This window comes from Procambarus clarkii, chromosome 42 (assembly GCF_040958095.1).
Source record: "Procambarus clarkii isolate CNS0578487 chromosome 42, FALCON_Pclarkii_2.0, whole genome shotgun sequence".
NCBI lineage: Eukaryota > Metazoa > Arthropoda > Malacostraca > Decapoda > Cambaridae > Procambarus > Procambarus clarkii.
The window spans coordinates 14,475,104-14,547,192 of NC_091191.1; the positions used below are offsets into that span (position 1 = coordinate 14,475,104).

Consider the following 72,089-nt stretch of genomic DNA (forward strand, 5'->3'; position numbering starts at 1 on the left):
AGTTCACAAATACACAACTGAATAGAACTTACTCATCTCCGATTTTATATCTACATTTGAGTGAGGTGGAAGGGGTGATGTGGCATTAACACAAGACAGAACAAGATGTGGCAATAATAGGGTATTAATTTCATCAACACAAGACAGAACAAGAAGTGGTATTAATAGGGTATTAATTTCATCAACACAAGACAGAACACGAAACAATGGATATTGAATAGAAGTGTTTGTAGAAAGCCTATTGGTCCATATTCCTTGATGCTTCTATATTGGAGCGGAGTCTTGAGGTGGGTAGAATATAGTTGTGCAATAATTGGCTGTTGATTGCTGGTGTTGACTTCTTGATGTGTAGTGCCTCGCACGTCAAGCCGCCTGCTATCGCTGTATCTATCGATGATTTCTGTGTTGTTTACTAGGATTTCTCTGGCGATGGTTTGGTTGTGGGAAGAGATTATATGTTCCTTAATGGAGCCCTGTTGCTTATGCATCGTTAAACGCCTAGAAAGAGATGTTGTTGTCTTGCCTATATACTGGTTTTTTTGGAGCTTACAGTCCCCAAGAGGGCATTTGAAGGCATAGACGACGTTAGTCTCTTTTAAAGCGTTCTGTTTTGTGTCTGGAGAGTTTCTCATGAGTAGGCTGGCCGTTTTTCTGGTTTTATAGTAAATCGTCAGTTGTATCCTCTGATTTTTGTCTGTAGGGATAACGTTTCTATTAACAATATCTTTCAGGACCCTTTCCTCCGTTTTATGAGCTGTGGAAAAGAAGTTCCTGTAAAATAGTCTAATAGGGGGTATAGGTGTTGTGTTAGTTGTCTCTTCAGAGGACAACTTCTCCTCTGAAGAGACAACTAACACAACACCTTTACCCCCTATTAGACTATTTTACAGGAACTTCTTTTCCACAGCTCATAAAACGGAGGAAAGGGTCCTGAAAGATATTGTTAATAGAAACGTTATCCCTACAGACAAAAATCAGAGGATACAACTGACGATTTACTATAAAACCAGAAAAACGGCCAGCCTACTCATGAGAAACTCTCCAGACACAAAACAGAACGCTTTAAAAGAGACTAACGTCGTCTATGCCTTCAAATGCCCTCTTGGGGACTGTAAGCTCCAAAAAACCCAGTATATAGGCAAGACAACAACATCTCTTTCTAGGCGTTTAACGATGCATAAGCAACAGGGCTCCATTAAGGAACATATAATCTCTTCCCACAACCAAACCATCGCCAGAGAAATCCTAGTAAACAACACAGAAATCATCGATAGATATAGCGATAGCAGGCGGCTTGACGTTTGCGAGGCACTACACATCAAGAAGTCAACACCAGCAATCAACAGCCAATTATTTCACAACTATATTCTACCCACCTCAAGACTCCGCTCCAATATAGAAGCATCAAGAAATATGGACCAATAGGCTTTCTACAAACACTTCTATTCAATATCCATTGTTTCGTGTTCTGTCTTGTGTTGATGAAATTAATACCCTATTAATACCACTTCTTGTTCTGTCTTGTGTTGATGAAATTAATACCCTATTAATGCCACATCTTGTTCTGTCTTGTGTTAATGCCACATCACCCCTTCCACCTCACTCAAATGTAGATATAAAATCGGAGATGCGTAAGTTCTATTCAGTTGTGTATTTGTGAACTAAAGTCTTTAAAAATGTAATAAGTTTTACGAAACGCGCTCGTGTCGCGTCAGACTAGAAATAAAAATGAATTTTGGAGAATTGATTTTTGATTTACCTCCAACAGTGAAAAGAAATATACGAAAGATTGAGAAAATTCGTGTTAGAATTATTAATCTTACTTTTTCGGTCATATTTAATAATATATGTCTACAGGAAAGACTGCTACCAAAATATACTAATATATATATATATATATATATATATATATATATATATATATATATATATATATATATATATAACCGACACAGTTAGAGTGATAATGGAGCTTGAAGGAAAGTGGCAATTCATCCCAACTACCCACGTGGCCTGGAGTCAGGAGAACCTTTAAACTACACAATCTCACATTCACAAACGTACCGTAAGTTTGTGCATGTGGGATGTATTCTCTACCATACAATACAATAAATAACTGTACTTACATTCTCGAAACGTATAATTACATTCAATACTAGCTGTATTCGGCCATGCGTTACTGTATAATTACGTATAATTACATTCAATACTAGCTGTATTCGGCCATGCGTTACTGTGGCTCAGCAACGCGTGTGCGTTGCTGAGCCACAGCAACCTTTCACTGTCTTCCAGTCCTCTCCACCATTCCCCCCTTCCCTGTCCCCTCATCCGTCCAACCATTCCACACTCCACCATCTCCTCGTCTTCCCAACCATTCCTCACTCCACCATCTCCTCGTCTTCCCAACCATTCCTCACTCCACCATCTCCTCGTCCTCCCAACCATTCCTCACTCCACCATCTCCTCGTCCTCCCAACCATTCCTCACTCCACCATCTCCTCGTCCTCCCAACCATTCCTCACTTCCCCGTTCCTTTGTCCTCCTCACCACTCCTCCCCCCTCTAGGGGTCCCCTCGTCCTCCCTAGCATCTCCCACTCCACCGTCCCCTCGTCCTCCTTCCATTCCCACCTCCCCCGTCTCCTCGTTCTCCTCACCATCCCTCACTCCCCTGTGAACAGGTGAACCAGGGTGAAAGAAACGCTGCCCATTCGTTTCCGCCTCCACCGGGGATCGAACTCGGAAACTTAGGACTACGAATCCGAAGCGTTGTGCACTCAGCTGTCAGGCCCCATGTGAGAGCCACAGAAGGAACAGAGAAAGGGTAAATATAGAAACAAGAATTGTCAGAAAACATTGATGCTTCCAAGAATGAGGTTACCAGCACTAGACGAGAAATCACACTAAATCATACATCTTAAAAATCACTAAATCATACATCATAAAAATCATTATATCATACAAAAAAATCATACTAATAAGTTATAGAATCTTAACATTGAGGTATATTATGACACTTGTGAGGGATATTATCATTCTTGTATGGTATCTTATCATACTAGTGAGGCGTGATATCATATTATTGAGGCATATTATCCTACTCGTGGGATATATTTTCATATTAGTGAGAGTTTTTATCACATAAGTGAGGTATGTTATTATGATAGTATGGTATTATATCACACCTGTGAGGTATATTATTGTCATATGTGTGAGGTATACCATAATGTAAGTGAGCTGAATTTTCTTACAAGGGAAATATATTGTCAGACCAGAGAGCTGTAGTGTCACCCGTCCATAGGCTAGGCTCGTTCAAGCAGCAACCAATCTCAGAGACGCATGCGTCATTTTTTTTTTTAACTTACTGTGTATTCAAAAGTCGATATTTTGTAATATATAAATTAGCATAATATTTATTACATGTACATAGTGTCACGTGGGGGTGGGCGGTCCGGGGCTCTGCTAACACTTAACTGCTAGGGGCTCAAAAGGCCCAAATACTCAGCCCCTCCGACTCCCGGGATTCACTGGAGTCTCCTTGGTCACACAAGATAGAACCAACAATGCCCACCTCCGCAGGTCTTTGCTTCCACCACAAAAGGGGGTGCCACTGTTACGGCCCTCTCGGGACGCAACGGGGTTCTTACTCTGATGTCGTTAGAGGAAGATATATGTATCCGTTCCCAAGCCAGTAGTGGCTATCAAGGGATGAGATCCGTGACGCAAGTAACTTAAAGGGAGTATGGAAAGATAGTTAAGAACTTAATATTATAATTATTACCACCACCTATTAAATATATAAAAATCAAACGTGCACAGGGGGAGGGTATTAACACTATGCAAGGGGATTATTCACTGTAGTCTTCTGCTGGAGACTATGGATCCTCGAAGCTAGGTGCTGAGTCCGCGGTGCTTTCTTCGTGGCCTCAAGACGTGTCCTCTGAGAACGCCGAGTCTACCCTGGCCACAGGTCAGCCACAACACAGGTCCACTGGGGGCACCGTCGTGGAGGCCGTCAACCACACGTCCAGCAGGTCTGCTGGCAGGTACTGAGCCACCAAGGCTGGTACGGCCACTCCACGAACGATAACAGGGGTACGCCCTAGACAGGAGTCTCGTGTGATATCACCAATCACCCTCCTGTCCTCAATACCCCAGTGGATTATCGTCTCCAACAGTCGGTCCCGGGTAAATCCTATCACTGCCACTCCACTGGCAGGCTAACACACCACAGTGTTCTTCCGGGGGGACGACGTCACGACAGCTGCAGCAAACTTCACCGTATGGAGACTGGCTGCCTCGGGTAGACTGACTCCACCTTCAACACAGTGGTCCCAGGTTGGCTCTGTAAGCAGACACGTCATTAATAACCGGGACACTAATACACCACACTCACAGGCTCAGATACAAACGCCCGACATATCCACTCCCTAGATGGCGCTGTCGTCGGAGCACCACCTCACCAGAGGTCAGGAGCGGCGGTGTTGAGCGCTGAACCAGACCGGAAACTGGTCCTCGAGGCCAGTACACGCTGTCCTCACTAGGTGTCGTCGTTCGTTTGGCGGGGGTTTCGGGAGCTGACCCACAGATGGCGTGTTTGTCACTGCTCCAGGCTCGGACGTTGGATCCGGGTTCGTAACAGCCACTGATTCACCCTGGAAGCCCTTCAGTCAAACACGGGGAAACTGCTGTTAACAGTTCCGGCCTAGACCCGTGGGGGAGTGAAGGAAGACTCAGGCTTACCTTATAACCATAACCTCCCTGAGCCTTGCCTGCCAGACAAAAAAAAGGTTGCAGGATCTCCTTTCCCGCCTGTCTTCTCTATCTTCCTCTTAGCAAGGTCGCCAGCTGGGTTATTATATCTGCACCCCAGCAATGCAGTTCAGTGGGTGTATTATATATTGTTTGTAGCCAGAAATGTATGCTCATAGAGAAATATCATAAATGGAGGCGCACTCAAACACAGTAATAAAATGTGTGGATTTACTGATGCAAATTACATGAACACACACACACAATCACAAGTAATACACGAATATGGAATATGGATAATGAGTCTGGAGATCGTCAGCCTCTTCTTCCACGACCTCCAACACTCCTTCAACTGGGCAGGAAGACAGGAGTCTCACACTCTCACAGGAGGGCCTCTTCACCACGTCGGCGCCTCTTCTTCACTGTCCTGCCATCCATACACACTGTCCTCTCTGACAGTCCTGGACATAAGCTGCCTTGCAGCCTATTCTACTATTAAAATATTAAAGTCCTGCTGCCACATACATAAATAACTATTGTGGCCTAACTAGCCTACTCACACAAGGGGTAATGGGAGGGAAAATGATCTACCTTACATTCCTGGCTCACGACGCCTGTCCCTCGATGGTGTGAGGTTCCCACGCTTCATTGGGTCGATCCTTGACGATCCAGGACGTTCCACAGGTCCTCAGGTGTCGTGGAGCCTTCGCGTCGTCGCCGTTCCAATCCCTGAGATTCAGCTGCCCCAATCCTGGTTCATCGATGGGCGCTGAGCTAATCACTATTTTTCCCCACACTCGCCTCTCCCACAGGGCGTTGCTCCTTGTCCTAGGCACGGTGTCGTCCTTCCAAGATTCTCAGTGGATGTGACCCCAGTCACAGCTAGGCCTGCCCGCCACACCTTCCAGACCTCAACGTCCAGCCAGCGGCGCCGCCCAGCGTCGTCGCCGACTATTTTCCAAGTTTGGCAATCCTCTGCTCACTGAACTTGGTTCCTCTTTTGCTTCCCAGAAGCGCAGGGTCTCCAATAACTGTGATGGGCTGCGATGGCCAGCTCAATCCACTGAACAAGGCTTGCAGAGCCTCCAATCCTTGAGAGCAGACCGAGGCGCGTCCTGTCGCTTCCACGGTCAGAACCACTCTGACGTTGGCGCCGCCCGGGGCACTCGGTGACGTCATGGCGGGCCCTGATTGGTTGCCCGCAGTAGTAGGGTTGGCAACGCACAGACGAATTTTTTTTTTGGAGGAAATTCGTCTGTACGTTGCCAGGGTTTTCAGGTAAATTTAGAAATTCGTCTGTGCGTTGCCAGGGTTTTCAGGAGAATTTGGGCAGTCACAGATTTGGAATTAGGGAATTCTTATAATGAAAAATAATGGCATACGAGTTTGTTAAAGTTCTTATGAGAAAAATAATTTCCGAGACATAGAAGTTTGTTAAGGCCTTATGGGAGAAATTCAAATAACGTATGTAGCTCTTTAGGGCTTCCAGGAGAACTCTACGGACATGTTTTACATGTTTTCAACTTACAAAATCGTCTATGTAAGCCTTAGTTATTCATATAAATTTAGAAAATCACCTGTGTAAGTCATGGTTTTCAGGGTTTCGTACATCACACCCCCCTCCCTCCCCCCTTACCTCGCAATCTCTCGCGTCACCTTTATTTACCTTACGCCCGGCCAGCCAGACCTCTTATCTTATCTTCTCCATAATAATATCTCAACCGTCCCTCCTCTCTCTCTCTCTCTCCTTTCATTCAGTTCAGTTCAGCTATTTTCCAACATTGTATGTTTGCTCCTTTTCATTAAGCAAGTCAGTTTTACACAAATAAATCATGTTAGTAAGCATGTTCTAGCTCACGTTCCCCCACCTTAGTCCCCTGTCGTATAATGAATACTATCATTCCAATCCCTCTAAAATTTTAAATAATCATATTTCAAATGTAGTTCAATACAGTAATTTAGTTACCAAGCTCCAGCGCTTGTCCTCCGCCTTAGCTCTCTCTCGTATCTTCGTTAGTATCAGTCCAATTTCCCTGAAATTTTTACCCTCTGTATTTCGGGCACCGTAAATAAGATCAAAACAGTTACCAAGCTCCAGCGCCTATCCTCCGCCTTAGCTCTCTCTCGTATCTTCGTTAGTATCAGTCCAATTTCCCTGAAATTTCTACCCTCTATATTTCAGGCACCGTAAATAAGATCAAAACAGTTACCAAGCTCCAGCGCTTGTCCTCCGCCTTAGTTCTCTTTCGTATCTTTGTAAATAAACCAACAATTTCCCTTAAATTTTTACCCTCTGTATTTCAGACACCGTAAATAAAATCAAGTCAGTTATCGAGCTCCAGCTCTCGTCCCCGCCTTAATTCTCTTTCGTATCTTTGTAAATAACCCATCAATTTCCCTAAAATTAAAAGCAGACATACTTCAAAGTTAGTAAATAAGATCAAGTCAGTTACTGAGCTCCAGCTCTCGTCCCCCACCCTCTTCCACCCTCAAGTCTTTGTAAATAAACCATCAATTTCCCCGAAATTTTTACCCTCTGTATTTCAGACATAGTAAATATGATGAAAACAATTATAAAACTCTAGCTCTTGTCCTCTGTCCAAGTTCACTCCTGTAAATTCATTACTATCAATCCAAATCCCCCTGAGATTTAAACACCCAACTACATTTTCAGACATAGTAAATAAAAACCAGTTCAGTTATCAAGTTTCAACTCTTGTGCCCCAGCTTAGTTCATTTGTGCAAGTTCTTTATTTTCCAACTAAATCACCCTGAGATTTAAGATCACCTTATTTTCTAACATAGTAAAATTAATCTGGACATTAGCCTTAGATCATCAGACATAAATATATTCGATCAAGTCCGTCTCCAGCTTATCTCTTATCCGAGTATACACATAACCCCAACCTGTTTAATTATCTTTCACCCCCTCCCACCTTCCTCCATCTCATCCAAGTCTCATAAATTTAAATGTAGCTGTTAATTTGCGTTCTTTCCCCGTTCATAGCATATTCTCTGTAAGTTCAGATCTGTACTTAGTCTTACATATTCTCTACTTCTTTCCCATTTTATACAAGACTTAAACAACTATTACCGTCTCCTCTATCTTATTTAAACATGAGTCATATGTAAATATACCCGACTCTTTCCATCCATTACAAGTCCTAGCTTGTTCACCGCCCAACTCACTACGCTATTTCTACTCTACATGTTATAGCATGTTTTCCGCTCATCTTGGTACCAACCCTTACAATCTCTCTCTCTCATTCCTTTACATGTCTCAGCATGTTCGCCTCGCATCTTACTACGCTGTCTACTTTACATGTTGTAGCGTGTATTACTGTGTCCCATATCTTATTTAAACATGAGTCATATGTAAATATACCCGACTCCTTCCATCCATTACAAGTCCTAGCTTGTTCACCGCCCAACTCACTACACTGTCTACTTTACATGTTGTAGCATGTTTTCCGCACATCTTGATACCATCCCTTACAATCTCTCAATCCTTTACACATCCCAACTTTCAACCCTTTCTTACAATTTTCCTCCATCCCTCCGCTACATGTTCTTACCCGTTCATTACAGTCCACTACATATTCTCTAATCATCTCTGTACTAATTCTCAAAACTAGTTGTTTCTGTCATTTTAGTAAGTAAGTAAGTAGATCATCGTTACTAACAACAACAACAACAACAACAGTAACATTACTAATTCACAGTAAGTTACTACTGAGCATTTAGCAGTTATCCATTTTTTCAAATAAGGTCAATATAAATCATTCTAAGACATCTTCGTACAATTAAAGATACTTGCCTGTGCACTAAGTCATTACTTACAGTAGCATCTTAAGGCATTGTTTTCGTAACTCAGTTTTATTAAACATACACCTTCATTAGTCAAAGGAAAACTTTTCAAGTCATTGTATTCAATATTTCCGTTAAACTTACTACATCATGTCATTATTCGGTTTCATAATTAAGTACTTGTTTCAGTCCTCCAATGTAATAAGCAAATTATTCTATTAAGGATAAAGAAATCTTATTTAGAAGAGACATTAAGTTTATTACAACATTTAACGCATACAAGTGTTTTTAGTAGTTATACAGGTATTCAAGAAATCATAAGTGTTCTTAGTAGTTTTACAAGTGTTCAAGAAAATCATATACAAGTGTTCTTAGTAGTTATACAGGTATTTCAAGAAATCATAAGTGTTCAAGAAGCAATTGGATTTATTATATATAAAATATTTCCTCTACAAATTGGACAGCATTTCAGAGCTAAAAGACAACCACTGCATGTCACCATATGTTTACATGGTAGTATTACAATATTTATATTTTTATCCATACAAACTCTGCATAAAATATCTTCTTCCCAAGATTGTTCTATACAGTCCTTGTTTTCAACAGTGTTAGTACAAGTCTCCGGTAAAGTTTTCAATCCCAGATCTTCAAGCGTAACTTCTTGTTCCTTTTTATCATCAACTGCTTCATAAATTAAGTCCCGTACCCGTAAATAAATATCTGTTCCCTCTTGCATATACCTCAACACGATTTCTAGACATCTACTTTGTATAATAAAAGGCAACAAATCTCTGGATTCCTTAAGGTACTCACTTAAAGCATATCTTATACTCTCCACAGGTATTAATTTTTTATGAATCAGATGTTTGAACTTATCCATACCCTCCATTAAGATATTAATTAAATCATTGTCTATAGGTTTTATAGGTAATGGTATTGTCAATCTAGCATTCTTAACAAATTCCTTGCCCCTTGCAAGAATAATGTAAGCACATTCTGGACTACATCTCGCATGTAACGTCCAAGGATCATCTTCTGGTCTCCAATTTCGTATTCCACAGGCGCAGTGATAGCAGCAGACGTGGTCACTTATACCTGAAAACCATAAAACAATCCAGCATTATCTCGTTACTATCTTTTAACTAATATTCATTATTTCTTTACTTATAACTTTATTAAGTTTAAAATAGTTAAAACACTTCATACCACAGTAAAAAAAACCAGCTTCTGCCAGCTCATGAGAAGTTTGCTTGACGCTTCCAGGCCATGTCATATCAAATGTCTCTAGGCGAGATTTATAAGTTACCAATCCTGGATTCAGCGATTTCCTAAATTTTATCAATCCCAGATCTTCCTTAGGAGGAGCACCACCTAAAAAATATAACGTAGTTACGTAAATTATTCTTTAGAAGAATAAGAAGTATCTATTTAAGCAATCAAGTTTTGTACAGAGTATATAAGACTGGTATAAGAATACATCATAAGAATATATACTTACTACTATCACTTATTTTCTTATTTCCTAGTTCTATTTTATGGGAAACAAATTCCAGTCCATATTTGAAAGCTATCTCAGACACCTCTAAAGAAACATTGTCACTCCTCTTGCCTCTAATAAAGGCACAGTCTTGATTAATCATCTTATGACGTCTTCTGGGGGTATCACCAACAATCCATGCACCTACTATACAATAACAAAATGCACACAAACAGTAATCACTATTGCGAAGGTAATAGAACCCATCTTCAACTAAGTCAATAGGGTTTAACCACTTAATGGGCCAATTCACAAATGTTTGTAGTCTAACTCCTGCACATTTAAGGCTTTCTATACTGTAAAACTTCCTGGCACACAAAGGATCCATCGTGTGAGGGCAGCACTAACTATTAGAGTAGGATAAGCAAGTATATATATCCCTAAAATAAGTATCGTACATCGCTACATATTTAACAGTTTCCCCATTTATAATAGACAGTAATTTCCTCTAAATACTTCTCTATTAAAAAATCCTTAAAGTTTCATAATTAAATAAAGCTCTTATATAAATACTTAGTAAACTACTTTCATTATTTATTAGACTTATTAGAAAAATACATCACTTTGGCAATCTCGCTAAAAGTATACTGTTACGTCATTATTCGTAGCTGCCGTACATAATGATAGATATATATATATAATTTAGTAGTAAATTCTTATTTAATCTAATTAAAATATATGCTTAAAGCATCTATATCCTAAAATGAAATATACTATTAGTTATAATGTCATATATAATATCACTCTAAGGTAACAAAAATCCTTATTAATATATTCAAATAAGTGGTAACTTTTACATTTCCCCCAATATAAGAGCGCGGGCCTCACATTAGGGATATTATTACGACTATCTGGATCGTATCTACTACCTTACGAGGAAGAAAATTCACCATGGATACTGTTCTGACAACTTGTCAGGGTTATTTAACCGACGATTCATTTTGTAATAATGAAACCTGTATTGTGTACGGAGTGAACTGTATATCCTGTGTTCCCCGAGGAATGGCCCTAGACTTAGCCAAGAAATATTCGCATGCTGACGCTTATAATGTTCGCCGACCCTTGTACAGTCTTAAGAGATGTATCCCTGAAGATCGTCCAGTACCAGGAACAATTCATATCTCTAAAGGAGAAAATCTTCCGTATATTGTTGCTATAGCCACACAATACGGTATTGGATTACCTATAGAAAGTAATAACATTGCTCAGGGAATTATAGAAAACTCAAAAGACAGAAACATGCTCTCTGGATTAAACGAAGATACATCCATTAATCGTCTCGTCTACTTCAAGAATGGTATGAAAGATTTATTTAACTTTATCAAGGGCTCTCCTCAAATTATGAGAGTTATAATACCAACAGGAATTGGGATTACATGTGTTCGAAGAGATAAAGTTTGGGAAAATACTTATCTTCCTGTTATTGAAGATATGTATAAACAGTTAAAACCCTACGGAGTGGAAGTTAAATTACTGTTTAACGAGGAGATTATGCAGAGGAAGAGCAAGTAACACTTGGCAACCTTTTGTGTGCGCAGTGTTTCTACGCGCAGCCTAAAGATGTATATATGCTTCCCCCGGAGTGATCTCTTACGGCGTCCTCCTCTTCTTGGATGTCGGAATCTACTTCAAGCTTGGATATTCAAGGCTATGGAGATCAAGACTATTATTGGAGACTTTGCCTCCCTGCCCGTCTACAATAATCACGACTGTTTATTGTACGATCTTGATGCTACGAGTGTACAAATGTGTAAAATTGTGCAAGGATTGTGGGATCGTTACCCATATGCGAGATTACATCGTGAAAACTTTCCTTACAAAAACAGGGCTGTTGTATCTTATCGCAGTAACCCTGGTAGTATACATATTGGAGAACCACCTGAATTTAACAACAGGATGGATGAAGATCCCCATCTACCCCTTATTATTGGTTTAGTGACTCAGTTTGCTAGTAGACCTGCAACTTTACCAGCATATGAAAATCCTCCGTGTGAAGTACGAAGTTTAGATGAACATTTTTACGATGGACTTGAAAAAGATACAGAATATCAGAGATGGCGCTGGTTTGAAAATGCTCTGAAGGAAGCCCTTGTTTTCATTCTTAAAAGATGTGTTAAGAGAATTATTATTCCATATGGGTTTGGCATGTCAAGTTATTTGGACAACTGCGCAGTATGGGAAAGTAAATATTTGCCTATACTTGAGAAAATAGGACAAAAACTACGAAAACGAGGTATTGTACTCTTCATAGTACGTCCCGAAAACATCGTTCCTCCTCAGTCATCCACCCACGGCATCTTTGAAAATAAGATTCCATACATTGCTGTTCTTCAAAATGGATCCACAACTAATGCTACTGATGCTGCTAGGACACCTGAAGATGATGCTACGCCTGCTACCGCTGATGCTAGTTCACCTTCTATCAACACTAAGTTGTCTGATACAATTAATTCAACACCTGTTAATGTTACTACGTCTGTTGATACTAATGTTACAATGTGTGTTAGTAGTAGTTTTACAAATTTAGAAGAGAAGATGGATTGGGAATAATAATGTCTGTAAATAATTTATACTTTGCACATTTTTACAAATTAAATACATTGTACATTTTTACACATTAAATAACAAAATAGAAACTCGTGTGTTTATTTTCTCCCTTTTTAATGTCTAAATGTCAACTCTACTTTTCTGAGTATATAGGAAGAGGTACGAAACTTTTTCTGTCTTACTTCAAGATGGATTGTTCTATGTACATGCAAGTGAAGCTTAAGCGTTTGAATAAGTGTATTATAGATGCTGATTTTACTAGTGATGAAATTCTAAAACCTGGAGACTGTCTTGTCTACGATTCTCATAATTTATCTGGTGGATTTGCACAACTGTTATGGGAAAAATATCCTTACAGTAAAGTTTCCGAGTGTGAAGTGGTACAGAATAATATAACTCCTGGTGGTATAGTACTTGCTTTATCTCCAGAACCAGAAATAAAACCTCATATTATAGGACTTCAATACAGTAGCTCTAATGAAGATCTAGGATTACAGAAAGATATTATTAAACGTTGGAGTTTTAAATCTGCAATAAGACAAATTTGTTGTCAAGCAAGAAATAATAATTTAATCCAGCGTATAATTATTCCATATGGTATTGGGTTTAATGACGGAATAGGATGGAGTAAAGAAGAACAAGAAGAATGGGAGACACACTATTTTCCAGGACTAGCCCATTTAGCTTATGTTTTAAAGAATAATAAAAAAGAATTATTAATGGTTCGTATACCTCTTGGAGAAGATGTTACGGGGACTGGGAGAGAGAAGAAACAAGTAGAGGATGGATCTAATAAACGGAAGAGAATGTCATAGTTAAAACTAGTAGATCTAAAATAATACATATAACTAATTTGGAAACTACAGCTAAGAGAGAGGGGCGGAGCGTAACAATCTCCGATGTGATAAGCTAGGTCGGGATATATCTTGCCATAAACTCCCCATCTCGGTCCAGCAGTGACAAGACATACTCGGATCGATGGCTGCTGTATACAGTAAGTGATTATTGTATGATGTACTTACAGTACTCGTTATATTCGTTGTGATATAATTTTGCTTATTATTGAATATCTTTTAGTTTTGAAATATTATGATTATTTAATAGTCCCTGTGTTAAATATTGTATTTTTCTTTGTTTAAAGATCTACCCCATGTGATGGATGTGAAGAGTCTACCAGGGTTTGGAAGCATGCCTGATCTTGCGTCAGAAACTATATGGCAAAGTCCAGCTTCGACTGTTTTGTGGAAGAATATGCCCCTGGCGGAAAAACAGACTTATAAAGTGATGACACATACTGATAAATGTACGCATGAGAACATTGTTCCAGCTCTAGCAAAGTTTATTAGCAAAAGTGAAAATGTTTTAATGATACTGATTGGTCGTGATTTTATAAAGTTGAAAGAAGAACTTCCAATGATAAAATGTGACATAGTCTTATTTAGCTTAAAAGAGAGTGTTACAGATGTACTCAAGAAACATGAGAATTGTCAAGTGTTGTTGCTGACGAAAATTCCTAGTAAGGCTGAGATGAAGAAAATTTCTTTGTTATTTAAAGGCGATAAAATAATTTGCACTTTTAGACCTAAACCCCGTTTTAAATACATATTTCCAGAATTTGAAGAAGTGCCTATAGGATGTAACTTAAAGGATAAATTTTTTATAAGAAAATTTGTGGATGAAATTGGTTCTCCAAATGCTGCAAACTGGTTTATTAATAAGTTGAGTTCTGAAGAACGAGAAGTGTATACTATAATGAGCCAGGATGAACTGCAACAGCAGATAAATAGTAAGACTGTGAAAGAGCTTAGTATTATTCACCCTAAAACAGAAGAAGATGAACATTGGAGTTTAATTGATCATATGGAGGAGAGCTTTCCATCTTTTCCGTTAAATTTAATAAAGATGAGACCAGAAATAGGATATCATACCCCCCAAAAGATAGAAATAGAGGCAGTGATGAGATTTATAGGACAGGATCCTGTACTTGGTGTTTTCTCTGGTATGGCCTTTATTGAAAATCTTATTAGGATAAGACATACTAATGTGGTACGAGCTACAGATAATTACTCGAATATGGGTGAGAGTAAGTGGATGGAGGTTGAACAAATGGATGCTGTAGAAGCAGTTAGGACTTATTGTAATGACAGAGAAGTACTTCTAATGTCCTGGCCTGAATTGATTTGTGATGATAATGTTTATAGCGATGCTTTCTATGTTTTAAAGGAATTTAAGGGACAAAAACTAATCTATTTTGGAGAAGGGGAAGGGGGATGCTGTGCATGTGATGGATTTTTTAACTTGCTGGATAGTGAGTTTCATTGTGTGAAATCAAATACATGTTTTACTTATAATTCTTTTATAAATTCAAATGTTTATTTCTATATAAGACTATAGTGTTTATGATTTCTTGAACACTTGTATATGATTTTCTTGAACACTTGTATAACTACTAAGAACACTTGTATATAATTGCTTCTTGAACACTTATGATTTCTTGAATACCTGTATAACTACTAAAAACACTTGTATGCGTTAAATGTTGTAATAAACTTAATGTCTCTTCTAAATAAGATTTCTTTATCCTTAATAGAATAATTTGCTTATTACATTGGAGGACTGAAACAAGTACTTAATTATGAAACAGAATAATGACATGATGTAGTAAGTTTAACGGAAATATTGAATACAATGACTTGAAAAGTTTTCCTTTGACTAATGAAGGTGTATGTTTAATAAAACTGAGTTACGAAAACAATGCCTTAAGATGCTACTGTAAGTAATGACTTAGTGCACAGGCAAGTATCTTTAATTGTACGAAGATGTCTTAGAATGATTTATATTGACCTTATTTGAAAATGGATAACTACCAAATGCTCAGTAGTAACTTACTGTGAATTAGTAATGTTACTGTTGTTGTTGTTGTTGTTGTTAGTAACGATGATCTACTTACTTACTTACTAAAATGACAGAAACAACTAGTTTTGAGAATTAGTACAGAGATGATTAGAGAATATGTAGTGGACTGTAATGAACGGGTAAGAACATGTAGCGGAGGGATGGAGGAAAATTGTAAGAAAGGGTTGAAAGTTGGGATGTGTAAAGGATTGAGAGATTGTAAGGGATGGTATCAAGATGTGCGGAAAACATGCTACAACATGTAAAGTAGACAGTGTAGTGAGTTGGGCGGTGAACAAGCTAGGACTTGTAATGGATGGAAGGAGTCGGGTATATTTACATATGACTCATGTTTAAATAAGATATGGGACACAGTAATACACGCTACAACATGTAAAGTAGACAGCGTAGTAAGATGCGAGGCGAACATGCTGAGACATGTAAAGGAATGAGAGAGAGAGATTGTAAGGGTTGGTACCAAGATGAGCGGAAAACATGCTATAACATGTAGAGTAGAAATAGCGTAGTGAGTTGGGCGGTGAACAAGCTAGGACTTGTAATGGATGGAAAGAGTCGGGTATATTTACATATGACTCATGTTTAAATAAGATAGAGGAGACGGTAATAGTTGTTTAAGTCTTGTATAAAATGGGAAAGAAGTAGAGAATATGTAAGACTAAGTACAGATCTGAACTTACAGAGAATATGCTATGAACGGGGAAAGAACGCAAATTAACAGCTACATTTAAATTTATGAGACTTGGATGAGATGGAGGAAGGTGGGAGGGGGTGAAAGATAATTAAACAGGTTGGGGTTATGTGTATACTCGGATAAGAGATAAGCTGGAGACGGACTTGATCGAATATATTTATGTCTGATGATCTAAGGCTAATGTCCAGATTAATTTTACTATGTTAGAAAATAAGGTGATCTTAAATCTCAGGGTGATTTAGTTGGAAAATAAAGAACTTGCACAAATGAACTAAGCTGGGGCACAAGAGTTGAAACTTGATAACTGAACTGGTTTTTATTTACTATGTCTGAAAATGTAGTTGGGTGTTTAAATCTCAGGGGGATTTGGATTGATAGTAATGAATTTACAGGAGTGAACTTGGACAGAGGACAAGAGCTAGAGTTTTATAATTGTTTTCATCATATTTACTATGTCTGAAATACAGAGGGTAAAAATTTCGGGGAAATTGATGGTTTATTTACAAAGACTTGAGGGTGGAAGAGGGTGGGGGACGAGAGCTGGAGCTCAGTAACTGACTTGATCTTATTTACTAACTTTGAAGTATGTCTGCTTTTAATTTTAGGGAAATTGATGGGTTATTTACAAAGATACGAAAGAGAATTAAGGCGGGGACGAGAGCTGGAGCTCGATAACTGACTTGATTTTATTTACGGTGTCTGAAATACAGAGGGTAAAAATTTAAGGGAAATTGTTGGTTTATTTACAAAGATACGAAAGAGAACTAAGGCGGAGGACAAGCGCTGGAGCTTGGTAACTGTTTTGATCTTATTTACGGTGCCTGAAATATAGAGGGTAGAAATTTCAGGGAAATTGGACTGATACTAACGAAGATACGAGAGAGAGCTAAGGCGGAGGATAGGCGCTGGAGCTTGGTAACTGTTTTGATCTTATTTACGGTGCCCGAAATACAGAGGGTAAAAATTTCAGGGAAATTGGACTGATACTAACGAAGATACGAGAGAGAGCTAAGGCGGAGGACAAGCGCTGGAGCTTGGTAACTAAATTACTGTATTGAACTACATTTGAAATATGATTATTTAAAATTTTAGAGGGATTGGAATGATAGTATTCATTATACGACAGGGGACTAAGGTGGGGGAACGTGAGCTAGAACATGCTTACTAACATGATTTATTTGTGTAAAACTGACTTGCTTAATGAAAAGGAGCAAACATACGATGTTGGAAAATAGCTGAACTGAACTGAATGAAAGGAGAGAGAGAGAGAGAGGAGGGACGGTTGAGATATTATTATGGAGAAGATAAGATAAGAGGTCTGGCTGGCCGGGCGTAAGGTAAATAAAGGTGACGCGAGAGATTGCGAGGTAAGGGGGGAGGGAGGGGGGTGTGATGTACGAAACCCTGAAAACCATGACTTACACAGGTGATTTTCTAAATTTATATGAATAACTAAGGCTTACATAGACGATTTTGTAAGTTGAAAACATGTAAAACATGTCCGTAGAGTTCTCCTGGAAGCCCTAAAGAGCTACATACATTATTTGAATTTCTCCCATAAGGCCTTAACAAACTTCTATGTCTCGGAAATTATTTTTCTCATAAGAACTTTAACAAACTCGTATGCCATTATTTTTCATTATAAGAATTCCCTAATTCCAAATCTGTGACTGCCCAAATTCTCCTGAAAACCCTGGCAACGCACAGACGAATTTCTAAATTTACCTGAAAACCCTGGCAACGTACAGACGAATTTCCTCCAAAAAAAAAATTCGTCTGTGCGTTGCCAACCCTACTACTGCCCGCGACCTAAGTCGGCCAATCCGCGATCGACATAGTGTCCCTTCCAAAAGGTCATATCTGCCGTAGGGGATACTGTTTCATTTTATATCAGGGCGCCAATTTCTCCTTATTTACAACTTATAATGTAACCTCCTTCCATTAACTGGCAGCCGGTCTGGTCGCCACATATATCATTAGATTCCCTGAACCTCAGAGAATCAGTAGGTAGAGCTGATATGACTCTTTAAGCCGGCAAACGAACGAAATAGGAGAGGGCACCGTAACATACCCCTCCCCTTAAAATAAGAGTCATATCGGAAGAGCGGCACTCAAGAGGGCCACCTATACTCTTGCTCCCTCCGTTCCTGAAGTGTCACTCCTCCAGTTGGTGACGTGGCTCATACCACCTTGCCAGTCACTTGCCTCACTGTATCTCCACCTTGCATAGGAACGGGTGTGATGGGTGTTCCCTGAACACCTACAAGAAATCCTCTCTCCGTGGCTACGAGTGTACTCCCACGGCTCGTTACCACTGTACGATTCAGTGCATGCAGCCTCTCCACCGCGTCGTGCACTCCGAGATAGTCTTGCATTTCCACTGCGTCCTACAGGTACTCCATGTTTCCTCTCATGATCTCCTCTTCGCCAATCTTCTCTCTTCTCGGTTCCTCTTCTCCCATAGGTGCGTTGTCTCCTCACAGTGGCACTTGTAACCTGTACTTCATCCAGCAGCTTCCTCTCTTCCACACTAGGCTTTTGCGATGGCCCAATGCCCCTCTGGTTAGGCTGGCGCCTACCCTGGGTGTACCTATTCCCTGCTTTCTTCGTATTGCCTTTCCTATACCATTCGCTCCTTCGCTCCCGACGAACATCTTCACTCCTCCATGAGATTTTCTTACCTGCAGACGTCTTCTTCGGTTCGTGGTTGGGCTCTTCCACCTCCCTGTGGCTCACCTCACCACGGTGGTTCATCTTGCACCTCCCACTATTCATCTGGCTGGCATAGGGTGCACTGCGTCGTGGCTCCTCCACTCTGCCCCTCACTGCCGTTCGCTCATCCACTGAGCTTACTTTATTCACGTTTCTGTATGGAGGGAGTGCGGTCTGCAGCCTCTTCACCGCCCCAGGCGTTTGTACAGCTGCTCCTCGCCACTCCTCCACACGCATCATTAGGCTTAGTCGGAGGGCTTCGTCGGGGTTTTCCACTACCTCCGACGACCTCTCTGCACTCTCGCCCTCGTTGTCGTCGTCTCTGGCGACGTTTCCCCTGGCGAAGTCGACTTCCTCTCTATCATCTGGAACGACCGATACCTCACCCGGCAGGGTTGTACCGCTGCTTGCAACATAAGCACTCCTGGCCCAATCGGGTTGTATCCTACCTCCTCCGAGGTCATTACCCAGCACCATATGTACATGCTCTAGGGGTAACTTAGGGGCTACAGCTACTATAGCTTTCTCGACTCCGCAGTCGGCAATCAGCTGTACTTCGTGAAGTGGCAACCTGTATTCCTCCCCCACACTGCGTATCCTCACCACTCCCACAGGTGAATCATTAAATTCCTTGGGGAGAATACTCCTGGTCACCATACTTATGTCAGCACCCGTATCTCGAAGCACGGCAACCTCCACTGGGTCTGACTTTCCAAACTTCACGTTGGCCCCGAAAACGAAGGGATGTTCACCCAACTTCATTTCCCAACCATTCACGTTGGGTCCACTATAATATGGGGTGTGAACAAACACTCTCTCCTCTTCCAACATTAATCCTACATTCCTTTGGTGCTCCTCACACTCGCGGGCATAATGTCCTCTCACACCACAGTTGTAGCATCGGCCACCTCCCCTGGGCGGCCACTCGCTAGTCACTCTGGCGGTACCACTTGCAGACGTCCCCTGGGTCCTCCTTGGACTCCCTGTCGTCGTATCCGGGACTGCAGCACTTGCTCCCAAGTTAGGTCCACTGCTCACAGCTTGGGGCTTCCTCCTTCCTCCTTCCTTGGAGCCGGTCGGCCGAGCGGACAGCACGCTGGACTTGTGATCCTGTGGTCCCGGGGTCGATCCCGGGCGCCGGCGAGAAACAATGGGCATTGTTTCTTTCACCCTATGCCCCTGTTACCTAGCAGTAAAATAGGTACCTGGGTGTTAGTCAGCTGTCACGGGCTGCTTCCTGGGGGTGGAGGCCTGGTCGAGGACCGGGCCGCGGGGACACTAAAGCCCCGAAATCATCTCAAGATAACCTCAAGATAACCTTCCTCCCCGCGTCTCTTGAGCTCTTGAACCACGTTACTTCATCGGGCACACTACTCTTGGGAGAGTCCCCACCCGTCCTCGCTCCTCCTGAACTCCTAAGGTTCCCTCCCGACCTGGGGTAAGGCGAGTGTCTGGGCGGCCCCTCCCTCCTGATATGTAGTGCCTCCTCCAGCATGTCGGCTCGATCCGCTGCAGCCTTCAGGTCCTTAATACCTGCTTCTCTCAACCTTACTTGCAACTCAGGATGGAGCACTGACATAAACTTCTCCATCACTATCAGTCGTTTGATATCATCCACCGACTCTGCTTCCTCCGCCATCAACCATCGTAGGAATTTCCGTTCCATATCCCTGGCGGTCTCGGCGTAAGTCTTTCCCGACGCTCTTGTACACTCTCTGAACCGCTTCCGGTACATCTCCGGAGTCAGCCGGAATGAATGGAGAACCGCATTCTTAATCGCGTCATAACTAGTACACTCCTCTAGGTCCAGCATGTTATAGGCTTCCCGGGCCTCACCAGTCAACCTGCCCTGGACCAGAGCAGCCCAATCATCTTCCGGCCACTCCTTCAGAGTTGCTATCCGTTCAAAGTGTTCGAAGAACGCCTCAGCTTCTTGTGGTTCGAACGTAGGTAAGTCACGTTCCCTTACCTTGAGGTCATCCCGCCGTGCAGGTAGTGAGGGCAGACCACGGTCAATGCGACACAATTCGACTTCTTTCTTCGCCTTTATCTCCTCCAGTCGCAGTTGTCTCTCTCCTTCTTCTCGCTGCAGCCGAGCTTCTCGCTCCTCTCGCTGCAGCTCAGCCGCATGTTCCTCTCGCTGCAGCTCAGCCGCACGTTCCTCTCGCTGCAGCTCAGCCGCACGTTCCTCTCGTTGCATTTGCGCTTCTCTCTCCTCTCGTCGCAGCTGGGCTTCCAGTTGCATCTTCATTATTTCCAGTTGCAGGCTCCTCTTACTACAGCTGGACCTTCCACTGCTCCCATGTTCACTGTGAATTCTCTCCACACTGGTAGGCGCTTGGGGTGGCCCTAGTCGGGACGGTTCACCTTGCGACGGCTCTCCTCGGGACGGCTCCTCTTGAGATGGCTCCTCTCCCGTCGCTTCCTCTCGAGCTGTGAGCTGTGCCATGATCTCTATCCTTCGCTCCGCTACCTTAGTCGTCCTCAACCTGATCCCAAATTGGTTTGCCACTTGTTGGAGCTGGGCCTTGGTACACTCTTCCAAAATTCTCTCGTCCCTTGTGTCAATAAATTTCTTTACTTTGTCCTCCTCCATCTCTATATCATTGAGCATACACGACAGCACAGACAAGTTAGTAGGCACTAATTTCACCGTTTCAGTCCCTTAGCTGGTTGAGTAACAGTACCACCGAATTCACTGGCCACACTGTATTAGTACCCTGGCAACACTTGTCTTGAAATTTGGTCCACACTGTAGCTTGATCCACGCTTCCTGGCGAAGTTCCCAGTTCCTGGCTACCGGGGTTCGAATCCTGGCGAGGTCGCCAGTTCTCTTGTCACGTGGGGGTGGGCGGTCCGGGGCTCTGCTAACACTTAACTGCTAGGGGCTCAAAAGGCCCAAATACTCAGCCCCTCCGACTCCCGGGATTCACTGGAGTCTCCTTGGTCACACAAGATAGGACCAACAATGCCCACCTCCGCAGGTCTTTGCTTCCACCACAAAAGGGGGTGCCACTGATTCACCCTGGAAGCCCTTCAGTCAAACACGGGGAAACTGCTGTTAACAGTTCCGGCCTAGACCCGTGGGGGAGTGAAGGAAGACTCAGGCTTACCTTATAACCATAACCTCCCTGAGCCTTGCCTGCCAGACAAAAAAAAGGTTGCAGGATCTCCTTTCCCGCCTGTCTTCTCTATCTTCCTCTTAGCAAGGTCGCCAGCTGGGTTATTATATCTGCACCCCAGCAATGCAGTTCAGTGGGTGTATTATATATTGTTTGTAGCCAGAAATGTATGCTCATAGAGAAATATCATAAATGGAGGCGCACTCAAACACAGTAATAAAATGTGTGGATTTACTGATGCAAATTACATGAACACACACACACAATCACAAGTAATACACGAATATGGAATATGGATAATGAGTCTGGAGATCGTCAGCCTCTTCTTCCACGACCTCCAACACTCCTTCAACTGGGCAGGAAGACAGGAGTCTCACACTCTCACAGGAGGGCCTCTTCACCACGTCGGCGCCTCTTCTTCACTGTCCTGCCATCCATACACACTGTCCTCTCTGACAGTCCTGGACATAAGCTGCCTTGCAGCCTATTCTACTATTAAAATATTAAAGTCCTGCTGCCACATACATAAATAACTATTGTGGCCTAACTAGCCTACTCACACAAGGGGTAATGGGAGGGAAAATGATCTACCTTACATTCCTGGCTCACGACGCCTGTCCCTCGATGGTGTGAGGTTCCCACGCTTCCTTGGGTCGATCCTTGACGATCCAGGACGTTCCACAGGTCCTCAGGTGTCGTGGAGCCTTCGCGTCGTCGCCGTTCCAATCCCTGAGATTCAGCTGCCCCAATCCTGGTTCATCGATGGGCGCTGAGCTAATCACTATTTTTCCCCACACTCGCCTCTCCCACAGGGCGTTGCTCCTTGTCCTAGGCACGGTGTCGTCCTTCCAAGATTCTCAGTGGATGTGACCCCAGTCACAGCTAGGCCTGCCCGCCACACCTTCCAGACCTCAACGTCCAGCCAGCGGCGCCGCCCAGCGTCGTCGCCGACTATTTTCCAAGTTTGGCAATCCTCTGCTCACTGAACTTGGTTCCTCTTTTGCTTCCCAGAAGCGCAGGGTCTCCAATAACTGTGATGGGCTGCGATGGCCAGCTCAATCCACTGAACAAGGCTTGCAGAGCCTCCAATCCTTGAGAGCAGACCGAGGCGCGTCCTGTCGCTTCCACGGTCAGAACCACTCTGACGTTGGCGCCGCCCGGGGCACTCGGTGACGTCATGGCGGGCCCTGATTGGTTGCCCGCGACCTAAGTCGGCCAATCCGCGATCGACATAGTGTCCCTTCCAAAAGGTCATATCTGCCGTAGGGGATACTGTTTCATTTTATATCAGGGCGCCAATTTCTCCTTATTTACAACTTATAATGTAACCTCCTTCCATTAACTGGCAGCCAGTCTGGTCGCCACATATATCATTAGATTCCCTGAACCTCAGAGAATCAGTAGGTAGAGCTGATATGACTCTTTAAGCCGGCAAACGAACGAAATAGGAGAGGGCACCGTAACAATAGTTATATTATGTTATATGATATAATATAATATATTATATTATTATATGCCAAATAGTATGGTATCGCGTCTGAAGAAAATCAGAGCAAAACGGACACTGTTTTCTCTGATAGTCTCCAAACTCAAGTCAGCAGCTGGACGCTAGATAATAAGCCAATGGTTTAATTTTCCTTCAGACCAGCAAAGCCGTTGAGGAGCTAGAGCAATAACAGACACACAGACAGAAATACACAAACATTTTGCTTGGGGCTTTACAAATGCTGTGAAACACAAATGTGGTTGGTGGAAAATTTGTCTGAGTCTGAGTAGTTAGGTTCAGCTTCCGGCGCGGGGATCCGAACCTTTACCTTCAGGGAAATGTTGAATTAGGTTCATAATTATGAGATATTCTGGGCATGGCGCACTGGAAAATAGGTAGCTGGTATCATCTTGTCGAGCCAGGCATTATTTAATGTATTCTCTCTCTCTCTCTCCCTTCCTCTCATATATATATATATATATATATATATATATATATATATATATATATATATATATATATATATATATATATATATATATAATATATATATATGTTGTACCTAGTAGCCAGAACGTCGTACTCGGCCTACTATGCAAGGCCCGATTTGCCTAATAAGCCAAGTTTTCCTGAATTAATATATTTTCTCTAATTTTTTTCTTAAGAAATGATAAAGCTACCCATTTCATTATGTATGAAGTCAATTTTTTTTTATTGGAGTTAAAATTAACATAGATATATGACCGAACCTAATCAACCCTACCTAACCTATCTTTATAGGTTAGGTTAGGTTAGGTAGCCGAAAAAGTTAGGTTTGGTTAGGTTAAGTAGTTTAGGTAGTCGAAAAACAATTAATTAATGAAAACTTGGCTTATTAGGCAAATCGGGCCTTGGATAGTAGGCTGAGAAGTGCGTTCTGGCTACTAGGTACGACATATATATATATATATATATCATTCACTTGGGCAATTGGAGACTCGAACTCTCGACCCTACGAGCGTGACGTAAAAGCTCTTGATCTGCACCACTTCATAGACAGCAAACCGCTGCCCATCTGAAATTTTTACTACTCCCAGCCACTGCTTAGGTGTCAGGCAGTTGGTGATCCACGCCCAGGCATTACCAGGGGGGTGAGTCCTGGTAATGCAGGTTCGAACCCTGGTCGGTTCATAGAGTTCTAAAGTGATATACACATGTATGTTTCGTGATCAATATTTATATTGGTTATTATATGTTTGGGTCACCAAATTTTAAACAAAAGTTATGTTATTAAAACTAGTAGACAAAGTCAATGAGATGCAAAGATAATACATAATTTGATTATACAAAATGCACAATACTATAAGAATTTTACTTTAAATATTCAGGAAAATGTCCTGAAATTTTATATATTGACATTAGGAGTTGGGTCCTGGAGCGAGAGGACTGTGAAAAATGATCCTGATCGCCTGAGGAGCCCGGGGAGGGGGGTTGGGGTGAGGGTTGGGAAGAGGGTTGGAAAGAGAGTTGGGGAGAGGGTTGGGGAGAGGGTTTGGGTGAGGGGTTGGGGAGAGGGTTGGGGAGAGGGTTGGGGAGAGGGTTGGGGTGAGGGTTGGGGAGAGGGTTGGGGAGAGGGTTGGGGAGAGGGTTGGGGAGAGGGTTGGGGTGAGGGTTGGGGAGAGGGTTGGGGTGAGGGTTGGGGAGAGGGTTGGGGAGAGGGTTGGGGTGAGGGTTGGGGAGAGGGTTGGGGAGAGGGTTGGGGAGAGGGTTGGGGTGAGGGTTGGGGAGAGGCTTGGGGAAAGGGTTGGGAAGAGGGTTGGGGAGAGGGTTGGGTGAGGGTTTGGGAGAGGGTTGGGGAGAAGGTTGGGGTGAGGGTTGGGGCGAGGGTTGGGGAGAGGGTTGGGGTGAGGGTTGGGGAGAGGGTTGGGGAGAGGGTTGGGGTGAGGGTTGGGGCGAGGGTTGGGGAGAGGGTTGGGGAGAGGGTTGGGGTGAGGGTTGGGGAGAGGGTTGGGGAGAGGGTTGGGGAGAGGGTTTGGGTGAGGGTTGGGGAGAGGGTTGGGGAGAGGGTTGGGGAGAGGGTTGGGGTGAGGGTTGGGGAGAGGCTTGGGAAAAGGGTTGGGAAGAGGGTTGGGGAGAGGGTTGGGGTGAGGGTTTGGGAGAGGGTTGGGGAGAAGGTTTGGGTGAGGGTTGGGCGAGGGTTGGGGAGAGGGTTAGGGTGAGGGTTGGGGAGAGGGTTGGGGAGAGGGTTGGGGAGAGGGTTGGGGTGAGGGTTGGGGCGAGGGTTGGGGAGAGGGTTGGGGAGAGGGTTTGGGTGAGGGTTGGGGAGAGGGTTGGGGTGAGGGTTGGGGAGAGGGTTGGGGAGAGGGTTGGGGAGAGGATTGGGGAGAGGGTTGGGGTGAGGGTTGGGGAGAGGGTTGGGGAGAGGGTTGGGGAGAGGGTTGGGGAGGGGATTGGGGAGGGGATTGGGGAGAGGGTTGGGGAGAGGGTTGGGGAGAGGGTTGGGGTGAGGGTTAGGGAGAGGGTTGGGGAGGGGATTGGGGAGAGGGTTGGGGAGAGGGTTGGGGAGAGGGTTGGGGTGAGGGTTGGGGAGAGGGTTGGGGAGAGGGTTGGGGTGAGGGTTGGGGCGAGGGTTGGGGAGAGGGTTGGGGAGAGGGTTGGGGAGGGGACTGGGGAGGGAATTGGGGAGGGGATTGGGGAGAGGGTTGGGGAGAGGGTTGGGGAGAGGGTTGGGGTGAGGGTTGGGGAGAGGGTTGGGGAGAGGGTTGGGGTGAGGGTTGGGGCGAGGGTTGGGGAGAGGGTTGGGGTGAGGGTTGGGGAGAGGGTTGGGGAGAGGGTTGGGGAGAGGGTTGGGGTGAGGGTTGGGTAGGGGGTTGGGGAGAGGGTTGGGGTGAGGGTTGGGGCGAGGGTTGGGGAGAGGGTTGGGGAGAGGGTTGGGGAGAGGGTTGGGGTGAGGGTTGGGGAGGGGATTGGGGAGAGGGTTGGAGAGAGGGTTGGGGAGGGGGTTGGGCAGAGGGTTGGGGGGATTGGGGTGAGGGTTGGGGTGAGGTTGGGGAGAGTGTTGGGGGTGAGGGTTTGGGAGGGGGTTGGGGAGGGGATTGGGGAGAGGGTTGGAGTGAGGGTTGGGGAGAGGCTTTGGGAGGGGGTTGGGGTAAGTGGTTTGGGGGGTGGGTGTGAATGTTGCCCTTTTGGAAGGAATGGAAGGGAGGGAGGGGGAGGGGAAGTATTCAGTTAGAGCAGAGGTTCGTAGCCTTTTCCTTGCTGTTCCGCCTTTTACCGAAAAAGGTTATATGAATTACACCCCGCCCCCCCCCCCCCAAGATGACTAGACTCTTAATCTCGGTGCTTTCACATATTGAGATAAATTTACTTTAAAAATCATCCCTCGGAACTAATGAGTATATTTGTGACTAATAATACATGAAGAAAATTTTTATATTAAAGGAATAAATGACTGGACAAACTAAAATAGATTAAAAACAAATAATTTATGTAACCACAACCACTGTAGATTAGCACTGTTTTGGTACCTAAGTGTGTTCCCAGCACCTATTGTCTTGGTACCTCAGTGTGTTCCCAGCACCTATTGTCTTGGTACCTCAGAGTGTTCCCAGCACCTATTGTCTTGGTACCTCATTGTGATCCCAGCACCTATTGTCTTGGTACCTCATTGTGTTCCCAGCACCTATTGTCTTGGTACCTCAGTGTGTTCCCAGCACCTATTGTCTTGGTACCTCATTGTGTTCCCAGCACCTATTGTCTTGGTACCTCATTGTGTTCCCAGCACCTTTTGTCTTGGTACCTCAGTGTGTTCCCAGCACCTATTGTCTTGGTACCTCATTGTGTTACCAGCACCTATTGTCTTGGTACCTCATTGTGTTCCCAGCACCTATTGTCTTGGCAGCTCAGTGTGATCCAGGTCCTCTTGTCTTGACAGCAACTATGCTGTGTGTTGAGGGCTGTTGGTGACAGAGCACACACCCTTCATCACTCAGCCGGGAGCTGGTTTCCAATCATTGACTTTATTGGCAGGAAGGAAGAACATCTCCACTCACAGATATTTTAAAGCAATCGGAAGAGCACACGAAAAGCGTTCTTGCCAAGTCCAGAATAAATGGGTAACATTTTCACTCAGAACTCAGTCAGCCGAAGGAATCGGAATTCACTTTTTGCTGAGGAGGTGCGTTTGTGTTCCCCGAAAATCTTTCTGGAACTTTGTAAGGACATTATCAACGTCGTATTTGAATGGTTCCCTTGTCAGAGCTATGGTAATGTGGTTAATATTAATATCCTGGAAGTATCGCTGGAACTCTTCAGTGATGCAGTTAAGGTGCTTTGTGTTGTCTGCCTTGAGCAGCTGGTTGATAACTTATTCAATGATTTCAGGAAGTAGGTGAAATTAGGTCGCATTTCCCTCGTGAATCAATTTCACTCCAGAGTTGCAATTTTGCAGTGAATACATTGAAATGGTCCTCATGGTGGATGATGTTGCTCAGATGGCCCTGCAGTTTCCTGTTATGTTCATTTAGAGTTTCGAAGACATGTGCATAGTTAGTCAAGTGAGTTTGAAGGTATTAGTGCTCATCTGTCTGAGTAGTTCGTTTTTACTAAGATTGATGAGGAAAGTTTTCACTCCTTCACTAAGCTTACAAAACTGAGTGAGCAACTTTCACCTTCTACAGCCAGCGGCCTTTTGTGTAGACCGACTGAACACGGGGTTCAGCATCCATGTTTTCACACAGTTCAACGCCAAGGGGCGTGAATGTTGTCATGGTCTGTAAGTTATTAAGTAGGGGTATTGGTAATGCCTTGGAAGCTGAAGCCTCCCTACCACTGTAAGACTGTTACGTTTGACAAGTGCCAAGCATCCTGACAAAGATCATAACATTGCTGGAACACCGTCTCTACACTGACTACATCCCTCTATGTGTGATGCATGTGTGATATGCTCTGAAGTCTGATGGATGGATGCAACGCCATCCACCCTAATTTTCTTCAAATTTTATTTTTGTTACTTTAAATAGGCTGTACAAAGTGGATGTAAGATAAAAGAAATTGGAAAGAAATGAAGACAGAATTAAGGCAGAATAGTTCGTTATTTACTCTAAATATACCAAAGTTAATGAAATTATCAATAGAAGTAGGGTCCCTAACTGGAAACTGAGTAAACTGCACCACAGCCTGCCCCTGGCATGTTCACAAAATATTTAAATAGGAACCGCAGGATACATATAATACCTCACTAACATCACTTACAGAGTCTAAGATCATGAGCCGACCAGAGGAAGATGGGGGAGGGGGTGGAGGGAATGGTCTATGACGAGGCCACATAGGGCCTGGAGCTTGGGTCTGAGTTCTGGGTGTTCAATCCTCAAGAAAATTCGAGCCCGTGTCTATTTTAATGTGTCTATTCTCATCTTAGTAGCATATTTATGTGGGAAGGGAACAATAAACTCCACCTACATGAGAGAGCCTGAAGCTATCTTACTTCAAAGCAATGGACAGAATCCCTTCCGTATAAGGCTCGCTTATACGGAAGGAATCAGGCAAGCCGGAGCAGGTGTCCCACTGCAATTACCTGATTAGTAAGTTGTTGTAAACCGACTGGTCATTAAATGTGACCCAGCCGACCTGACCTCTTGGGTCAAGGAGTCATCTCACACACTGAAGGTGTGAGTTACCATTGTCAAACATCAGGATGGCTGCTGCCAACAATTCCCTCCTGTGCTATTTTATATTACCAACATCCCATATTATAAGATTCTCTCGCAATTCTCACCTCATCTCTCTCTACCCCTTCCCCACCTCCCCTTCTCGTGAAATAACTTTTCCCTTCAAAGGGGTGGAAACCTTCAGAGTTAGAGTACTGGCCGAGAACTTTTCTTTTCCAGAGATGTTCCTACGCCTCAGGCTGGCATTCTCTGTTACCCGCGTCGGTACTAAACAGGCGGTGGCCGAGTGTCCAGGTGACTTGTATGTTAACTGACGTCACTGACTTTCTCTCTCTTTCCCTGTTTCATGTCTCCTTTCCTTCTCTCCCTCCCGCCCTATCTCTCCTGCTTTCTCCTCATCCTCTTACTTTATTTCCCTACCTCCCTTACAACTCCATTTATCCACGCCTGCTCTCCTTTCCTCCATTTCTTCCCTTCTTCTCTACAGCCCTCTCTCTCTATCTTCTCCCCTCTCTAGTGGCTTCAATCCTTCAGTCTCCCTCACCGCCTCCTCGCCTCTTCCCTCTCTTTCCTCTCCATCTATCGCCCACTGTACTTCTTCATTCTGCCTTCCTCTTGACCGCAGGAAATTGCGTTAAGATATTTCTTCCTCTACCCCTTCCCTTCCAAATTCAGCTACACCTACAATTCTATTTCCCTTCCACTTTCTCTTTTGTACTCAGCAACTCTTCTCTTCTCCAAACGTTGAAACCCCCTCCTCCTCTTCCCCACAACCCACTTAGCTAAATCTACTTACATTCGTTGACCTCTCCCTTCCATTCAGCCACCAACTCTATCCCCTGCTCCCCTTCCATTACCCAATCACTTCCCTCCCACTTAACTCAGCACTCACAACTCTGGAACAGGCAAGTCCACATCCCTTTGAGCCTCGGTGTTAACTACTGAAAACTCTTATCAAAAGTCTTGGATTGCTTCTTAAGTCATCAATATGGGGTGCTGAAGGTGTCCTTCCGGCACAGTTTACTCCCCCCCCCCCCGAGCTGTGTGGGAGCCGTCAAGCCTTCGGGAGGAGAAATTGACGGGGGCCAGAAACAAAACAGAAAAGTGACGGAATGGAAGTGGTATAGATTAATGGGGAAGGGTAAATCTAAATGATAGATGAATGGAATGGATAAATGGATGAATTGTGATGTTGCAAGTCCCCTTGTCCTCCCCACCATGGGGGATGGTGGGGAAGATGACGGAGGAGTGGGGGAATGATGGGGACGACGGAAGGTTGGTGGGGAAGACGAGGAGATGGGGGAGGGGGTATGGTGGGGAGGACAAGGGGACAGGGGAGGGGGTGGTTGATGGGGGAGGACAAGGGGACGGGGGAGGGGGGGAATGGTGGGGAGGACAAGGGGACGGGGGAGGGAGAAATGGTAAGGAGGACGAGGAGACGGGAAATGGTGGGGAGGACGAAGGGAAGGAGGGGGGGGGGGGTTGTTGTGTCTCAGCGACGCCCACGCGTTGCTGAGCCACAGGAACGCGTAGCCGGGTACAGTTAGTATTAAATAAATATATTTGGTTAGACCGCATTCAGGAAACATATTTTGTTCGATCGTATATATTATTAAAACAACATTTTAGATCGAATATATGAAGCAACTCTATCAACTCACCCCTACCCCACAACTCACCCCTACCCCACAACTCACTCCTACCCCACAACTCACCACTACCCCCACAACTCACCCCTACCCCACAACTCACCCCTTCCCCACAACTCAACCCCTACCCCCACAACTCACCACTACCCCCACAACTCACCCCTTCCCCACAACTCACCCCTACCCCCACAACTCACCCCGACCCCACAACTCACCCCTACCCCCACAACTCACCACTACCCCCACAACCCACCCCTTCTCCACAACTCACCCCTACCCCCACAACTCACCTCTACCCCACAACTCACCCCTACCCCACAACTCACCCCTACCCCACAATTCACCCCTAACCCCACAACTCACCACTACCCCCACAACTCAGCCCTACCCCTACAACTCACCCCTACCCCCACAACTCACCCCTACCCCACAACTCACCCCTACCCCACAACTCACCCCTACCCCCACAACTCACCACTACCCCCACTACTCACCCCTTCCCCACAACTCACCCCTACCCCTACAACTCACCCCTACCCCACAACTCACCCCTACCCCCACAACTCACCACTACCCCCACAACTCACCCCTAACCCCACAACTCACCACTACCCCCACAACTCAGCCCTACCCCTACAACTCACCCCTACCCCCACAACTCACCCCTACCCCACAACTCACCCCTACCCCACAACTCACCCCTACCCCCACAATTCACCCCTAACCCCACAACTCAGCCCTACCCCACAACTCACCCCTACCCCCACAACTCACCACTACCCCACAACTCACCCCTACCCCCTCAACTCACCCCTACCCCCACAATTCACCCCTACCCCCACAACTCAGCCCTACCCCTGCAACTCACTCCTACCCCCACAACTCACCCTTACCCTACAACTCACTCCTACCCCCACAACTCACCCTACCCTCACAACTCACCCCTAACCCCACAACTCACCCCTACAACTCACCCCTACCCCCAAAACTCACCTCTACTCCCACAACTCCCCGTAACCCCAACAACTCACCCCTACCCCCCACAACTCACCCCTACCCCCACAATTCACCCCTACCCCCACAACTCAGCCCTACCCCTACAACTCACACCTACCCCCACAACTCACCCTTTCCCCTACAACTCACTCCTACCCCCACAACTCACCCCTACCCCCACAACTCACCCTACCCTCACAACTCACCCCTAACCCCACAACTCACCCCTACAACTCACCCTTACCCCCAAAACTCACCTCTACTCCCACAACTCACCCCTACCCTTACAACTTGCCCCCTACCCCCACAACACCCCTACCCCCACAACACCTCTACCCCCACAACACCCCTACCCCCACAACACCCCTACCCCCAACAACTCACCCCTACCCCCCACAACTCACCCCTACCCCCACAACACCCCTACCCCCACAACTCACCCCTACCCCCACAACACCCCTACCCCCACAACTCACCCCTACCCCCACTACACACCCCTACCCCCACAACACCCCTACACCCACAACTCACCCCTACCCCCACTACACACCCCTACCCCCACAACTCACCCCTACCCCCACAACACCCCTACCCCCACAACACCCCTACCCCCACAACTCACCCCTACCCCCACAACACCCCTACCCCCACAACTCACCCCTACCCCCACAACACCCCTACCCCCACAACACCCCTACCCCCACAACTCACCCCTACCCCCACAACACCCCGCCCCTCCACCTTAAAAAAGCTTCAGCAAATACTCAAGCTGTGGGCAAACTCAAGAATTTTCCACACGCTGGAATTAGTAATATATTTAATCTGGGTTTTCCCCGTTGTGTGTTGTATGCTAACATGTCATTATAAGACATTACAAAAAATTGGAAACAATAAAGGTATTTCGAAGTGTAATGAATAACTAGTGAAAGAAATGTGCAGCCTGAATATAATATTCTAGGGAAGAATTTACCCAAGCGGGGAATACTTTACGGAATTATTAGAAGAAGGCGCTAGGCCATTATGACTATACAGCAGTTGGACAGGGTATGACGTTATGAGGATAACGATTTGGGATGGGACTGGGAAATGGAATGGTGCCCAACCACTTGGACGGTCGGGGATTGAACGCCGACCTGCATGAAGCCCTTGGACGCCGTTCCACCGTCCAGTCCAAGTGTTATATAGTCTTAGTGGCTTTGAGCTTTCCGTTCATAATTCCATTTATAAATGCATCAAAGACTTTAGTCAATTGATGACCAAACCACAACTCAGAAGCTGGAGAAGCGATGATGTTTCTGTCCGTCGTGGACCATTAACACGTCATATAGTGTGTGTAGTGGAAAGGGTTACAGTGATAGGGGGGACATGGGGAGAGTGTGTGTGTGGATGGAGATGGGGAGGGCGTCTGTAACTGGAAATTGGTATGATAATGAAGATAGTGTGATGAGAAAATTGTTACAGTGCTGAAAATGAGACCCCTGGAAGATGGGTGAGGCAGGTTGATGGGGTGCTTATGGTGGTGATGGGGGGGGGGGAGGGGTGGAGGATGGTTATGACGGAGGTGGGAGGGGGAAGATGAGTTGGGTGTGTGTGTGTGTTAGAAGATAGGGAGGGTATGTGGGAGGGGGGAGGGTGTGTGAGGCAGGGAGGGCGTGAAATGGGCAGGCTGCTTTGGGGGAGATGGGTAAGTTGCTTGTGGGGGAGATGTGGAGGGTGTGTGTGTGTGGGGGGGGGAGGGAGACACTTGGGAGGATGTGTGTGTTTACTAGTTGTGTTTTTGCGGGGGTTGAGCTTTGCTCTTTCGGCCCGCCTCTCAACTGTCAATCAACTGTTTACTAACTACTATTTATTTTTTTTTTTCCACACCACACACACACACCCCCCCCAGGAAGCAACCCGTGACAGCTGACTAACTCCCACGTACCTATTTACTGCTAGGTAACAGGGGCACTTAGGGTGAAAGAAACTTTGCCCATTTGTTTCTGCCTCGTGCGGGAATCGAACCCGCGCCACAGAATTACGAGTCCTGCGCGCTATCCACCAGGCTACGAGGCCCCTATGGGAGGCCCTGTGTGTGTGGGAGACGGTGATCAGGGTGTGTGGAGAGGGGAGAGAGGAAGGGTGTGTATTGGAGGTACACACCCTTCATTGTATTGGTGTATTGGAGGTACACACCCTTCATTGTATTGGAGTATTGGGTGTGTATTGGAGGTGTAGGCCTGGGGTACAGGGGCGACCCGGGCACCGCCGAGTACCCTATCTTGTATTATATGTCCGTGAATTAAGAAATTCTCGAAACCGCTTTTGTATATTCTGCCACAATTTCCACAATATTTTTTTCCTCTCGTGATAACATACTTCCCCCGCATTCATACGTGTTCATCAAGCGTGATAATATACCTCGTTGGCATGAGAGTATACCGCCCATGATACAATACTACACTAGTATGGTAGCATGAATTACTTTACAAACTTTCAGCGAATTAAGTAAGTATAAACCTACCTGTTGTAGGTACTGGTGTCTGGTGCGTCTCCGGCACTGTGGGAGGGCAGAGTCCCAGCCATTGTGGGATTTGAGGTTGGGAAATAGAGAAGAGAGAGAGAGACACACACACACACAAACAGACACACAGACAGACAGCGGCCACTCTATTCTTCGTGTGTCCACCACAGCATAACAACAAGTATGGATGTGGGCCAGAGGGGCCAGAGGTCGCCCCGGGACGGACTAATACCACCTTAGAAAATGAGCCTGTCATTCAGAGGCCCTTGTAGCTAGAAGCCTCGTAGCTGGGCCAGGGGCAGGTGACGGGCCATGGGCAGGAAATGGACCAGGGGCAGGAGATGGACCAGGGGCAGGAGATGGGCCAGGGGCAGGAGATGGACCAGGGGCAGGAGATGGGCCAGGGGCAGGTGACGGGCCAGGGGCAAGAGACGGGCCATGGGCAGGAGATAGCCAGGGGCAGGAGATGGGCCAGGGGCAGGAGATGGGCCAGGGGCAGGAGATGGGCCATGGGCAGGAGATGGGCCAAGGGCAGGAGATGGACCAGGGGCAGGAGATGGGCCAGGGGCAGGTGACGGACCAGGGGCAGGAGATGGGCCAGGGGCAGGAGATGGACCAGGGGCAGGAGATGGGCCAGGGGCAGGTGACGGGCCAGGGGCAAGAGACGGGCCATGGGCAGGAGATAGCCAGGGGCAGGTGACGGGCCAGGGACAGGAGACGGGCCAGGGGCAGGAGATGGGCCAGGGGCAGGAGATGGGCCAGGGACAGGAGATGGGCCAGGGGCAGGAGATGGGCCAAGGGCAGGAGATGGGCCAGGGGCAGGAGATGGGCCAGGGGCAGGAGATGGGCTAGGGGCAGGAGATGGGCCAGGGGCAAGAGATGGGCCAGGGGCAGGAGACGGGCCAGGGGCAGGAGATGGGCCAGGGACAGGAGACGTGCCAGGGGCAGGAGATGGGCCAGGGGCAGGAGATGGGCCAGGGGCAGGAGACGGGCCAGGGCCAGAAGATGGGCCAGGGGGCAGGAGATGGGCCAGGGGCAGGAGATGGGCAAGGTGCAGGAAATGGGCCAGGGTCACGAGATGGGCCTGGGGCAGGAGATGGTCCAGGGGCAAGAGATGCGCCAGGGGGCACAAGATGGGCCAGGGAAAATAGATGGTCCAGGGAAAGGAGATGGGCCAGAGGCAGGTGACGGGCCAGGGGCAGGAGATGGACCAGGGGGCAAGAGATGGGACAGGGGCTGGAGATGGGCCAGGGGCAGGAGACGGGCCAGGGGCAGGAGATGCGCCAGGGGCAGGAGATGGGCCAGGGGCAGGAAATGGGCCAGGGTCACGAGATGGGCCTGGGGCAGGAGATGGTCCAGGGGCAAGAGATGGGCCAGGGGCAGGTGACGGGCCAGGGGCAGGATATGGGACAGGGCAGGAAATGGGCCTGGGGCAGGAGATGGGCCAGGGGCAGGAGACGGGCCAGGGGCAGGAGATGGGCCAGGGGCAGGAGATGGGCCAGGGGCAGGAAATGGGCCTGGGGCAGGAGATGGACCAGGGGCAAGAGATGGGACAGGGGCTGGAGATGGGACAGGGGCAGCAGACGGGCCAGGGGCAGGAGATGGGCCAAGGGCAGGAGACGGGCCAGGGGCAGGAGATGCGCCAGGGGCAGGAGATGGGCCAGGGGCAGGAAATGAGCCAGGGGATTGAGATGGGCCAGGGGCAGGAGATGGGACAGGGCCAAGAGATGGGCCAGGGGCAAGAGATGGGCCAGGGGCAGGAGATGAGCCAGGGGCAGGCGATGGGCCAGGGGCAGGAAACGGGCCAGGGGCAAGAGATGGGCCAGGGGCAGGAGATGGGCCAGGGGCAGGAGATGGGCCAGGGGCAGGAGATGGGCCAGGGGCATGAAATGGGCCAGGGGCAAGAGATGGGCCAGGGGCAGGAGATTGGCCAGGGGCAGGAGATGGGCCAGAGACAGGAGATGGGCCAGGGGCAGGAGATGGGCCAGGGGCAGGAGATGGGCCAGGGGCAGGAGATGGGCCAGAGAAAGGAGATGGGCCAGGGGTAGGAGATGGATCAGGGACAGGAGATGGGCCAGGGGCAGGAGATGGGCCATGGAAAGGAGATGGGCCAGGGGCAGGAGATGGGCCAGGGGCGGGAGATGAGCCAGGGCAGGAGATGGGCCAGAGGCAGGAGATGGGCCAGTGGCAGGAGATGGGCCAGGGGCAGGAGATGGGCCAGGGACAGGAGATGGGCCAGGGGTTGGAGATGGGCCAGGAACAGGAGATGGGCCAGGGGCAAGAGAGGGCCAGGAGCAGGAGATGGGCCTGCTGCTGGAGATGGGCCAGGGGCAGGAGATGGGCCAGGGGCTAGAGATGGGACAGGGGCAGGAGATGGGCCAGTAGCAGGAGATGGGCCAGGGGCAGGAGATGGGCCAGGGGCAGGAGATGCGCCAGGGGGCACAAGATGTGCCAGGGAAAATAGATGGTCCAGGGAAAGGAGATGGGCCAGAGGCAGGTGACGGGCCAGGGGCAGGAGATGGACCAGGGGCAAGAGATGGGCTAGGGGCAGGTGACGGGCTTGGGGCAGGAGATGGGACAGGGGCAGGAAATGGGCCTGGGGCAGGAGATGGGCCAGGGGCAGGAGACGGGCCAGGGGCAAGAGATGGGCCAGGGGCTGGAGATGGGACAGGGGCAGCAGACGGGCCAGGGGCAGGAGATGTGCCAGGGACAGGAGATGGGCCAGGGGCAGGAAATGAGCCAGGGGATTGAGATGGGCCAGGGGCAGGAGATGGGACAGGGCCAGGAGATGGGTCATGGGCAAGAGATGGGCCAGCGGCAGGAGATGGGCCAGAGGCAGGAGATGGGCCAGGGGCAGGAGATGGGCCAGGGGCAGGAGATGCGCCAGGGGGCACAAGATGTGCCAGGGAAAATAGATGGTCCAGGGAAAGGAGATGGGCCAGAGGCAGGTGACGGGCCAGGGGCAGGAGATGGACCAGGGGCAAGAGATGGGCTAGGGGCAGGTGACGGGCTTGGGGCAGGAGATGGGACAGGGGCAGGAAATGGGCCTGGGGCAGGAGATGGGCCAGGGGCAGGAGACGGGCCAGGGGCAAGAGATGGGCCAGGGGTGGAGATGGGACAGGGGCAGCAGACGGGCCAGGGGCAGGAGATGTGCCAGGGACAGGAGATGGGCCAGGGGCAGGAAATGAGCCAGGGGATTGAGATGGGCCAGGGGCAGGAGATGGGACAGGGCCAGGAGATGGGTCAAGGGCAAGAGATGGGCCAGCGGCAGGAGATGGGCCAGGGGCAGGAGATGGACCAGGGGCAGGAAATGGGCCAGGGGCAAGAGATGGGCCAGGGGCAGGAGATAGGCCAGGGGCAGGAGATGGGCCAGGGGCAGGAGATGGGCCAGGGGCAGGAGATGGGCCAGAGACAGGAGATGGGCCCAGGGGCAAGAGATGGGCCAGGGGCAGGAGATGGGCCAGGGGCAGGAGATGGGCCAGAGAAAGGAGATGGGCCAGGGGTAGGAGATGGGCCAGGGTTCGGAGATGGGCCAAGGGCAAAAGTGGGCCAGGGGCAGGAGATAGGCCAGGGGCAGGAGATGAGCCAGGGCAGATGGGCCAGAGGCAGGAGATGAGCCAGTGGCAGGAGATTGGCCAGGGGCAGGAGATGGGCCAGGGACAGGAGATGGGCCAGGGGCAGGAGATGGGCCAGGGGCAAGAGATGGGCCAGGAGCAGGAGATGGGCCAGGGGCTGGAGATGGGCGAGGGGCAGGAGATGGGCCAGGGGCTGGAGATGGGCGAGGGGCAGGAGATGGGCCAGGGGCCGGAGATGAACGAGAGGCCGGAGATGGGCCAAGGACATGAGATGGGCCAGGGGCAGGAGATGGGCCAGGGATAGGAGATGGGCCAGGGGCAGGAGATGGTCCAGGGGCAGGAGATGGGGCAGGGGCAAGAGATGGGCCAGGGATAGGAGATGGGTGAGGGACAGGAGATGGGCCAGGGGCAGGAGATGGGCCAGGGGCAGTAGAGACATGGAATATTGGCGGTAACCGAGTAGAGAAATTTCATATAAATAGGATGCAAGTGAGAAGAATAGAGAGAGAGAGAGAGAGAGAGAGAGAGAGAGAGAGAGAGAGAGAGAGAGAGAGAGAGAGAGAGAGAGAGAGAGAGAGAGAGAGAGAGAGAGAGAGAGAGAGACAGAGACAGAGACAGAGACAGAGACAGAGAGAGAGAGAGAGAGAGAGAGAGAGAGAGAGAGAGAGAGAGAGAGAGAGAGAGAGAGAGAGAGAGAGAGTGTAAACTGTCCAGTCAGCTCTACTACCACTGACGTCACTAGTACTATTACTATCGATAACAGACCAGTTAAGTAAGAATAAAAAAAAATTGATCAAATTACAATGGCAATATTCACGTTTTTACTCAGAATACTAAAATATTTCATATTAACTCTGGCGTTAATAATATCATTGCTTCGTATTCCCAGTAAAACGATTTATTATATTAACTTGATCATTAATATTTAATATTTACAGTAAATTAAAAAAATATAATATGTTTGTGAATTATCTTCACACGTAAGTGCAACCTGTCCTCTCAACTAGAACGTCTCATTTTGTACGTTTTGGTCCTCAAAGTAAAATGGACAAAGTGCAATGAGCAGTAGCGGCTCACAAGTATCCACGTTTTCTATGCATAGGTTAGGTTAGGTTAGGTTAGGTCGCTCGTTTTTTGTACGTAACGGCAAATATATTTTGTCTCTCTCTTTGGCGGCTTTGTTTTAGATTGATTAAAATAGTTTACCAGCATCTAGACATCACAGTCATATGGTACTTTGGTGTAAACTGCCTCCCGGGGGCTTCGGAGCTCATATAAACTGTTTAATACAACTAAACTAATCCGCCGAAGAGTGAGGGAAGAGATGTAGAGGTTTGTATGTACTTTTGGTGACTGTTTAATGGATCCTGGTCCTGGAGGCCGGAGTCTGTAGTGAGCATTAATATGGTCTACTCCCAGGTGATGCTGGAACACATCTCTGATACATAGTTTAGCTTATCAGGCTCAACCAGTTATACGTCCCATGGTTGACAACCATACCAACTGTGTTCACAACCATACCAAGTGTCTTCACAACCAATTGTGTGGTTGTGAACACAATTACACACATCGGTTGTGGCTAAATACCTCCGATGTGTACATTAATATGTATCTATGCAAATATTTGTGTGATGCAAAGGTCAAGACTAGGAAGGTCCCCCCTGAGGTGGGGGGGGGGGCCTTCATCAGCCTGAAAATGTATCAGCCTGTAAACTAACTGTAGACTAAGGGAGACAAAGTTTCCAGGATTGACTTTTGGGAAGGATTCGAAGACAGTAGAGAGCTCTCTCTCTGACATTCAGATCAGTCTATGTGGCACCACAGGCAGCGATGAGGATGTTGCAACACAGAAGGCGATGAGGATATTGCAACACAGAAGGCGATGAGGATGTTGCAACACAGAAGGCGATGAGGATGTTGCAACACAGAAGGCGATGAGGATATTGCAACACAGAAGGCGATGAGGATATTGCAACACAGAAGGCGATGAGGATGTTGCAACACAGAAGGCGATGAGGATGTTGCAACACAGAAGGCGATGAGGATGTTGCAACACAGAAGGCGATGAGGATGTTGTAACACAGAAGGCGATGAGGATGTTGCAACACAGAAAGCGATGAGGATGTTTGCAACGCAGAAGGCGATGAGGATGTTGCAACACAGAAGGCGATGAGGATGTTTGCAACGCAGAAGGCGATGAGGATGTTGCAACACAGAAGGCGATGAGGATGTTGCAACACAGAAGGCGATGAGGATGTTGCAACACAGAAGGCGATGAGGATGTTGCAACACAGAAGGCGATGAGGATGTTGTAACACAGAAGGCGATGAGGATGTTGCAACACAGAAGGCGATGAGGATGTTGCAACACAGGAGACGATGAAGTTGTTGCAACACAGAAGGCGATGAGGATGTTGTAACACAGAAGGCGATGAGGATGTTGCAACACAGAAGGCGATGAGGATGTTGCAACACAGAAGACGATGAGGATGTTGCAACACAGAAGGCGATGAGGATGTTGCAACACAGAAGGCGATGAGGATGTTGTAACACAGAAGGCGATGAGGATGTTGCAACACAGAAGGCGATGAGGATGTTGCAACACAGAAGGCGATGAGGATGTTTGCAACACAGAAGGCGATGAGGATGTTGCAACACAGAAGGCGATGAGGATGTTGTAACACAGAAGGCGATGAGGATGTTGCAACACAGACGGCGATGAGGATGTTGCAACACAGAAGGCGATGAGGATGTTGCAACACAGAAGGCGATGATGATGCTGCAACACAGAAGGCGATGAGGATATTGCAACACAGAAGGCGATGAGGATGTTGCAACACAGAAGACGATGAGGATGTTGCAACACAGAAGGCGATGAGGATATTGCAACACAGAAGGCGATGAGGATGTTGCAACACAGAAGACGATGAGGATGTTGCAACACAAAAAGCGATGAGGATGTTGCAACACAGAAGGCGATGAGGATGTTGCAACACAGAAGGCGATGAGGATATTGCAACACAGAAGGCGATGAGGATGCTGCAACACAGAAGGCGATGAGGATGTTGCAACACAGAAGACGATGAGGATGTTGCAACACAGAAGGCGATGAGGATATTGCAACACAGAAGGCGATGAGGATGTTGCAACACAGAAGACGATGAGGATGTTGCAACACAAAAAGCGATGAGGATGTTGCAACACAGAAGGCGATGAGGATGTTGCAACACAGAAGGCGATGAGGATATTGCAACACAGAAGGCGATGAGGATGCTGCAACACAGAAGGCGATGAGGATGTTGCAACACAGAAGGCGATGAGGATGTTGCAACACAGAAGACGATGAGGATGTTGCAACACAGAAGGCGATGAGGATGTTGCAACACAGAAGGCGATGAGGATGTTGCAACACAGAAGGCGATGATGATGCTGCAACACAGAAGGCGATGAGGATATTGCAACACAGAAGGCGATGAGGATGTTGCAACACAGAAGACGATGAGGATGTTGCAACACAGAAGGCGATGAGGATATTGCAACACAGAAGGCGATGAGGATGTTGCAACACAGAAGACGATGAGGATGTTGCAACACAAAAAGCGATGAGGATGTTGCAACACAGAAGGCGATGAGGATGTTGCAACACAGAAGGCGATGAGGATATTGCAACACAGAAGGCGATGAGGATGCTGCAACACAGAAGGCGATGAAGATGTTGCAACACAGAAGGCGATGAAGATGTTGCAACACAGAAGGCGATGAAGATGTTGCAACACAGAAGGCGATGAAGATGTTGCAACACAGAAGGCGATGAGGATGTTGCAACACAGAAGGCGATGAGGATGTTGCAACACAGAAGGCGATGAGGATGTTGCAACACAGAAGACGATGAGGATGTTGCAACACAGAAGGCGATGAGGATGTTGCAACACAGAAGGCGATGAGGATGTTGCAACACAGAAGGCGATGAAGATGTTGCAACACAGAAGGCGATGAAGATGTTGCAACACAGAAGGCGATGAAGATGTTGCAACACAGAAGGCGATGAAGATGTTGCAACACAGAAGGCGATGAAGATGTTGCAACACAGAAGGCGATGAAGATGTTGCAACACAGAAGGCGATGAAGATGTTGCAACACAGAAGGCGATGAAGATGTTGCAACACAGAAGGCGATGAAGATGTTGCAACACAGAAGGCGATGAAGATGTTGCAACACAGAAGGCGATGAAGATGTTGCAACACAGAAGGCGATGAAGATGTTGCAACACAGAGGCGATGAAGATGTTGCAACACAGAAGGCGATGAAGATGTTGCAACACAGAAGGCGATGAAGATGTTGCAACACAGAAGGCGATGAAGATGTTGCAACACAGAAGGCGATGATGTTGCAACACAGAAGGCGATGAAGATGTTGCAACACAGAAGGCGATGAAGATGTTGCAACACAGAAGGCGATGAAGATGTTGCAACACAGAAGGCGATGAAGATGTTGCAACACAGAAGGCGATGAAGATGTTGCAACACAGAAGGCGATGAAGATGTTGCAACACAGAAGGCGATGAAGATGTTGCAACACAGAAGGCGATGAAGATGTTGCAACACAGAAGGCGATGAAGATGTTGCAACACAGAAGGCGATGAAGATGTTGCAACACAGAAGGCGATGAAGATGTTGCAACACAGAAGGCGATGAAGATGTTGCAACACAGAAGGCGATGAAGATGTTGCAACACAGAAGGCGATGAAGATGTTGCAACACAGAAGGCGATGAAGATGTTGCAACACAGAAGGTGATTAGGATGTTGCAACACAGAAGGCGATGAAGATGTTGCAACACAGAAGGCGATGAGGATGTTGCAACACAGAAGGCGATGAGGATGTTGCAACACAGAAGGCGATGAAGATGTTGCAACACAGAAGGCGATGAGGATGTTGCAACACAGAAGGCGATGAAGATGTTGCAACACAGAAGGCGATGAAGATGTTGCAACACAGAAGGCGATGAGGATGTTGCAACACAGAAGGCGATGAAGATGTTGCAACACAGAAGGCGATGAAGATGTTGCAACACAGAAGGTGATGAGGATGTTGCAACACAGAAGGCGATGAAGATGTTGCAACACAGAAGGCGATGAGGATGTTGCAACACAGAAGGCGATGAGGATGTTGCAACACAGGAGGCGATGAGGATGTTGCAACACAGGAGGCGATGAGGATGTTGCAACACAGGATATACGACCGGAATTCCTTTTTGAATCGAGAGTGAATGGAAAGTGATGTTGTGGGGGTTCACCTCTCAGTGAGTTCTTGCCCGTGTGACGACAAGGTGATTGTCTGACTGGTTCACCTGGACTATACCCTCGTGAAGAGAAGGTCTGTATATGGCCTCATGAGGAAACATCATAACAATGTGTATTTGATTTTCAAATATATATATACCAATTGCATAAAAAACTGCATCCCCAATATATATATATATATATATATATATATATATATATATATATATATATATATATATATATATATATATATATATGTATATATATATATATATATATATATATATATATATATATATATATATATATATATATATATATATATATATATATATATATATATATATATATATATATATATATATATATATATATATATATGTTGCATGACTCCATTTCTGCCCGTGGTGGAATTACATCTGTGGTGGGTATAAATATCATTAACATGACCATAACAATGCTGAACACTCCGTCTGCGTCAATATTCTCCCAACTCTGGTATTGACCAACAAAACCCCAAAAAAATAATCACCTATTCAAGATATTGTAAACACAGTGAATTGTAGACAACACAGCGCGGTTATGCAGTGACCGTCACTGTCTGGTGTGATCCGGTCCCTCACCGGACATAACCCTTGGATATCTTGTCCCGCAACGATCACCATAACTAGTTAATGATGACCACTACACAGTAATATACGAGTGATCACATGACGTAGCACGTGGAATGTCCGCACTAACTACAGCTACCATCACTTATATCCACACTTAACGCCAGCTACCATCACTTATATCCGCACTTAACGCCAGCTACCATCACTTATATCCGCACTTAACGCCAGCTACCATCACTTATATCCGCACTTAACGCCCGCTACCACCACTTATATCCACACTTAACGCCAGCTACCATCACTTATATCCGCACTTAACGCCCGCTACCACCACTTATATCCACACTTAACGCCAGCTACCATTACTTATATCCGCACTTAACACCAGCTACCACCACTTATATCCGCACTCAACGCCAGCTACCACCACTTATATCCGCACTCAACGCCAGCTGGCATCACTTATATCCGCACTTAACGCCAGCTACCATCACTTATATCCGCACTTAACGCCAGCTACCATCACTTATATCCGCACTTAACGCCAGCTACCATCACTTATATCCGCACTTAACGCCAGCTACCATCACTTATATCCGCACTTAACGCCAGCTACCATCACTTATATCCGCACTCAACGCCAGCTACCATCACTTATATCCGCACTCAACGCCAGCTGCCATCACTTATATCCGCACTTAACGCCAGCTACCATCACTTATATCCACACTTAACGTCAGCTACCATCACTTATATCCGCACTTAACGCCAGCTACCATCACTTATATCCACACTTAACGCCAGCTACCATCACTTATATCCACACTTAACGCCAGCTACCATCACTTATATCCACACTTAACGCCAGCTACCATCACTTATATCCGCACTTAACGCCAGCTACCATCACTTATATCCACACTTAACGCCAGCTACCATCACTTATATCCGCACTTAACGCCAGCTGCCATCACTTATATCCACACTTAACGCCAGCTACCATCACTTATATCCACACTTAACGCCAGCTGCCATCACTTATATCCACACTTAACGCCAGCTACCATCACTTATATCCACACTTAACGCCAGCTACCATCACTTATATCCACACTTAACGCCAGCTGCCATCACTTATATCCACACTTAACGCCAGCTACCATCACTTATATCCACACTTAACGCCAGCTACCATCACTTATATCCACACTTAACGCCAGCTACCATCACTTATATCCACACTTAACGCCAGCTGCCATCTTACAATAAATCGAATATAAAACACTCTTATTGGCTGCACTTCCAGCAATGGCTCTTAATTATTGCCACGAGTACGAGTTAAAAGTTCTGCAAAATTATGGAGTCATATACTTGCTTAATTCAGAAGAAGTCAATCCTATAATGAATGTAGCTACTAGGGAAGGCGCGCCATGTTTTATAGAGAAGACGGTCGACCAATCGTTGAAGGAACGGAGCCCAATCGTCTCACCCTGTCCAGTACTCGAGCCCGGGTCTGCTTGCTTGCTAAGCGAGTGGGTAAAATTGTTAACTTTTCCACCACATGAAGCGGCGATAAGATCACAAGGTGGATCCTGTGCAACTGGTCGCACCTATTGTCAAGCTGCAAGAAGCGTCTTGCAGCTTGAGGTTGTCATGTGAAGGTCTTGGGGTTTACCTGCATGTCTGTGTTCCCTGCACCAGCCCTCACTGTACACAACACATCCTAGACATTGTCAGCACTTTGTCCCGGTTCACAGTCATCCTTGAAATTTGATCAGCTTCACTGTGGTTCACCAGGAGGCTTCATGCACCATACTGGCCACATTACCACCCACAGCTTCACTGTGGTTCACCAGGAGGCTTCATGCACCATACTGGTCACATTACCACCCACAGCTCCACTATGGTTCACCAGGAGGCTTCATGCACCATACTGGTCACATTACCACCCACAGCTCCACTGTGGTTCACCAGGAGGCTTCATGCACCATACTGGCCACATTACCACCCACAGCTCCACTGTGGTTCACCAGGAGGCTTCATGCACCATACTGGTCACATTACCACCCACAGCTCCACTGTGGTTCACCAGGAGGCTTCATGCACCATAGAGGCCACATTACCACCCACAGCTCCACTGTGGTTCACCAGGAGGCTTCATGCACCATACTGGTCACATTACCACCCACAGCTCCACTATGGTTCACCAGGAGGCTTCATGCACCATACTGGCCACATTACCACCCACAGCTTCACTGTGGTTCACCAGGAGGCTTCATGCACCATAGAGGCCACATTACCACCCACAGCTCCACTGTGGTTCACCAGGAGGCTTCATGCACCATACTGGTCACATTACCACCCACAGCTCCTCTCCCACAGTCCGAGGGACCCGGATGGCTGCACTTCAACAGGGGCCACTGGGCCCCACCCGAGGATTACCAAACCCCGGACTCGCCAGGACTTTCACTGCTCATAGAGTATAAATTTGAATTTGAGAATTGCGGTAGCCCGGAGGAGCCACACCTGAGGTCGGCAAAGACACGGCGGTGATGTGCGTGTCCCGCGTGTGGCAGTCCTGCCGTGGTGGACCTGTGTGTGTTAATACACCTGAGGGAAGTCTCGAAGCCTTTAAGTTCAGAAATTGAGGAGTGAAGTACAGGGGTCCAATCGCCTATGCCCACGCTCGCACGCACACACACACACATACACTTATAATAGTAGTAATCATATATAACCCACCACAAAATGACAAGACCCAGACAGGAATGTGACAGAAACAAATGGCCACAATTAATATAATAGAGAGAGCAGCTTCTGTCCCTAGCATGAACAGATCTGGACTACTAATCATAGAAGACTTCTACCATGGAAAGATAGCCTGGGAGAACAGAGACCCATATGGAGTACCAGTTACATGGAGAGCTAAGCTGATGGACGTGACAACAAGAAACTTTCTAAGCCAACACATCAAGGGACTGACAAGAATGAGAGGGAAAGATGAACCAGCCATGCTTGATCTGATATTTACCCTCAATGAGTGGGATATAAAAAGTAGTTAAGTTGGAAGCACCCTTGGGAATGAGTGATCACAGTGTATTGATCTTTGAGTACCTGGTAGAACTAGGATTTATCTTCCCCCTCCCTCCCCCCCTCCCCCCTCCCCCCCCTTTCCCCTAAAAAAAAATGGAAACAAAGGGCTGGCATACCGAAAGAGAAATTATGAGATCAGAAAATTCCTAAGGGATATACAATGGGACACAGAACTCAAAACTAAGTCCGTACAAGAAAAGTCCGTATTCGGGTGACATGGACTATGTCACCCAAAAGAGTTAGGAGGCAGTAAACAGGTTTATCCCGCCCCAAAAGAAAAAAAAACGAGAAGCAAAAGAAGAATCCAATGTTTAATAGGGCGTGTATGAAAGCAAAGGAACTGAACAAAAGGGCGTGGAGTAACTTCCGAAGTAACAGAACACCAGAAAGCAGAGAGAGATTCCAGAGAACCAGGAACGAGTTTGTTAGTGTGAGAAGAGAAGCAGAGAAAAGGTATGAAAATGGTATAGCAAATAAAGCCAAGACCGAACCAAAGCTACTCCACAGTCACATCAGGAGGAAACCAACAGTGAAAGAACAGGTAATGAAACTTTGAACGGGTGAGGACAGGTGCACAGAGAATGACAAAGAGATGTGTGAAGAACTCAACAAGAGGTTCCAGTAGATCTTCACAATAGAACGAGGTGAGGTCACTGCGCCAGGAGAGGGGGCAGTTAACCAGGCGGCCTTGGAAGGGTTCGAAATTACGAGAGATGAGGACAAGAGACACCTGTTGGATTTGGTGTGAGAAAGACTATTGGGCCGGACGGAATCTCACCATGGGTATTGAAAAGGTGTGCAGAAACACTTTGCTTGCCACTCTCCAAAGTGTATAGTAGGTCACTGGAGACAGGAGACCTATCAGAAATATAGAAGACGGCTAACGTAGTCCCAATATACAAAAAAAAGTTGACAGACAGGAGGCACTAAAATACAGGCCAGTGTCCTTAACTTGTATACCATGCAAGGTGATAGAGAAGATCGTGAGAAAAAAACTAGTAACACATCAGGAGAAAAGGGACTTCGTGACAAATCGCCAACATGGGTTCAGGGAGGGTAAATTTGGCCTTACTGGCTTAATAGAATTCAACGACCAGGTGACAAAGATTATGCAAGAAAGAGAAGGCTGGTTGGACTGCATTTTCTTGGATTGTAGGAAAACCTTTGAAACAGTACCCCATAAGATAAGGATAAGGGAGTACCTAAGCAATAGGAAGCAGAGAGTTACAATGAGGGGTGAGACCTCCGATTAGCGTGAAGCCACCATTGGAGTCCCACAGGGCTCTGTACTCGGTCCAATCCTGTTTTTGATGTACTCTCGGAAGGAATACTCTTTTCTCTCGATGTTTGCTGACGATGCCAAAACTATGAGAAGAATTAGGGCATAGGAGGACTGCTTGAGGCTTCAAGAAGACCTATTCAAACTGAAGGAATGGTCGAACAAATGGTTGTTAGAGTTTAACCCAAGCAAATGTAATGTAATGAAATGAAGATAGGTGTAGGGAGCAGGAGGCCAAATACTAGACATCATTTGAGAAATGAAATTCTTAATGAGTCAGAGAGAGAAAAAGACTTAGGGGTTGATATCACGCTAGACCTGTCCCCTGCAGCCCGTATCAAGGATAACATTAGCGGCATATGCCAGGTTGGACAACATAAGAACGGCCTTTAGAAACTTGTGTACGGAATCATTCAGAACTTTGGATACCACATATGTCAGGCCAATCATTTAGTATGCAGCCCCCAGCATGGAGTCCATATCTAGTCAAGGATAAGACTAAACTGGAAAAGGTTCAAAGGTTTGCCACCAGACTAGTACCCGAGCTGAGAGGTATGAGCTACGAGGAGAGACTACGGGAATGAAACCTCACGTCGCTGGAAGACAGAAGAGTTAAGGGGGATATCACCACCACATTCAAAATTCTCAAAGGAATTGATAGGGTAGATAAGGACAGGCTATTTAACCGAAGGGGCGCACGCACTAGGGGACCCAGGTGGAAAATGTGCCCAAATGAGCCACAGAGATATCAGAAATAACTTTTTTAGTGTCAGAGCGGTTGACAAATGGAATGCATTAGGAAGTGATGTGGTGGAGGCTGACTCCATACACAGTTTCAAGTATAGATATGATCAAGTGTAGAGCATAGTAGGCTCAGGAACCTGTACAACAGTTGATTAACAGTTGAGAGACGGGACCAAAAAAGCCAGAGCTCAAACCCCGCCAGCACAAATAGGTACTCACTCACCTAATTGTGCTTGCGGGGGTTGAGCTCTGGCTCTTTGTTCCAAGGGTGAGTACAACTAGGTGAGTACACACATTCACACACACACACACACACACACACAGGGGCCTCGTCGACTGGTGAAAAGCGCGCAGGAGTCGTAATTCTGTGGGGTGGGTTCGATTCCCGCACGAGGCAGAAACAAATGGGCAAAGTTTCTTTCACCTTGAATGCCCCTGTTACCTAGCAGTAAATAGGTACCTGGGAGCTAGTCAGCTGTCACGGGCTGCTTCCTGGTGTGTGTGGTGTGGAAAAAAGTAGTAGTTAGTAAACAGTTGATTGACAGTTGAGAGGTGGGCCGAAAGAGCAAAGCTCATCCCCGCAAGCACAACTAGGTGAATACTCACACACACACACACTTGTCGAGTTTGTTGGTGTTTTGGGGTTGGGGAGAAAGAAAAACAGTGTGGGGGATGTAAACCAGGAGAAGAGGGATGTAAACCAGCAAGAGAGGGATGTAAACCAGCAATAACGGGATGTAAACTAGCAGGAGATGGATGTAAACCAGATAGAGAGGAACGTAAACCAGTATGAGAGGGATGTAAACCAGCAATAGCTGGATGTAAACCAGCAGGAGATGGGTGTAAACCAGAAGGAGAGAGATGTAAACCAGCAGGAGAGGCATGTAAATCAGCTAGAGAGGGCTGTAAACCAGTATGATATGGATGTAAACCAGTATAATAGGGATGTAAACCAGCAGATGAGTGGGGTAAACCAGCAAGAGAGGGCTGTAAACCAGCAAGAGAGGGCTGTAAACCAGCAACCGAGGGATGTAAACCAGCAGGAGAGGGGAGTAAACCAGCAGGAGATGGATATAAACCAGCAGGAGAGGGGAGTATACCAGCAAGAGAGGGATGTAAACCAACAAGAAAGAAATGTAAACCCGCAGGAGAGGGGAGTAAACCAGCAGAAGAAGGGTGTAAACCAGCAGGAGAGGGATGGAAACCAGCAGGAGAGGGGTGTAAACCAGCAGGAGAATGGTATAAACCAGCAGGAGATGGGTGTAAACCAGCAAGAGATGGATGTAAACCAGTAAGAGAGGGTGTAAACCAACAGGAGAGGGATGTAAACCAGCAGGAGAGGGATGTAAACCAGCAGGAGAGGGATGGAAACCAGCAGGAGAGGTGTGTAAATCAGCATAAGAGGGATGTAAACCAGCAGGAGAGGGGTGTAAACTAGCAGGAGAGGGATGTAAACCAGCAAGAGATGGATATAAACCAGCAAGAGAGGGTGTAAACCAACAGGAGAGGGTGTAAACCAACAGGAGAGAGATGTATACCAGCAGGAGAGGGGCGTAGACCAGCAGGAGAGGGATGTAAACCAGCAAGAGAGGGATGTAAACCAGCAAGATATGGATGTAAACCAGCAAGAGAGAGGTGTAAACCAGCAGGAGAATGATGTAAACCAGCAAGAGAGGGGTGTAAACCAGCAAGAGAGGGATGTACACCAGCTGGAGAGGGGTGTAAACCAGCAGGAGAGGGAGGCTTCATCTTCCGTCAAAGTATACCAAAAGTTTCCCATTATATATAATTTTAGCCGTAAACAATTCAGACAAATAAACGAAAACAAATTAACTGGGAAAATTCTTAGATACGAAAAAGCATTAGACTAAACACGAAGGAAAGTGAGACTCGGACAAATTTGATGAATTAATATAAATGCTAAAAGAAAATTGGGGATATTTCTGGCCCAAAAACAACTAAAATATTTTGAATGATATTTCACGCTCTGATCGACGATTTACAAGACTTGAGAATTCATTTATATCTTGGTGTTTTTGTGGCCTGTTTACAGACTAGAACCTAGTTTTGGCCAGCAGGTTTTCGCAACTATGTCAACCTGGAAAACAATACCTGATTTCTAATTGTGAGAGAAACGACGTTTTTGAAATGTTTGAAGTCGACCAAACCCACAACATTAAACAAAAAATTAACCTCTTAAGTCTTCTGTCGCTATTTCCAGCTGTCGTCTCAACTGGCTTTTCTCCTGTCCGGTCAGTTGGTTCCTTAACTGTCTGTCTTCTGGTTGAGTGGCATCTCTCCTGTCCATCTTCCGGCTAACTAACTCGGCTGGAGTTGTTACTGCACTGGTTCGACCTCCACCTGGACACCGACTGGAGGACCTAGAGTGTTGTGGGAAATGTTGGTGGGTGGAGAAGCACCGGGAAAAGAAGTGTGAATCTTAAGGTGATGCGTGAACACCTGGAGGTGTTGTGCCCACCACACAACGCAAGGTGCTGGTGCGTCACGGTATAATGTGATGCCAACACCTCCCTCTCAGCAGGAAGCCTGTATCATCTACCAAGTCTGAGGCTGTGCACTGCTACAGTGACTCAGTCCATGCGCTCCTGGTTTCTGTTGCGTCTATAGAGTTCCGAGGACGCACTTATTCTCAAGTGCTTGTCGAGACCATTAATAAATACTGAGAAAGGCTTAGCCGGCTGAGTAACATACCTGTTGGGTTATCTTGAAGTTATCTTGAGATGATTTCGAGGCTTAGAATCCCCGCGGCCCGGTCCTCGACCAGATCTCCCTTTTGTTACATATCACATCATCATGTTACATATATACATCTATCACAACATATTATCACACAGCCCTACTAGGAACACACAGCCCTGCTAGGAACACACAGCCCTGCTAGGAACACACAGCCCTACTAGGAACACACAGCCCTGCTAGGAACACACAGCCCTGCTAGGAACACACAGCCCTGCTAGGAACACACAGCCCTGCTAGGAACACACAACCCTACTAGGAACACACAGCCCTGCTAGGAACACACAGCCCTGCTAGGAACACACAGTTCTGCTAGGAACACACAGCCCTGCTAGGAACACACAGCCCTGCTAGGAACACACAGTCCTGCTAGGAACACACAGCCCTGCTAGGAACACAGCTCTGCTGGGAACACAGCCCTGCTGGGAACACACAGCCCTGCTATGAACACACAGCCCTGCTGGGAACACACAGCCCTGCTAGGAACACACAGCCCTACTAGGAACACACAGCCCTACTAGGAACACACAGCCCTGCTAGGAACACACAGCCCTGCTAGGAACACACAGCCCTGCTAGGAACACACAGTCTTGCTAGGAACACACAGCCCTGCTAGGAACACACAGCCCTGCTAGGAACACACAGCCCTGCCAGGAACACACAGCCCTGCTGGGAACACACAGCCCTGCTAGGAACACACAGTCCTGCTAGGAACACACAGCCCTGCTAGGAACACACAGCCCTGCTAGGAACACACAGTCCTGCTAGGAACACACAACGCTGCTAGGAACACACAACGCTGCTAGGAACGCACAGTCCTGCTAGGAACACACAGCCCTGCTAGGAACACACAGTCTTGCTAGGAACACACAGTACTGCTAGGAACACACAACGCTGCTAGGAACACACAACGCTGCTAGGAACACACAGTCCTGCTAGGAACACACAGCCCTGCTAGGAACACACAGCCCTGCTAGGAACACACAGCCCTGCTAGGAACACACAGCCCTGCTAGGAACACACAGCCCTGCTAGGAACACACAGTCCTGCTAGGAACACACAGCCCTGCTAGGAACACACAGCCCTGCTAGGAACACACAGTACTGCTAGGAACACACAGCCCTGCTAGGAACACACAACGCTGCTAGGAACACACAGTCCTGCTAGGAACACACAGCCCTGCTAGGAACACACAGCCCTGCTAGGAACACACAGTCCTGCTGGGAACACAGCCCTGCTGGGATCACAGCCCTGCTGGGAACACAGCCCTGCTGGGAACACACAGCCCTGCTAGGAACACACAGTCCTGCTAGGAACACACAGTCCTGCTAGGAACACACAGTCCTGCTAGGAACACACAACGCTGCTAGGAACACACAGTCCTGTTAGGAACACACAGCCCTGCTAGGAACACACAGCCCTGCTAGGAACACACAGTCCTGCTAGGAACACACAGCCCTGCTAGGAACACACAGCCCTGCTAGGAACACACAGTCCTGCTAGGAACACACAGTCCTGTTAGGAACACACAGCCCTGCTAGGAACACACAGCCCTGCTAGGAACACACAGTCCTGCTAGGAACACACAGCCCTGCTAGGAACACACAGCCCTGCTAGGAACACACAGTCCTGCTAGGAACACACAGCCCTGCTAGGAACACACAGCCCTGCTAGGAACACACAGCCCTGCTAGGAACACACAGTCCTGCTAGGAACACACAGTCCTGCTAGGAACACACAGCCCTGCTAGGAACACACAGTCCTGCTAGGAACACACAGCCCTGCTAGGAACACACAGCCCTGCTAGGAACACACAGTCCTGCTAGGAACACACAGCCCTGCTAGGAACACACAGTCCTGCTAGGAACACACAGCCCTGCTAGGAACACACAGTCCTGCTAGGAACACACAGTCCTGCTAGGAACACACAGCCCTGCTAGGAACACACAGCCCTGCTAGGAACACACAGCCCTGCTAGGAACACACAGCCCTGCTAGGAACACACAGTCCTGCTAGGAACACACAGTCCTGCTAGGAACACACAGCCCTGCTAGGAACACACAGCCCTGCTAGGAACACACAGTCCTGCTAGGAACACACAGTCCTGCTAGGAACATAGAGCCATCCTAGGGACCAGAAAATAAAACTCATGAAGGGAGAGGGTCTGGAGCGCCCTCAAACAATGCAGGAAGTTAGTCAACACTGCGAACTTTAATAAAAAATGACATATTTATTTAGGTGCAATTTGTGCCAACTCCCTTTCACCAACTCTCTAATTTTCCCTATTTTCCACCCTCCTTCTTCCAGTTCTTGTCCTTCTGTTCCTCTCCTTTCATCCTTCCTTCCTTCTTCCTTCCCTCTTCCTTCATCCTCAACCCATTTCACGCTCCATCACCACCCCCTCCACACCTCTCTCTTCATCACCAGAATCATCCTCAACCGTTACTATTTCCTCTCCTCTTTACACTGTCAAATCTCTCCTTCCCTCCCAACCTGATCCCCACTTGTACCCGTCTTGCTTCACCTCTGCGTCTCCTACTGTGTCCGTCTTGCTTCACCCCTGAGTCTCCCACTATAACCGTCTTGCTTCACCCCTGCGTCTTCCACTATATCCGTCTTGCTTCACCCCTGCGTCTTCCACTATATCCGTCTTGCTGCGTCTCCTACTGAGCCCGTCTTGCTTCACCCCTGCGTATCCTACTGAGCCCGTCTTGCTTCACCCCTGCGTCTCCTACTCTGTCCGTCTTGCTTCACCCCTGCGTCTCAAACTACATTCGCCTTGCTTCACCCCTGCGTCTCCCACAATATCCTCCTTGCTTCACCCCTGCGTCTCAAACTATTTCCGTCTTGCTTCACCCATGCGTCTCAAACTATTTCCGTCTTGCTTCACCCCTGCGTCTCCCACTATGTCCGTCTTGCTTCACCCCTGCGTCTGAAACTATTTCCGTCTTGCTTCACCCCTGCGTCTCCTACTGTGTCCGTCTTGCTTCATCCCTGCGTCTCAAACTACATTCGCCTTGCTTCACCCCTGCGTCTCCCGCTTTATCCTCCTTGCTTCACATCTGCATCTCCCGCTATATCCTCCTTGCTTCACCCTTGCGTCTCCCACTATATCCTCCTTGCTTCACCCCTGCGTCCCCCACTATATCCTCCTTGCTTCACCCCTGCGTCTCCCGCTATATCCTTCTTGCTTCACCCCTGCATCTCCCGCTATATCCTCCTTGCTTCACCCTTGCGTCCCCCACTATATCCTCCTTGCTTCACCCCTGCGTCTCCCACTATATCCTCCTTGCTTCACCCCTGCGTCTCCCGCTATATCCTTCTTGCTTCACCCCTGCATCTCCCGCTATATCCTCCTTGCTTCACCCTTGCGTCTCCCACTATATCCTCCTTGCTTCACCCCTGCGTCTCCCACTATATCCTCCTTGCTTCACCCTCTGCGTCTCCCGCTATATCCTCCTTGCTTCACCTCTGCGTCTCCCACTATATCCTCCTTGCTTCACCTCTGCGTCTCCCACTATATCCTCCTTGCTTCACCTCTGCGTTTCCCACTATATCCTCCTTGCTTCACCCCTGCGTCTCCCACTATATCCTCTTTGCTTCACCCCTGCGTCTCCCACTATATCCTCCTTGCTTCACCCCTGCGTCTCCCACTATATCCTCCTTGCTTCACCCCTGCGTCTCCCACTATATCCTCCTTGCTTCACCCTTGCGTCTCCCACTATATCCTCCTTGCTTCACCCCTGCGTCTCCCACTATATCCTCCTTGCTTCACCCTTGCGTCTCCCACTATATCCTCCTTGCTTCACCCCTGCGTCTCCCACTATATCCTCCTTGCTTCACCCCTGCGTCTCCCACTATATCCTCCTTGCTTCACCCCTGCGTCTCCCGCTATATCCTCCTTGCTTCACCTCTGCGTCTCCCACTATATCCTCCTTGCTTCACCTCTGCGTCTCCCACTATATCCTCCTTGCTTCACCCCTGCGTCTCTCACTATATCCTCCTTGCTTCACCCCTGCGTCTCCCACTATATCCTCCTTGCTTCACCTCTGCGTCTCCCACTATATCCTCCTTGCTTCACCCCTGCGTCTCCCACTATATCCTCCTTGCTTCACCCTTGCGTCTCCCACTATATCCTCCTTGCTTCACCTGGGACTCTCGTTGTTCTCAAGTTAGACAGTTACCGGGACATAATTTTTTACTGTATTTGAGTATATTTGTTGTTCTGTTTGTGAATATTGTCTTCCTGTAACTGCTGCCTGAGTCTCATTCTCGCCCCAAACACTTGTGTCTAGAATGTTACTAATTACAGAATGAATTAGTTAATAATTCACGAACAACATTTTGGTTCAAGAAGATAAAATAAACAAACGATATTAACTCCAGTCTTCCACAGAGAATATATCTCCTCCTCCTTGCTCTTCACACTTAATTAATAAGTCAGTCTCTCTCTCTCTCTCTCTCTCTCTCTCTCTCCCTCTCCCTCTCTCTCCCTCTCCCTCTCCCTCTCCCTCTCTCTCTCTCCGTGAAAATCATTAGGAGCCATGAGCAGGATTCGAAACCCATGCTCTGGGTTCAAACCTGAACAAACCTAAGCCTTAGACCAGTACAACCTCGAATTCTAACCATGCAACCTGGGATTCAAGTGAATTTTCTAGGGCTCCTGAGGCTTATACTGAAGCCTAACCAGGGTTTCGCACACTGCCCCCCCCCCTTGCACCTTGTCTTGTAGTCAAGGAATTCTACCTTTGACGCTACTCTTCAAATGCACAAATAACTCACATTAACGTTTAGTATCAATGAGAATGTCTCATTGATACTTCACTTTAAGCATTTTTTCCCACTGTAGAAGAGAGAAAGAGAATCAATTTCATTTCAGACTGCACAATAACACATCAATAAACTACTTCACTTGAGGTCAGAAACATGAATTAGGAAAATGAAGTCGACTGAAGCAAAACAACAGTGCAAGGAAAGATATCTTTCCATTTCCAACCATTTGAGTTTACAACATACACACTGCCCCGTAAACTCATACAATAATCTCATTATTAATGTAAACCGACTGTAGTCGTATGTGCACTCTACGTCTAACGTAATCACATCCTTAACTAATCATTAATTTATGCTGAGAATAAGTGCAGTTGTGGCATTTATCGCATTAAATCCACCTTAGAGCGCGAAGGTTCAGGTGTAAGTCCTGGGTGCTCTTAATGCTCGCTTTTACTGTATTTGATGTCCAAATTTTTTAGCGAGTTGAGACGACCAAAAATGTTAATAATGAACAATGTGCTTCACGTGGTATTAGATTTAAGCGTAAAAGTTGAATTGTATTTTCCTTCGAACATCTTGAAAATTTCCTCAATTATTAAATTAAAAAGAAAACAAAATAAATATTGAAACTTTACTATTGTATAATTCAGTGAAATTCAGTGAAAGTATAGCTGGAAAAGAGTAAATTTAGTATAACTGATGTATACTAGATGTTTAGTGCCTATTTCTTCGCAAGCATTATGAGCAAGCAATAGTGCTTGCTCCTCCTCATCCGGTCCTAAGAAATAGCATTTTATGATAAATGCGTGTTAATGCGAGACTCAACATGTACACAACACAAGCCCCTCAAGGCCCTGACTCACTGACACGTTCTTGCAACTTTAATCAGAGTAAATGAAATAGCACTCTAGAGATAACGTGCCCAGGAGACGTGAGTCAGAGAAATGTCTCACTAAAGCAGCAGGAGTGGAACATAAATGTATCCTTACTCGACCAAATATCCGCAAAAGGGACAGGATGATAACCTGAATCTCTGCTAATTGTTATCTTAAGGTGTATATATACAGAGAAAGGTTCAGGCTGTTATGTCAGGGTTAGTTAATCCTGGCAATGTACTGGACGAATTACTGGAGCAGAATAAATCGCTAAGCCAGTATAACTGTATAGATCAGTGGGTTATAAGGAGGGAGTATAGGAACAGTGCCAAACTAATCGTATGATCTGGGATCGAACGCCAAACTCTGTAAGAAGCTACAACAATCGCTCAACCAGCCACCGCTCAACCAGCCACCGCTCAACCAGCCACCGCTCAACCAGCCACCGCTCAACCAGCCACCGCTCAACCAACCACCGCTCAACCAACCAGTCTAAGTGGATGAGCAAGAGAGAGAGAGAGAGAGAGAGAGAGAGAGAGAGAGAGAGAGAGAGAGAGAGAGAGAGAGAGAGAGAGAGAGAGAGAGAGAGAGAGAGAGAGAGAACTGGGTCAAGACCCAGGATGCACAGTTAACTTGAGCCGGGTTCTCCTCCCTGATGGAAGGGCGAACAGCAGCCATATCCTGCATACTTCCCCGTAGTAAAGGAAAATTGGAAAGCCGCTGGAGAAGAAAACTGAAGCTGTGTTGGGAACCTTCGAGTGGTGGAACACAGGAGAGTGTAGACAACTCCTCAGCGGGGCAGAAGGGCAGAGGGAGTCTGAAGGCTCGTCACTAGCAAGGGTAAACGACTTCGCAACTAATGAATGCAAAGAAAAAAAGGAAATAACAAATAATAAAAAACAAAATTGAAAATTTTCTTCTTTGAGGCTCATGTACACGTGAGTGAAGACAGACGTACAGACAGACACACACACAAACTCAGACACAGACACAGGCAGTGTCTCTTTATATGTCTATATCTCCATCCACGTTTATATCAGCTGACAAGCACACACATACACTGACTATTACGGCCATTAGTGAGGGGAGCGATGGAAACAACTTGAGGGAGGAAGACAGGAAGCGAGTAAAGTGAGGGGAAACAAGAGAAATAAAGGAGTGGTGGAAACAATGGTAACGAGCGGAGCGATGTAAACAAGATAGGTAATAGTAAAGAAAATAAAGGGAGTGAGGAAAGTAGAAGTGAAGGAAGTAAGGGAAGGGGAGTGAGGGAAGCGAAGTGTGGGAAGAGGAGTGAGGGAAGGGGAGTAAGGGAAGTAAGGGGAGTAATGATAATAACAGGAGTGAGGGAAGTAAGAGGAGTGAGGAAAGTAATGGACAGTACATCCATATATGACACTGGCATGTTCACCTGGCAAAGTATTGAGTCACTAACCTCAGGGAGACACCTTGTGTGTATCCTGTTAGATGAATCCTAAGCAAGAGATCCAATCTCCTCTTACCCTTGGCCGATATGATTTCCTGTGCACATTAAAGGGATTTTGACACCTCATTCCAAAATCAGGCTGACCATCACACACATATATGAGCCTCACTGGCCGATAGTGTTATGATTTTTTAGTGCAATACAAGATCACTGTTCAGTCGTATTTCTGAAAAGAGGAAACACAAATTTCTTCTGTCAATTCCTCTTAGCGTTGAACAGTTTTGCGTGAAAAAAAAGGAAAAACTATACTTATATTAGATAAGATCCTAGATTAAAGACCTTGGCCAAAATTCCAACGTTAACAGCTTACAGGAAGAATAAACTTACGCCAGCTATTGTCTGAGCAAGATACAAGTAGCTAAGGAAGATAAGGATACTCTATCCTTATCTTCCTTAGCTACTGAAGCTGGAAGAAAGTCTTTAGCAAACTACAGAAGTAGCTCTTATAACTATATTTATAGCAAGTCAGAGATAATGGGCTAATGATAGACAACCCCCCGCCCCCCTTGGCCTATCTAAGACGAACATAAACCAGGCAACATCGGCACCATATTGAACATAATAGGTGCATCTGCGTCCGTCTCGGCAGTGTTCTCTGAATAGCTAAAATTTGACTCGTTGATCAGTCCCAACCGGAGAGTCCCAACCGGAAAGTCCCAACTGGAGAGTCCCAACCGGTTATTCCCAACCCGTCAGTCCCAACCGGTCGTTCCCAACCGGTCAGTCTTAATCAACTGGGAACCACTGTTACATGTAGTCTGATCACGAGCCTGACTTGCAAGTAACCTCGGTTCTGAAAGACAACATCTTCAAATAACACAAGTGACGAAATACAATAATTACGAGCACAGAATAACGGGAGAGACAGATTATTTACTTCTCGCACTAAGGAAGTAAAGAACAAACCAAGGAGGCATAATCACGACACGCAAAATACTCAGCAGATCGACAATGTTGACAATAGACAGATTTTAACATGGGAGGAACTAACACCAGGTGATGCTGGCATGGGAGAGGATCAGAGCGTGAGGACACTGACTTGAGGAGCACCAAACCAAGGGGAGACACTGTATAATATGGGAGTAATAAGGAGGAGGAGGGGACACTGACGTAAACAAGATCAGAAAATGGGAACACTGTTCAGCCATTGCGTGACTAGAATGAGGGGAACGTAACAGGATGACATGAGCTAGAAGAAATGGGATATTGCCAGGAGAGGAACCAAAACAAGAGGACCCGGTCATGGTGTAATATAAAGAATAGCAGGATTCTAAGCCCTGTGAGGATCCAGAGGGAACCCTCGAACCCAGTACCAATAAAGCTGAAGCCTGTAGCTCTACCAACCACACCACTGAGCACACCACGATAATGAAGCCCCAGAGTCATGCAACTAGCATTCAACTGGGACTTAAACCTTTCTTGGAGTGCCACTTAAGCATGGAGGCATAAGATGAAGTCAATTCCAGGTCATATGAGTCACAGAGATATTAGGATGTTTTCTTTAAGCGTCAGAGTAATGGGAAAATGGGATGAACTAAAGGAGCAGGTTGTAGAAGTAAACTCCATTCGTAATTTTAAAAGTAGGCCAGGAGACATTTAATAAGACAACTGGCGGATAGAAGAGCGGAATCCAAGAGCTAATGTTCGATCCTGCAGGCACAAATTGGTGAATGCACACACGCACGCACACACGTACACACACACAAAGAGCTGACCAAAGAGCCAAAGCTCAACCCCCGCAAGCACAATTAGGTGAGTACACACACAACCCGGGACCACAGGATCACGCATCAAGCGTGCTGTCCGCTTAGCCACCGGCCCCGTGTGTGTGTGTGTTTGTACTCACCTAATTGTACTCACAATTAGGTGAGTACAATTAGGTGAGTACACACACACACACACACACTGCCAAACTTGTTGACTGTCAAAAGGCCTTTGATACAGTATCGCACATGAGACTGCTATACAAACTTGAGAGGCAGGCAGGAGTAAGCGGAAAGGCCCTAGTATGGGTGACGAACTACCTAACAGGAAGGAGCCAGAGGGTAATGGTAAGGGGCGAGAAGTCAGACACTGCGAACAGTAACAAGTGGAGTACCTCAAGGATCGGTGCTGGGACCAATCCTCTTTCTAATTTACGTAAATGATATGTTTACAGGAGTGGAATCATACATGTCAATGTTTGCAGATGACGCAAAATTAATGAGAAGAGTTGTGACAGACGAGGATTGTAGGATCCTCCAAGAGGACTTAAACAGGCTGCAGAGATGGTCAGGGAAATGGCTACTGGAGTTTAACACCAGTAAATGTAAAGTTATGGAAATGGGATCAGGTGACAGGAGACCAAAGGGACAGTACACAATGAAGGGGAACAGCCTACCTGTAACGATTCGAGAAAGAGATCTGGGAGTGGATGTGACACCTAATCTAACTCCTGAGGCACATATAAATAGGATAACGACAGCAGCGTACTCTACACTGGCGAAAATTAGAACTTCATTCAGAAACCTAAATGAGGAAGCTTTTAGGGCGCTTTACACTGCCTACGTGAGACCCGTCTTAGAGTATGCCGCGCCATCATGGAGCCCCCACCTGAAGAAACAAATAAAGAAACTGGAGAAGGTTCAGAGGTTTGCGACGAGGCTTGTCCCAGAGTTACGAGGGATGGGATATGAAGAGCGGCTGAAGGAACTGAACCTTACGACACTAGAGAAAAGAAAGGAGAGAGGAGATATGATAGGGACATATAAAATACTCAGGGGAATTGACAAAGTGGAAATAGATGAAATGTTCACACGTAATAATAACAGAACGAGGGGACATGGGTGGAAACTGGAAACTCAGATGAGTCACAGAGATGTTAGGAAGTTTTCTTTTAGCGTGAGAGTAGTAGAAAAATGGAATGCACTTGGGGAACAGGTTGTGGAAGCAAATACTATTCATACTTTTAAAACTAGGTATGATAGGGAAATGGGACAGGAGTCATTGCTGTAAACAACCGATAGCTAGAAAGGCGGGATCCAAGAGTCAATGCTCGATCCTGCAAGCACATATAGGTGAGTACATATAGGTGAGTACACACACACACACACACACACACACACACACACACACACACACACCCACAATTAACACAGCATCAACATGGGTTCAGGGATGGCAAGTCCTGCCTCACACGGTTACTTGAATTCTACTTGAATTCTACGACCAGACGACACACACACACACACACAGGTGTGTGTACTCACCTAGTTGTACTCACCTAGTTGTGCTTGCGGGGGTTGAGGTCTGTCTCTTTGGTCCCGCCTCTCAACCGTCAATCAACAGGTGTACAGGTTCCTGAGCCTATTGGGCTCTATCATATCTACACTTGAAACTGTGTATGGAGTCAGCCTCCACCACATTACTTCCTAATGCATTCCATTTGTCAACCACTCTGACACTAAAAAAGTTCTTTCTAATATCTCTGTGGCTCATTTGGGCACTCAGTTTCCACCTGTGTCCCCTAGTGCGTGTGCCCCTTGTGTTAAATTGCCTGTCTTTATCAACCCTGTCGATTCCTTTGAGAATCTTGAATGTGGTGATCATGTCCCCCCTAACTCTTCTGTCTTCCAACGAAGTGAGGTTTAATTCCCGTAGTCTCTCCTCGTAGTTCATACCTCTCAGCTCGGGTACTAGTCTGGTGGCAAACCTTTGAACCTTTTCCAGTTTAGTCTTATGCTTGACTAGATATGGACTCCATGCTGGAGCCGCATACTCCAGGATTGGTCTGGCATATGTGGTATATAATGTTCTGAAAGATTCCTTACACAAGTTTCTAAAGGCCGTTCTTATGTTAGCCAACCTGGCATATGCTGCTGATGTTATCCTCTTGATATGAGCTTCAGGGGACAGGTCTGGCGTGATATCAACCCCCCAGGTCTCTCTCTTTCTGACTCTTGAAGTATCTCATCTCCCAAATGATACATTGTATCTGGTCTCCTGCTTCCTACCCCTATCTTCATTACATTACATTTGCTTGGGTTAAACTCTTACAGTCATTTGTTCGACCACTCCTGCAGCTTGTCCAGGTCTTCTTGAAGCCTCAAGCTGTCCTCCTCTGTCTTAATCCTTCTCATAATTTTGGCATCATCAGCAAACATTGAGAGAAATGAGTCTATACCCTCTGGGAGATCATTTACGTATATCAGAAACAGGATAGGTCCAAGCACAGAGCCCTGTGGGACTCCACTGGTGACTTCACGCCATTCTGAGGTCTCAACCCTCACTGTAACTCTCTGCTTCCTATTGCTTAGGTACTCCCTTATCCACTGGAGCGCCCTACCAGTTACTCCTGCCTGTTTCTCCAGCTTATGCAAAAACCTTTTATGGGGTACTGTGTCAAAGGCTTTCCGACAGTCCAAAAAAATGCAGTCCGCCCATCCTTTTCTTTCTTGCTTAATCTTTGTCACCTGATCGTAGAATTCTATCAAGCCTGTAAGGCAAGATTTACCCTCCCTAATCCCATGTTGATGGGTTGTCACGAAGTCTCTTCTCTCCAGATGTGTTACTAGGTTTTTCCTCACAATCTTCTCCATCACCTTCCATGGTATACAAGTTAAGGACACTGGCCTGTAGTTCAGTGCCTCTTGTCTGTCACCCTTTTCGTATATTGGTACTACATTAGCAGTCTTCCATATTTCTGGTAGGTCTCCCGTTTCCAGTGACCTACTATACACTATGGAGAATGGCAAGCAAAGTGCTCCTGCACACTCTTTCAATACCCACGGTGAGATTCCGTCCGGCCCAACAGCTTTTCTCACATCCAGCTACAATAGCTGCTTCTTGACCTCATCTCTTGTAATTTCGAACTTTTCCAAGGTCGCCTGGTTTGCTGCCACCTCTCCTAGCGCCGTGACTTCTCCCTGTTCAGTTGTAAGGCCTCCTGGAACCTTTTGTTGAGTTCTTCACACAGGTGTGTGTGTGTGTGTGTGTGTGTGTGTGTGTGTGTGTGCACAAAATTATGAGGAGGATTGAAGCAGAGGAGAATAGTAGGAGGCTACAAGATGACCTGCAGAGATTGAATGAATGGTCCAACAAATGGCTGCTCAAGTTCAACCCGAGTAAATGCAAATAAATGAAATTAGGCGGCGGAAACAGAAGATCAGACACAGGATACAAGATGGGAGATGAAGTACTTCATGAAACGGACAGAGAGAAAGATCTAGGAGTTGATATCACACCAAACCTCTCTCCTGATCCCGCATAAAAAGAATTACGTCTGCGGCATATGCGAGACTGGCTAACATCAAAACAGAGTTCAGGAACCTATGTAAGGAATCATTCAGAATCTTGTATACCACATATGTAAGACCAATCCTGGAGTATGCGGCCCCAGCATATCGCCCTGTTCCTTGTCAAGCACAAGACGAAGCTGGAAAAAGTTCCGAGGTATGCCACTAGACTAGTTCCGGAGCTAAGAGGCATTAGTTACGAGGAAAGGCTGCGAGAGATGCACCTTACGACACTGGAAGACAGAAGAGTAAGGGGATGTTACGAACCCGGATCCAGCGTCCGAGCCTGGAGCAGTGACAAACACGCCATCTGTGGGTCAGCTCCCGAAACCCCCGCCAAACGAACGACGACACCTAGTGAGGACAGCGTGTACTGGCCTCGAGGACCAGTTTCCAGTCTGGTTCAGCGCTCAACACCGCCGCTCCTGACCTCTGGTGAGGTGGTGCTCCGACGACAGCGCCATCTATGGAGTGGATATGTCGGGCGTTTGTATCTGAGCCTGTGAGTGTGGTGTATTAGTGTCCCAGTTATTGATGACGTGTCTGCTTACAGAGCCGACCTGGGACCACTGTGTTGAAGGTGGAGTCAGTCTACCCGAGGCAGCCAGTCTCCATACAGTGAAGTTTGCTGCAGCTGTCGTGACGTCGTCCCCCCGGAAGAACACTGTGGTGTGTTAAGCCTGCCAGTGGAGTGGCAGTGGAAGGATTTACCCGGGACCGACGGTTGGAGACGATAATCCACTGGGGTATTGAGGACAGGAGGGTGATTGGTGATATCACACGAGACTCCTGTCTAGGGCATACCCCTTTTATCGTTCGTGGAGTGGCCGTACCAGCTTTGGTGGCTCAGTACCTGCCAGCAGACCTGCTGGACGTGTGGTTGACGGCCTCCACGACGGTGCCCCCAGTGGACCTGTGTTGTGGCTGACCTGTGGCCAGGGTAGGCTCGGCGTTCTCAGAGGACACGTCTTGAGGCCACGAAGAAAGCACCGCGGACTCGGCACCTAGCTTCTTAATCAAGAGTCTTCAGCAGAAGACTAGTTTGTGCATGATCCCCTTTGTAAAGTGTTAATACCCCTCCCCCTTGTGTACTCTATTATTTTATATATTTAAATGGTGATGGTGAAGATTATATTATATTAAGTTCTTAGCTTTCTTTCCCTACTCCCTTTAAGTTACTTGCGTCACGGATCTCATCCCTTGATAGCCACTACTGGCTTGGGAACGGATACTTATATCTTCCTCTAACAACATCAGAGTGAGAACCCCGTTGCGTCCCGAGAGGGCCGTAACATAATTGGCATCCCCAGCGGGATCCGTCCCCTTGTTAAGTATGGTTGACAGGGGTGGTGAAGTGGCGTAATCCCTGTATATAATTCCTTCCCCCTGTGTGACGATTGTGACGTTATACGTCCTGTGCGGTGCTCAGAGTGACTTAAGCGCGATATTGTGCAGTGCGGTGCTCGCTGTGATTAAGCGATTAAGTGCAATATTGCCTAGTGCGGTGCTCAGTGATTTAGTGTAATATTGTAGAGCGAAGTGTTCGCTTGGACTCAGTGCAATATTGTAGAGCGAAGTGTTCGCTTGGACTCAGTGCAATATTGGGTAGTGCGGTGCCCGAAGTGATTACGTGCAATATTGGCAAGTGCAGTGTTTGGTGCGATAAAGTGCAATATTGACGTAGAACAGTGCTCGGTGTGTTAAGTGCTCGTTAAGTGTTCCACCAGTGACAATGGCAGACAAAGCTACCATTGACGATCTGGACGAGGTTCAGGCTTTTCTGAACAGAGAAGATTGTCTTGCCAGATTAAAATATCTGAGCAAACCGGAACTTGTACTAGTGAGCGCCTACCTGGAGATCAAGATCCGTGCCAGTGATTCCCGTGTGGAGATCTTGTCCAAGGTTCACCGGCACCTGAAGGCAGAAGAGAAACAGGGAAGCGAGACTCCTAGTACAAGGGAAGGTGAGGAAATAGCTTCCACGGAAAAGGAAGATAAGGGCAGTGACATTGACAGTGATGCAGGTGAGCTTAATATCAGCTTCCTAACAGTCAAGATGCGTGCCTTAGAAATTAATCGGGAAATTGAATGGAAGAAGTTAGAAATGGAACGAGAATTAAAAGATAAAGAAATGGAGATGAAAGAAAAGGAATTGGCGATGAGGCGTTTAGAATTAGAAAGAGAAGAGAAACGAGAGAGAGAAGAGAGAGAAAGAGAAGAAAGAAGAGAAGAACGAGAAAGAGAAGAGAAACGGGAAAGAGAAGAACGAGAAAGAGAAGAGAGACGAGAAAGAGAAGAACGAGAACGAGAGAGAGAAGAACGAGAAAGAGAAGAGAGACGAGAAAGAGAAGAACGAGAACGAGAGAGAGAAGAACGAGAAAGAGAAGAGAGACGAGAGAGAGAAGAACGAGAACGAGACAAAGAGGAAAGAGAGAGACAACATGAACTAGAAGTTTTGCGATTAGGCGGTGGTCGGAGGCAAACAACGGACACCAGTAGCTTCGATCCGGTACGCAACATCAAAATGGTCCCCAAATTCCATGAGAAGGAAGTGTCAAAATTCTTTGCAGCCTTCGAGAAAGTCGCTGCCTCTTTGGAGTGGCCAAGGGAGAATTGGGCCATCATGATACAGTCAGTCTTGACTGGGAAGGCCCAAATTGCCTACTCTACGTTATCCCTTGACGACTCCAGCGATTATGACAAGGTGAAGAAAGTTGTGCTCATGGCTTACCAATTGGTACCTGAGGCTTATAGGCAAAAGTTCAGAAACCTGAAGAAGACCTCAGAGCACACTTTTACCGAATTCGCCACGATCAAGGAGCGACTTTTCCAGGAATGGTGTACCTCTCGGAAGGTGGAGACCAAGGAAGACCTCGAGCAGCTGATTCTGCTGGAGGACTTCAAGGATTGTTTATCTGGAGACCTCAAGACGTACTTGGAGGAACAGCAGGTAGAGACCTTGAGTGCAGCAGCCACCATGGCTGAAGAGTACATCCTGACTCATAGGCCGTCTAAGTACGTCCCTAGGAATTACCAGCGCCGGTTCGACAGACCTCATGATGAAGAAGAAAGACCCATCCCACAAAGTGCTAAGAAGACGCCCCCAAGTAGCCCCCGAAGAACAAGTCCTAGTAGTCCGAAACACCTTAGTCCAAGGAGGAATATGGTGTGCTGGACTTGTGGGCAGAAAGGGCACATAGCTGCTAGGTGCCGAGGCAGAAGAGGTGGCAGCGCACGAAGGGAGGTGATGTTGATGGGCTGTGTTACACCACCAGTAGGAAACCAGTCTACGACGACGCAGGAAGGACCAAGTTTGTTGGTCCCTCACACTTCAACCGGGTATGTAACGAGTGATCATACTGGTAGATCAATTGTAGTGCTCAGAGATAGTGGAGCAGCCCAGTCCCTGATCGTGAAGAGCTCGTTACCCGAGGGAGTAAGTGTGGATGGGAGACCAGAGGTGATCCTGGTTGGGTTTCCTAGGACGCAGTACATCGCCCCCTTAGTGCCAGTACATCTCGACTCGCCTTATTTCAGCGGCACATGTGCGTTGGCAGTAGTCGATACCCTCCCTGTGGCTGGGATTGACGTGGTACTAGCCAACGACTTGGTGACCGATTGGAGCACCAATCATCCCAAGGTTGCGGACGAGTCTACCAGAACAGCAAGGTCTGAGGTAACAGGCAATGGTAATGTCCAGGTAAAGACAGACCCGGATTTGAACATGTCTAATTTGTCCTCTCCCCCGCAGATCGACAGTTATCTAGCAGTGTCTCCTGATTCTCTCAACAAGGAACATGAGGTTAAGAAGGCAGAAGTACCTGAGCTAGAAGAGAGGCCTCGTGTGCAGACACCCACGGATACCAACGAGTCTGGAGCGAAGGCTAAGGTGTGCTTGCGGTATGGCAAGTTACAGCGTGTAGTGGACCAGCCAGAGATTCCCCAGACGTCAGAGGTATGTGAGGCATGTTCTAAAGGTCTAGTGCCCTCTTTGGTCCAAGCCAGGCTAGTGGATGGTGCCGGCTATGGACATGACAAGCTCAGGAAACTTATCCCTCGACTTACCAAATGTTTCCTATCGGTATTTTGTTTTGTTCTCCTATGTGCTCTCTGTGTTCTCAGTAAGGATCAGTGGACGACCCGAAGGATGATGGCTCCCATGAACATCGCGAAGAGGTCCCAGGGATTGGAGATTTGTACTGCAAGTGTTGCAGTTGAAGAAGGGACCTGGGAGGTAATAGATGATACAGGAGGTACGACAAATGATAATATGAGTGACTGTTTCCGACAGGTTGACACCCCCCGCGTGATAGCCGAGCCTCAATGCAGCGTTATACGGAACGTTGGTCGACCTGACGGTGGCAGAGCGAATGCCATCTTCGGTGAGCAAGCAGCCCTGTTGGAACTAGGTGCGGGCCTAGTAGACGAGTATGTAGTAAGTACTGCCTTGCCCACTGTCGCTATCACTCTGAATTATCAGACCTCTGTATTCCAGGTTCCTGTCTCCCTGAAGGACCATCGGACCGGCACCAGAAATGCCGTCTGTGGACAGCCATCATCGGTGCCACGACATAGGGAAGTGTCGAGTTACCCCAGATCGTGTCGAAACCAATCCGTACTCGAGAGAGGTGAGATGAAGCCCCTGCTTGACATCGCAGTGGAGACGTGGAAGACGTGGAAGGTTACGCCAGGCAGGACATCGCCTTCCATCTGCAAGTTCCCATTGAGCCGGAATTGCCCAGTAGGACAATTCTGTAGACGAGACAGCCTCGCAATTCCAGATCATAAAGCATGCGTGTCCATTTGGAGTTGTGTCGCCCTGCTAATTTGGTTTGTGTTTTTTATAGAACCCCAAACCAAATTCTTTTTGGTGGGGAGGTGTTACGAACCCGGATCCAGCGTCCGAGCCTGGAGCAGTGACAAACACGCCATCTGTGGGTCAGCTCCCGAAACCCCCGCCAAACGAACGACGACACCTAGTGAGGACAGCGTGTACTGGCCTCGAGGACCAGTTTCCAGTCTGGTTCAGCGCTCAACACCGCCGCTCCTGACCTCTGGTGAGGTGGTGCTCCGACGACAGCGCCATCTATGGAGTGGATATGTCGGGCGTTTGTATCTGAGCCTGTGAGTGTGGTGTATTAGTGTCCCAGTTATTGATGACGTGTCTGCTTACAGAGCCGACCTGGGACCACTGTGTTGAAGGTGGAGTCAGTCTACCCGAGGCAGCCAGTCTCCATACAGTGAAGTTTGCTGCAGCTGTCGTGACGTCGTCCCCCCGGAAGAACACTGTGGTGTGTTAAGCCTGCCAGTGGAGTGGCAGTGGAAGGATTTACCCGGGACCGACGGTTGGAGACGATAATCCACTGGGGTATTGAGGACAGGAGGGTGATTGGTGATATCACACGAGACTCCTGTCTAGGGCATACCCCTTTTATCGTTCGTGGAGTGGCCGTACCAGCTTTGGTGGCTCAGTACCTGCCAGCAGACCTGCTGGACGTGTGGTTGACGGCCTCCACGACGGTGCCCCCAGTGGACCTGTGTTGTGGCTGACCTGTGGCCAGGGTAGGCTCGGCGTTCTCAGAGGACACGTCTTGAGGCCACGAAGAAAGCACCGCGGACTCGGCACCTAGCTTCTTAATCAAGAGTCTTCAGCAGAAGACTAGTTTGTGCATGATCCCCTTTGTAAAGTGTTAATACCCCTCCCCCTTGTGTACTCTATTATTTTATATATTTAAATGGTGATGGTGAAGATTATATTATATTAAGTTCTTAGCTTTCTTTCCCTACTCCCTTTAAGTTACTTGCGTCACGGATCTCATCCCTTGATAGCCACTACTGGCTTGGGAACGGATACTTATATCTTCCTCTAACAACATCAGAGTGAGAACCCCGTTGCGTCCCGAGAGGGCCGTAACAGGGGAGACATGATCACTACCTACAAAATCCTCAGGGATATTGACAGGGTAGACAAGGATGCATTATTTAACACGGGTGGTAGACGAACAAGGGGACACAGGTGGAAGTAGAATTCCCAGATGAGCCACAGAAACATTAGAAAAAACATTTTCATTGTCAGAGTGTTTAGTAAATGGAATGCACTAGGCAGGGATGTGGTGGAGGCTGACTCCATACACAGTTTCAAATGTAGATATGATATCCAAACACACCCTCCAAACCCCTCCAAATATATATATTTGATGAGTCCAGTAGGCTCAAGAATCTGTGCACCAGTTGATTGATGGTTGAGAGGCGGGACCAAAGAGTCAAAGCTCAACATCCGCATGCACAATTAGGTGAGTACACGTACCCGAGCATATCTGTACCGCCTGTGTCAGCGTGAAACAACACAGGCACAGATGAGGGTCTAACGAAGTATATTATAAATATATTCATCTTTTATGGCAAATTGAGGTATACTGCAGGACATTAGGGCGTAGGACTCCCCATCTTGTATATTGTTCCCAATATATGGCGCCCGGGATGAAGGATACTAGCCTGGATAATGGGGAAAATATGACGTATACCGCAGAGAGGGAACGGGAAGTGTTGGTGTGGGTTATAACAATATTGGTAGCGTGTGTGTCGTTCAGGAGAGCGCGTTAGTGTCTCTAGCTTCCCCTCATGTCTGCCTGTTCTATTGTATTCATTGTAAACGGTTCCACTGTTCCACCACATAAATTACATTGTTTCTTTTGTGTCAATTATGTCTATGTGCTGTGGCGTGTCCTTTCAAGGAGTCGTTAGGTCTGCTCTCTCATTGATCTTTTTCGTATTCCATCTCATATTTCGTATTCCATCCCATGCTGAGACGAGCCTCGAACAAACTTCTGAATCTATTCAAGTTTGCTTATGTGCTTTTTTATATCAGGGGTTCCAAGCATGGTCTGTATACTGCAGGACTTCACACGAAGGTGGTGCACAATGTTCTAAATGCCTCCTTACTGAAGTTAAGACGCGGGCCTTCATGTAGTGCCGTGAGGTGATGAGTGAAGTTATTTTGGTGTGTCTCCACACACTGAGATCGCCCCATAGCGTCGAGTTGATGACCAAAGGTTGTTGAGAGAGCTACCGCTAGGGGGGGGGGCTTTACTACTCAATGTCGAGAGGGAACGTCATTATACACACGTGTACAATTATCATAAATTTCACAACGATGTTGAAAGGAATAATCCAGGTGGTGTTATTCGTTATAACACATTAATTATGTTCATTATCCAATGTTATCATTATCGATACAATGAAAGAGGGAGTCAGAGGGCGGCCGGTCTCACCCCTGGACGATATAGACAGCGGGTGTTATTACGCGATTTAATTTCGCAGTCAGAGAATAAGTCAATAACCAATTCTAAATTTCAGTCACGCTATTGGCTGAAAATTTAAAAAAAAAGCCCGCAACTATTAAATAAAATGAGAGTGACGACGTTTCGGTCCATCTTAGACGTTATCCAGGGTTAAAGATGGATCAAAAACTCTTCATTTTAAATTTTGTTTATTGTGTGTGAGTTTGGTGATCCTTCAATTTCTTGGAGACTTGACATGATGGACAAGAGGCAAAGATACACAAGAAACACCTCCCTTCCCTCCTCCTATATCCCTTTATTCCCTTGATTCACAGGCAGTTAGGCAGAACGCAATGGAACGCAATTCAGGCAACAGCCAATTGAAAGTCACCAATGCTCAGACAATCATTCAAATAATTACCGTATGTTCAGATCACATGGCAGACATGAACATATTTTAAACGAGGGACAGAGGGGAGAGAGACAACAGACCAGGAGCTGAAGCGTGAGCCATGAAGTTATTAATACATAAATATTCAAAAATAGTTTAAATGCATTAAAACATTCCATTACAGTTCGTTAAGTTAACGAATAAAAAATTAGGAAACTCGTGTGACAGTTCCCCAGGCTCTAAGGCATGTTTTCATGGATACATTGCGACGCAGCATAGCGAGCGAGGCCCCCTACAGGTCGG

The 72,089-nt window shown here is 46.9% G+C and overlaps 5 protein-coding genes across 5 annotated transcripts; 4 read left to right on the plus strand and 1 right to left on the minus strand.

Moving 5' to 3' along the window:
* Positions 1–8,924: 8,924 nt before the first annotated feature.
* Positions 8,925–10,445, minus strand: LOC138373380 (baculoviral IAP repeat-containing protein 8-like). Its single transcript, XM_069339578.1, has 3 exons — positions 10,056–10,445; positions 9,764–9,928; positions 8,925–9,652 (listed from the first exon to the last, which is right to left on the minus strand). The coding sequence occupies exons 1-3, from the start codon at positions 10,420–10,422 to the stop codon at positions 8,967–8,969; spliced, it is 1,218 nt and encodes a 405-aa protein (XP_069195679.1). The 5' UTR covers positions 10,423–10,445; the 3' UTR covers positions 8,925–8,966.
* A 25,088-nt stretch (positions 10,446–35,533) lies between these two features.
* On the plus strand, positions 35,534–36,412 carry LOC138373404 (uncharacterized). The gene has a single exon (XM_069339597.1). It carries the CDS (start codon positions 35,534–35,536, stop codon positions 36,410–36,412), a length of 879 nt encoding a protein of 292 aa, XP_069195698.1.
* A 524-nt stretch (positions 36,413–36,936) lies between these two features.
* Positions 36,937–37,980, plus strand: LOC138373405 (uncharacterized). Its single transcript, XM_069339598.1, has one exon. The coding sequence runs from the start codon at positions 36,937–36,939 to the stop codon at positions 37,978–37,980; it is 1,044 nt and encodes a 347-aa protein (XP_069195699.1).
* On the plus strand, positions 37,977–38,243 carry LOC138373406 (uncharacterized). The gene has a single exon (XM_069339599.1). It carries the CDS (start codon positions 37,977–37,979, stop codon positions 38,241–38,243), a length of 267 nt encoding a protein of 88 aa, XP_069195700.1.
* Positions 38,244–49,787: 11,544 nt separating this feature from the next.
* On the plus strand, positions 49,788–50,246 carry LOC138373407 (golgin subfamily A member 6-like protein 22). The gene has a single exon (XM_069339601.1). The coding sequence runs from the start codon at positions 49,788–49,790 to the stop codon at positions 50,244–50,246; it is 459 nt and encodes a 152-aa protein (XP_069195702.1).
* The last annotated feature ends 21,843 nt before the right edge of the window (positions 50,247–72,089 follow it).

What these genes read in the sequence shown, in the direction of transcription:
- LOC138373380 (XM_069339578.1), bottom strand. Translation starts at nt 10,422, where the DNA reads ATGGATCCTTTGTGTGCCAGGAAGTTTTACAGTATAGAAAGCCTTAAA. An exon ending in TAAGAAAATAAGTGATAGTA is followed by an intron (nt 9,929 to 10,055) that starts GTAAGTATATAT and finishes TATATTTTTTAG; the next exon opens with GTGGTGCTCCTCCTAAGGAA. An exon ending in AGCTGGTTTTTTTTACTGTG is followed by an intron (nt 9,653 to 9,763) that starts GTATGAAGTGTT and finishes TATGGTTTTCAG; the next exon opens with GTATAAGTGACCACGTCTGC.
- LOC138373404 (XM_069339597.1), top strand. Translation starts at nt 35,534, where the DNA reads ATGGGCCAGAGGCAGGTGACGGGCCAGGGGCAGGAGATGGACCAGGGG.
- LOC138373405 (XM_069339598.1), top strand. Translation starts at nt 36,937, where the DNA reads ATGGGACAGGGGCAGGAAATGGGCCTGGGGCAGGAGATGGGCCAGGGG.
- LOC138373406 (XM_069339599.1), top strand. Translation starts at nt 37,977, where the DNA reads ATGAGCCAGTGGCAGGAGATTGGCCAGGGGCAGGAGATGGGCCAGGGA.
- LOC138373407 (XM_069339601.1), top strand. Translation starts at nt 49,788, where the DNA reads ATGGGTGTAAACCAGAAGGAGAGAGATGTAAACCAGCAGGAGAGGCAT.